This window comes from Coffea eugenioides, chromosome 10, assembly GCF_003713205.1.
Source record: "Coffea eugenioides isolate CCC68of chromosome 10, Ceug_1.0, whole genome shotgun sequence".
Classification (NCBI taxonomy): domain Eukaryota; kingdom Viridiplantae; phylum Streptophyta; class Magnoliopsida; order Gentianales; family Rubiaceae; genus Coffea; species Coffea eugenioides.
The window spans coordinates 18316944-18389032 of record NC_040044.1 but is presented as its reverse complement, the minus strand read 5'-3'; the positions used below and the strand labels follow the sequence as shown (position 1 = coordinate 18389032).

The following is a 72089-nucleotide window of genomic DNA, read 5'->3' as shown; positions in this document are numbered from 1 at the left end:
AAAGTAAAGAAATTTAAGGGAAGTGCTGTCCGAACTTTGAAGGGATTTGTTTGCATTGAGTTTGTGATCTAAGACTCGGATTTGAGCAAGGCAATGATATATGATGGATGGCTTCTGAGCCATGGAGGTGAGTGACCCTAAACTATTTCCAAAGTACTTGTGAAATGTTTCTTACATTATTTACTTTTGAACTGTTTCCAAAGCTACTTTTGAACTGTTTTCTTGCATATCATGCGTGCTTATATGAAAGTGTTCCTTGTTTGATATATTTCCTTGACTTCATGACTTGTATTATTGATTGATAACGTGTCACGTGCTTTGAATGATTTTCAAAACGAGCTTTCTAGGCGAGTGTGTATTTTATCGCACTCGACCTCAATCAATGTGAAATTTTCATGATAAATGATTAAATGCTACTGGCGCATGAATGTAAGCCTTTTGGGCTGAACTGGCCATTGCCCCTTGTTACCGGTCGTCTCGAGCCAGAAACGGACTCGGTCGGGCGATTAGGGACCTGGGTGAACGTTTGGTATACTCGAGTATTACCTTTGTAGGTTGGTGGAGGTTGGTGGAAAATGATGCAATTTCAAATGAAAAAAAAAGGGAAATGACAGGAGAACGAACGTATCTTTTCATGAATGTTACTATCGCTTTCCATTGTACATGTTTCTTGAATTATTGATACTCCATATTTAATGTTTTGTAAATGTTGTAATTGTTTCTGGACTTATCATTTGATTTATGACATCATTGAAAAGAAATATTGTTAAACCGATTTGATTACTGATTTTCTGGTTACCCGCTGAGCTTTTAGCTCACCCCAAAAATATTTTATTCCCCTCCACAGGGCTCAAAGCGAAGGAAGGCTTGTAGTACTTGTGCGCGTGATTGGATGGCCTTTATGTTGTACAGTTTGGATTTGGAATCATTTTATGTATAGTTGGGAATAGTTTCCGCTGCATTTGTGACATGTAATTATTGGAGAATGTGATGTAATATTTGAGATTTACATTGTAATTCATTTGAGGATTGTAGTGAACGACTGAGTCCCGGCGAGAGCTGGGCAGGCGGCCCGCCGAACCCTCTGGTTCGCCTCAGGGGGAGGTGGGGCTGTGACAGTTGGTATCAGAGCTTAGGCTTCAGATCTCTGTAGTGTATCCTAGGCTTGAAGTTTAGGATGCCGGACTGTGGGTTTGGTTTTTAGTGATTCTTGGGGGATGTCTCGACTTGATTGGTACAAGATGGAATGTCGAGGACGACATTCTTTTAAGGAGGGGAGATTGTGACGCCCGGAAAAGTATAAGTGTGAGAACCCGAAAATTTTCTAATTTTTTAGGGTTTATTTTATTTAATCGCCCGCCTTTTCTACAGTTTCTTTATTAGAAAAATTCCCCAAATAAAGTTTATGAGCAAAAATAGTTTTAAAATGATTTTTCTAGTATCGGTTAGTTTTTGAGAAATTAAGAGCGTATTTTGAACGTGGGACCCGCAAGTGCGGTAAACGCAATATATTTTTGACAACTTCTTGGAATTTTGTATTTAGTGATATTATTTTACAAGGTGTTAAGATATTTGTATTGGAGAGACAAAAAGATAAGTTTTGAACCAAAAGGTGACAAGTGTCACCATAAGATTAAGTCTTGGACTTTGACCATTTGACTTTACCTTTACCTTTACCAAATAAATATCAAAAAATTGCCAAAAATCATCCTTATTTCTAAAGCTTCATAGCCGGCTCTCTCTCAAAGGAAAAGAAAGAAAAGCTCTCAATTTCTTCCTTCTATTTCTTGCTCAATCTTCAAATCCAACCAATAAAACTCCAAATCATTCCATAAAATCTCTTTGCTAAGTGGTCTTGAGGTGTTTTGTGGAGTTGTTTGGAAAGCTAAGGTGACTAGTTGCTCTATCTCTTGTATTCCTAAGGTGAGTTGTGAAGGACCCCTCTTCTTCCTCTAATGATGTTCAATTCATGATTGGTGGTGGTATAAGATGCACTTTTATGGATTAAATCTTGATTTTGGTTGAATTGGTGAAGTTTTATAATTATTGGGGATTTTTCTGTTTTCATATGAATATGATTATGGGGTCATGTATGATGATTGGAAATGATGTTTAATGACTCTAGGAGGTGGAAAAAGTGATTAATTGCAACCAATTTCTGTTTTGGACCAAAAATTGAAAAGTGAGGGTTTTGTGATGAACATTCTGTCCGAATTTTTAGGTCATAGATAGAGGCCGAATTGGCCTTGGCTCAAAACATGAAAGTTGTAGGTATTGATGTTTTAAGGGTACCTGTAAAATTTCAGGTCAATTGGAGTAGTGTAGAATGAGATAAGCCGAAATTACTATTGCTGTTCTGGGTTCATCAGGATGTTAGAACTGTGTCTGAAATGGGTTGTTTTGACTGGAATTGTTTTGGATTTGGGTGTTGAGGTCTTCTGATGAAATGTAGCTTGATGTCCTAGCTACCATATGCCTTTGGAATTTCTGCATTTGGACCTGTTTAGACTAAGTTGTACTGATTACAGCATAGTGTAATTTGTAAACCTGCAATTACGGTTTGGTTTGTTATTTGGCATATTTGACTTAGTTGTGCTGGGATTTGGACTGAGTGACCTTCTACATTGTTGTAGCCCTGGTTCTTAGCTTCGAAACGGTGGGTCTTGCACCTTCATCCGACCATCGTAGTGCTTTTGGTACCATTACCGTAAAAGGACGTCAAAACTGTTTTTCTGGTTTTGAGCTTAACTTTCATTTCCGGACTTTTCCCTAGCTTGACTTGTCCTAGTACTACTTGGAACTTGCTGAATGACTATTAGATGAACTTGTTGTTGTGTGTGTACCTTTGGGACTGGCTGAGGAAATAATGAAACCTTGATGGCTGGAAAAGTAAAGAAATTTAGGGGAAGTGCTGTCCGAATTTTGAAGGGATTTGTTTGCATTGAGTTTGTGATCTAAGACTCGGATTTGAGCAAGGCAATGATATATGATGGATGGTTTCTGAGCCATGGAGGTGAGTGACCCTAAACTATTTCCAAAGTACTTGTGAAATGTTTCTTACATTATTTACTTTTGAACTGTTTCCAAAGCTACTTTTGAACTGTTTTCTTGCATATCATGCGTGCTTATATGAAAGTGTTCCTTGTTTGATATATTTCCTTGACTTCATGACTTGTATTATTGATTGATAACGTGTCACGTGCTTTGAATGATTTTCAAAACGAGCTTTCTAGGCGAGTGTGTATTTTATCGCACTCGACCTCAATCAATGTGAAATTTTCATGATAAATGATTAAATGCTACTGGCGCATGAATGTAAGCCTTTTGGGCTGAACTGGCCATTGCCCCTTGTTACCGGTCGTCTCGAGCCAGAAACGGACTCGGTCGGGCGATTAGGGACCTGGGTGAACGTTTGGTATACTCGAGTATTACCTTTGTAGGTTGGTGGAGGTTGGTGGAAAATGATGCAATTTCAAATGAAAAAAAAAAGGAAATGACAGGAGAACGAACGTATCTTTTCATGAATGTTACTATCGCTTTCCATTGTACATGTTTCTTGAATTATTGATACTCCATATTTAATGTTTTGTAAATGTTGTAATTGTTTCTGGACTTATCATTTGATTTATGACATCATTGAAAAGAAATATTGTTAAACCGATTTGATTACTGATTTTCTGGTTACTCGCTGAGCTTCTAGCTCACCCCAAAAATATTTTATTCCCCTCCACAGGGCTCAAAGCGAAGGAAGGCTTGTAGTACTTGTGCGCGTGATTGGATGGCCTTTATGTTGTACAGTTTGGATTTGGAATCATTTTATGTATAGTTGGGAATAGTTTCCGCTGCATTTGTGACATGTAATTATTGGAGAATGTGATGTAATATTTGAGATTTACATTGTAATTCATTTGAGGATTGTAGTGAACGACTGAGTCCCGGCGAGAGCTGGGCAGGCGGCCCGCCGAACCCTCTGGTTCGCCTCAGGGGGAGGTGGGGCTGTGACAGTACAAGCGTACACTCATACATGATAATTGGGGTTTATAAATTATAATTCACTATTAATTTGCTCAGGCTCGCACGAGAACCTTCAAGAGGATCCTACGGTGGACACCTGAATTTCAAGTGACATTTCTTCCTTGTTTACTTGGTGAGTGTCAAGTGTATGATTACTTAAACTCCTGTGAACTTGATACATGCTTACCTGTAACCAATGATCAAAGATTTTGAAAACGGAGTCGAGTGTGTACTTTATCGCACTCGTTCTCATTTGAAACAAATAATTCATGATTAACTTGCTTGACATGAAATGAATGACCTGTTTGACAATGACATGACATGAATGCTTGAATGTATCAAATGCTTGCTTGACCTGAAATAGTATGTTATGGCTGCATACGTCGCTGGAGTGAATCTCCTCAACAGATACATGTACATGGGGGACGCCCAAACTCATAGGCCGACCTTGGGACTAGAGCCGGCATGGGCTTGGTCGGGAACCTCGGTGAGCCATGAGAATCACATGATAAGCTTGACCTATTGAAGAGGTCTCGCTTGGCATACTCGTGGAGTATCGCCTTCTAAATGTCGTGCGGGCCCGGAGTGGTATGTACGGTGGACGGACATGAGAAGTAAGTGGAGATCTACGGAATGAAAATACCGACCCGGTTGACGGAGAGTCATCGCAGGAAGGTATACGAATGACCCTGGCAAAGCAAGTGGAACTTAGCTCCTGAGAGTTACCATATCCTTGAATTATTTCTGTTTACATTTTATTGGAATTGTCAATTACTTGTGTCACGACCCCACCTCCCCCTAAGGCGAACCAGAGGGTTCGGCGGGCCGCCTGCCCAGCTCTCGCCGGGACTCAGTCATTCACTACAATCCTCAATTGAATTTCAAGATATATATATCAAATATACATCAAAGGTTCCCAAACTTTACATATCAACAGCGAAGCGTCCACGCTTCCACTGCGCCACTCTGATCCTTGATCACAATTATTATACAGGAGGAAGTCCAAAACTAGACTATTTCCAATCAACTAAACGTTCAATACAATCCCAATATGAATGATTACACAAAAGGAAATCCAAGTTCAATCCATACATGAGATAATCCATGAATAAACACTACAATGAGCCCTGTGGAAGGGAATAAAACATTTTTGGGGTGAGCTAGAAGCTCAGCGAGTAACCAATAAAATCAGTTATCAAATCTGTTTAACAATGGTTCATTTCAATGATGTTGTAAATCAAAGGATAAGTCTAGAAACAATTACAACGTTTACAAAACATTAAATATGGAGTATCAATAATTCAAGAAACATTTACAATGGAAAGCGATAGTAACATTCATGAAAAGGATACGTTCGTTCTCCTGTCATTTCATTGCATTTTGGTTTCATTCGTGCATTCATTCACCCCGTCCCTGGCTTTTGGCCAGGCTCCACCAACCTACAAGGTAATACTCGAGTATACCGAAACGTTCACCCAAGTTCCTAGTCGCCCGACCGAGTCCGCTTCTGGCTCGAGACGACCGGTAACAAGGGGCAATGGCCAGTTCAGCCCAAAAGGCTTACATTCATGCGCAAGTAGCATTTAATCATTAATCATTGAAAATTTCATATTTATTTAGGTCGAGTGCGATAAAGTACACACTCGCCTAGAAACTCGTTTTAACAATCATTGAAAGCAAAATCAATAATAACAAGACACTGATATGCAAGCACGCATGATATGTAAGAAAACAGTTCCAAAATTAAATTTGGAAACAGTTCAAAAGTAAATAATGCAAGAAACGGTTCATAAACAATTTTAGAAATAGTTTGAGGTCACTCACCTCCATGGCTCAGAAATCATCCATTAAATATCATTGCCTTGCTCAAATCCAAGTCTTAAATCACAAACTCAATGCAAACAAGTTCCTTCAAAGTTTGGACAGCACTTCCCCTGAATTTGCTAACTTTTCCAGCCATCACGGCTTCATTATATCCTCAGCCAGTCCCAAAGGTACACACACAACAACAAGTTCATCCAATAGCCATTCTGCAAGCTCCAAGTAGTACTAGTACAAGTCAAGCTAGGGAAAAGTCCGGAAATGAAAGTTAAGCTCAAAACAAGAAAAATAGTTTTGACGTCCTTTTGCGGTAATGGCACCAAAGGTACTACGAGTATCGGATGGAGGTCCAAGACCCACCGTTTCGAAGCTAAGAACCAGGGCTACAACAATGTAGAAGGTCACTCAGTCCAAATCCCAGCACAACTAAGTCAAATATGCAAAATACCAAACCAGAACCTTAATTGCAGGTTTACAAATTACACTATGCTGTAATCAGTACAACTCAGTCTAAACAGGTCCAAATGCAGAAATTTTAAAGGCATATGGTAGCTAGGACATCAAGCTACATTTCATCAGAAGACCTCAACACCCAAATCCAAAAAAAATTCAGTCAAAACAACCCATTTCAGACGCAGTTCTAACATCCTGATGAACCCAGAACAGCAATATTTTTTTCGGCTTATCTCATTCTACACTACTCCAAGTGACCTGAAATTTTACAGACACCCTTAAAACATCAATACCTACAACTTTCATGTTTTGATCCAAGGCCAATTCGGCCTCTATCTAGGACCTAAAATTTCGGACAGAATGCCCCCCTCAAGAACCCTAGTTTTCTGAAATTTCTTCCAAACCAGAAATTGGTTGCAAATACCAATCATGTACACCTACTAGAGTCATTAACCATCATTTCCAACCATCATAGATAGCCACAACATCATGATCACATTAAACCAGAAAAATCACCAATAAATTGAAAACTTCATCAATTCATCCAAAAGCAAGAAATAAACCACAAAATTCATCCCTTTAGCTACCACTAGGCACAAGTTAAGCTTCATTAAGTGTAGGAGAAAGTTCAATCACCACTCACCTAGTAAACAAGAGAGGGAGAGTTGTAGGACACCTTAGCTCCTCCAAACACTTCACCAAACAAACCACTAACACCTAGTGAAAGGGTTTTATGGAGTAGAAACAAGTTTAGGTGATTGCTTTGGATGATTTGCACTAGATGGATGCCAAGATTTTGAAGAGTTTCTTCCTTCCTAAGCTCAAGGTGGCCGGCCAAGAAGATGAAGACAAGAGTGAATTTTTTTGTGATTTTTGGAGATATTTAACCACATGGTCAAAAGGTAAAAAAAAAATGAATAGTAAGTCATAAAGGTACAACCAATCCCAACATGACAAGTGTCACTTCATTAATGCATTCCTATCCTTCTTTTTTCCTCTCACATCAATCACTTCACATCCTCTATTTATCTCTTAACACCTGATAAATTTCACCCAGTATCCGGAACTTAACCTAATTGGTCGAATTTTTCTGAACTTTTCGCCCTAGTGGGTCCCACATCCGGTATACACTCTTAATTTCTCAAAACCTATTTGATACTAGAAAAATCATCCAAAAACTATATCTGCTCATTAAAAATATCTAGAAAATTTCCCTACTAAAGAAAACGCAGAAAACAAGCCATTAAATAAATAAAACCCTAGAAAATTAGAAAATTTCCGGGTTCTCAAACTCATTTTTTTTTCGGGGCGTCACAACTTGTACTTTATCTACTGACCTGTTATTTGGGCTTGTTACTTGGACTATATGCTTGCATGTGTGTTCTTGGCCTCACGAGCGTTTTGCTCACCCTGTACATTTATTTTCCTTAACAGGATTGGGCATGGAATGAGACGTGGAAAAACCTTTTTGATGCACTTTTGGCTTAGGGTTTCTAATGTATTTTGGGCTAGACCTCTTATTGGTTGTACTTTTGGAAAGCTAATGTATGATTTGGATATTTGATGTACCTAGATGTGGTATATTTTGGGTATTGATGTAACTTTTGGGAATTTGATGTAAGGATTGGGTAATCGTTATATATATTGTTAAGTTTGGAAGTTTTCCGCACTTTCTTACTTATCTAGTGTGGTTGAATAGTATTGTGCTAAACTTGAACGGATATTGTCATGAGTCCTGGCGAGAGTTGGGCAGGCGTCCCGCGGATACCCTCTGGTTCGCCTTAGGGAGAAGTGGGGGCGTCACATATTTATTCTTGAAAAAAAAAAAGAAACAAGCCAAAACCGAATTCATGAGACACGTAAGATTGAACAATCAGGAAAAATACCAAATAAACTAATTAAATACAAACAATTCTAAGAATTATAGACAATTTATCAATTCTTCTAGGACAAGTAAACCTTTTTTTATTGGTCGATTCTTCACAAAAAATAGACGGATATTATTCTAAAAAGCAATCACAAACTTATTTCGTAGTAATTAACCATATATCTGGCTCTAATACCACTTGTTAGTGGCTGTTTATATTGATTTTTGGGGAAAACTATCACCTATTAAATCCAAAATATTTATGGTGATTATTGAGAAATAAATTAACAGTAAAATCATAGAAGCGTATTTAGATTCATGTTGACTAACTGATACTTAAATCCTTGGAAATTTTGGGGTGACTTTTCAAATCAACGTGTATTTGTTGACCCCTTGATAGAACCCTTTAATTTCTCTCTGGTATCTTTCTTGACGATGGAATATCAAAAAATAACTATTTATGGTACTAAAAAATATACGGCAAAAAGAGTATGTGTGACTCCGGGACCATAACCCTGTTTATAGATAACTTTCTTGTTATCTTTTAGATTCCTATTTCAGCCCATCATAAAAATAGAAATTACTCTTAAGTTTTTACACATTAAAGGTCCACATCTTATTAGATACATTAAATTCCAAACTATAATTGATCGTCTTAATTAGATTTAACTTTATTTAATAATCTGTAACACATAATTATTCACATATATGTCCAACATTTGATTAAGGTTAGATCCAACAAGAACTACTTTCTGAAAGTGTTCCAATTATCCATCCTCGCAAGAGGAGATCTAATTGCTGATAAAGAATCTGAACAATGCTAACAAGATTGAAGATGTAATTTGAGCATGTTTGAGTCATGTTAAATAGCACTTTCTTAAAAAAAAGAAAGAAAAACTATTTTGGAGACACTAAAATATTTTTTCAGGATTAAACAAACCTTTTTCTTAGGGGTGGCAATCGGGTCGGGTCGGGTCGTGGCTAACGGGTTGGGTTGAGACTTAGATATTCTAGACAATACGTCAACTCAAACTCGAACTTGATCCAAAAATTTAAATGGGTCAACTTTCTCGACCTAAACATGACTCATTAATTTCACAGGTTACCCAAATCTAACCTAAGTAACCCATTTACTTAACTTTCTTTTTTTTTTTTTAATCTTCTCACTTTGGTAGTATGGTGTTTTTTTTATAATGGAGTTTCCATCAGAATATAGAAAATTGCAACCCAATCCTGTAGTAATTTTTTTGTTTTTCTTTTTGTACAAAAAAAAGTCATGAATAAAGACAAAACTACGACATTTCACAAATAAAATTCCTTATTTTCACACAATATTCATAATTCTGTTCTTGTAATACTAATTTATAACCTTAGTTAGATTTTTTTAAATTTATTTTATACCTCTAATTTATTAATTAAATTATAAAATTACATATTAAACTGGTCAGACGGGTCAAATGAGTCAACCCGTGTAGACCTGGATTGGACCTATTTGTTTAGCGGGTCATTCGAGTCTGACCTGAATTTGATCCAAACTTATGAAGAGTGAATCTATACCCAGTAATTTCGTGTTAAGTTCGAGTCGTGTCAAGAATCATGTTGAGAATTGCCACCCTTACATCTTCTTGTTGATAGCAAGAAGGATTAGAAACAGCAAAGTTTAATCCAACAGTAGAGGAAGTGGAGAGAATAGAGTGCTAAGAGGAAGAGGAGGAATTTATAAAGTTCAGTGGTGTATTCTGTCTTGTGAAGGATGAAAAAGTTATTTATAAACCTCAAGAATTAACGTTAAGAAATGGATAAAACTTTATCTTCAAGAAAGAACCATTGAGGGCCTGATAATTCTCACTAGTTGTTGCTAATAAGTAAAAATAGGGGAATAAAATGTATCAGTTCGTCTTGCAAATAAAAACATTATCTTTGGAAAATTGAGTTTTCTGTAACAAAACAACGGATGATTTTCTAACATTTAGGAGGTCAACAACCATGAAAACGTTGAGGAAATCTTGGAACGTTTCTATCTTTTAGAAAAATCCGTCTATTGCTAATCTTTAGCAAATGTGAAAACTTTATGTGATGGCAAATAAAAATTTCATGAAGTCAAACTTTATCCATTCGGTTAGCAATCAAAGGTTTTACGTTTGTCATGGATAATAGAATAAAAGTCACGTTTTCTTTAAGTAAAACCTTTTGCTTTGAAAGAGTCCAACTTAATCCACATGACAAAATCTTTTGAAATACATATTATATTACAACACTCTCCCACTTATTTCAAAAGATTTTAGACAAAAGAGAATAAAAAACTACTAAATTTGTTCAGATTCAATGTAATTAGTTTGGTGTGTTTTGGACTATGAACCAAACTTAGATCGAGAAAATATGACGTACATAATTATTGGTGAAATATGAATTTCTATGAACCAACAATTCTAGTTGTATGATAGAGATTTTATCAACCACATTGGAATCCACTATTTGTTGTTCAATGTGGTTTTGCACTCTTAGGCCGTGTGCCTGTCTAGTTATTCATGAGAAGTCTAAAGATTCGGCCAAAAATTTTATAAGAGCAGCCCCAATCCACTCTCATCAAGTATATATCACTCTAAATACACCTCTCTAAAAGGATATGAATTCATTAAGAGTTTTAAACTCAACCTCATAGTTACTAGTAGTCAAAGCACTTATCTCAAGAGGGACTTAAATTGAAGTGTTTTACAGTAAGAGTAGACACGAGTCGAATATTCGCCCCTAACATGATTTAATTGATCTGACCCTAACATATTCAATCAGCCATTTTGTGACCTTAACCCACTCCTAATGTCTCTGAGTACCCGCTACTCAGATACCCGAAAAGAAGGAGTGGGTCATAAGGTACCCACCCCCAAAAAAAATGTTTTCAAATAAAAAACTGTTTTTCAATTAATATCAACCTGTTTTTCAATATTAAAAAAAATTGCTTTCCAATTAATATTGGTAGAGATATTGTAATCAAAGTCCAAACAATCAAGCCAACAATCATCCAACAATTCTCACACATTCTCACACAATATTGTAATCAACATCCTCACACATTTCATCCAACAATCAAACCAATCTCAAAAATTTAGTACATATTAGAATTATAATATCTAACAGACAAAATGAAGTTTCGTAATAATTTTGAGTACAATTTAAGCTGAAAATACAAATTAAAATAGTGAACAACAACTCTAGAGGTTCATCCTTCTATAACACAACAAACACAATGATAACAAGCATTCAACAACTTCTCAAACTTTCAATCTTCAATGTTAATACAGCATGCTCCTTTGTCAAACATGAAATTTCTATAGAAACAAAGGCAACCAAAAAAGAAATTACACTTCACTTACACTTAGGATTAAAAATTATAAAATTATAAAATGCCTCTTAATATTTTAATATTTGTATAATATACCTTACGGGTCAGGTACCCGTAGATTTTTATTTTTCTAATCCGTATCCGTATCCATTTTTTGCTGGTACCTGACCCTGATCTGCCCCATTAAGAAATATCAGATCGGATATCCAATTTTTGGATTGGATCGGATCGGGTATGTCGGGTTTTCAGATCGGTGGGTTTTTTTGCCCACCCCTACTTTACAGTCAATATTGACTTGTTATTATCCATATGAACTTATTTCATAGGATTACCAATCACATAGGTTGTGTTATCGTCTCTATTAACAAATTGTTAGCCTCAGTCCCATTTCCCTTATAGTTTAAAGAATTAATTTTCTTCCTACAGGTTTAGTCAGAGGATCAGCTATGTTCAATTTTGACTTCACAAAATCAATGGAATTTATTCTATCTCTAAGCAGCTACTTTACGACATCATGTTTCAATTTCATGTGTTGACTTTTACAATTATAGGACTTGTTTCTAGCAATAGCAATTGTCTCTTGACAATCATAGTGTATGGACACAGGATGCATTAGATCCTTAGTTGAAGGAATATTGACTAAGAAATTTCTTAACCAATCGGCCTCAAAGCCAGCCAACTTTAGGACTATAAACTCCGATTCCTTAGTTGATCTAACAATGATTGTCTACCTAGTTGATTTTCAAGCTATTGCATTGCCACCAAGTGTGAACACATCACCACTAGTGAATTTTGTCTCATTTGAATTAGAGATCCAATTAGCATCACTGTACCCCTCTAATACAGTGAAAAATCCGGAATACAAGATATCATAAGTCGTGGTACCTCTTAAATATTTTATTAGCCTGACTAATTCAAGCCAATGCTTACTATTAAGATTATGAGTATATCTACTCAGTCTACACATAGCATAGACTATATCAAGTTTTGCGAAATTCATCAAATGCATCAGACTCTCAATAATCTGAACATATTTAGACTGAGCAACTGAGCCACCATTATTTTTCTTTAATTGAGTATTAGCATCATAAGGGGTGCTCACATGTGTCACTTTAAAATTTTCAAACTTCTTAAGAAGTCTTTCTATATATTGTTCTTGTGACAATATTATACCATCACTTCTCCTTATAATTTTAACACCCAATATCATTTTTGCTTCACCCAAATCTTTCATATCAAAATTAGAAAATAAAGAATATTTAGTTCTATTAACAATGTCTAGACTTGTACCAAATATAAACATGTCATCCACATATAAGCTAATTATCACATATTGATCATTTACAACTTTAGTATGTATACATTTATCCACTTTCATAGATGAAAATCCTTCCCTTATCAAAATTTGATCAAATTTCTCATACCACTGTTTAAGAGATTGTTTTAAACCATAAAGACATTTAACTAATTTATAAACCTTATTTTCTTGTCAAGATACAACATAACTGTGAGGCCCCAGTTCGTACTACGTTGATATATTCATTAATTTGGCGGTAACGTTTGGTTTTGGGAGTATTTCGAAAACCCTAAGTAGGGATTAAGATTTAAACCCTAAGTTCCGGTTAAGATTGAAAACCCGTTTTTCTACATTTTCTTTATTAGAAAATTCCCCAGATAATTTTATTTGAGTAAATATAGTTTTTAGATGATTTTTCTAGTATTAGTTAGTTTTTGAGAAATTACGAACGTATAACGGACGTGGGACCCACTAGTGCGCAAAGTTCGGAAAAATTCGGCCAATTAGGTTAACTTCCGGATACTGTGTAAAATTTATCGGGTGTTAAGAGATAAGTAGAGTGTGTGAAATGATTGATGTGAGAGAGAAAAGAAAGGATAGAAATGCATTTAATGGAGTGACAAGTGTCACATTTCCATTGGTTGAAACCTAAGACAACTATTCACCTTTTTGACCTTTCTTACCCATGAAATAAATATCTCAAAAATTGACCAAAATTCACCATTTCTTCTCCTTCTTGTGGCCGACCAACATCAAGCAAAAGGAAAGGAAAAGCTCTCCAAATTTCATGCTCCAATCTTGCACAAATCAACAAACCAACCGATTAAACTTGAAACCTCTCCATAAAATCCCTTAAGTGAGTGATAGTGAGTTGTGTGGTGAAGTTGGTTGGAAGCTTAAGGTGCTAAGTGGTCTCTCTTCTTTGGTTCTAAGGTAAGTGACTATGGAACCCCTCTCTTCTATCTAAGATGCTTAATAAATGATTTGTGGTTATTATAAGTGTGATTTTGTGGACTATTTCTTGATTTTAGTCAAGATTGATGAAGTTTTCTATTTATTTGGGATTTTTGCTGGTTGCATATGATTACTATGATGTGGCTATGTATGATGAGTGGAAATGTTATGTAATGAAGCTAGAAGGTGGAAAAAGTGGACAATTGCAACCAATTTTGGGTTTGGAAGAAAATCTGGAAAATTAGGGTTTTGTGATGAACATTCTGTCCGAATTTTTAGGTCCTAGATAGAGGCCGAATTGGCCTTTGCTTAAAACATGAAAGTTGTAGGGAATGACATTTTAGAGGTGCCTACAAAATTTCAGGTCATTTGGAGTAGTATAGAGTGAGTTATGCCGTTTTTACTGTTGCTGTTTTTGGTGAACAGAATGTCCGAACTGCAATAGTAATCGTTTGTTTTCACTGGAATTGGTTTGGATTTTGTTGTTGGTGTCTTCTGATGAAATGTAGCTGGACGTTTTAGCTAACTTATGCCTTTGGAATTTCGGCATTTGGACTTGTATGGACTGAGATATACCGATTACAGTTTTATGTGATTTGCAAACCTGTTTTGGTAATTCTGGATTTGTATTTTGCATATTTGACCTAGTTGTGCTAGGATTTGGACTGAGTGGCCTTCTACATTGTTGTAGCCCTGTTTCATAGCTTCGAAACGGTGGGTCTTACACCCCCATCCGATAACCGTAGTGAATTTGGTGCCATTACCGCATATTGAGGTCAAATACGGTTTGTGATTCTGGTACGTTTTTGGAAAGTTTATGGCTGGAACTTTGGCTTCACATTTGACTGAGTTACAAGCTGTTTGGGCTTTCGACCAAAACACCAAACTTATAGCCCTATATCAGAGCTTTCTAACGCCCTTGGAATTTCATGAATCAGATTTATAAAACCTGAGATATAGCCGAGCAAACAAGGCCTGCCGTGAAAATGACCAGAAATCTGTTTTGGTCCTGATGACCAATTTCCGTTCCGAATTTGGATTGCCGACCTTCATGAAAGTTGTTCCATTTGGAATGAACTATCTAACTGCCAATTTTCAGCTCTTTTGACCATGTGTAGCATAGAAAACAGTTTGCACTCAAAACTGACCATTTGTGCATTGGCCAGATTTCGTAAGTGATTGTGTTTGGTTCATTTGGGACTAAAGCCTCCAGTTTCAGTTCTGGATGTCTTCATAACAGTTGTTTTTCATCATTTAAGCTTCGATATGGCGTCTCATACGCCTTAATCCGATATTCGTAGCTCAACTTATGAGTAAACTAGAAACGAGTGTCAAATCTGCCGTTTCCGCTAACGGCCGTCTCCGTTTCCGTTCGTCATATTTACGTGCGCGCGTGCCGTTTTTGCCGTTTTGCTTGTTTTAGGCACGATAGTAGTCGTTTGCGATATTATGTGACACAATCTTCTATTTCAGACGGTGGTGAGCTGGGCGGAACTGGTGGGGCCCACTACTAGCTGTTCATTTCGATCCGACTTCGTACTTTTGCTATTTCAGTTTCTGTGTAAGTATTCAGGCCAGTTTGGTGTGTTTTCTTTGCTATGTGTTTGAGATATGTGAAAAGGGCACTTAGGCGAGGGTGTACTTTATCGCACTCGACCTAAACCCTAATTTGAATGTATAATTATACTTGGCATATGTATATGAACCTTTTGGAACCAAAACCCTTGAGCTTGTGGCTCGGGGCGACTTTCGAATAAAGTTTGTAAAGTTTGCAAAGTTTGTGATTTTGAATAATTTTGTGAAGTTTGTGAGTTTGGGGCGAACTCTTGACCTGGTTGGACTATTCGAGCCGGTTAGGGCTTGGTCGAAGGCAGTCCAACTTAGTCTGAGGTGACCAAGTTTGTGGGTTCATGTTATGAACCAATTTTGTGAATCCGGTTCACCGAGAAGGTGACCAAGTTTGTGACCCGAGCTTGTGACTCAAGCTCAAGTTTGTGATTTCGTTCGCCCGGGCAAGTTTGTGAGGTGACTGGCCAGTGAGGGTGATAAGGTGTCGGTGGGTGTACAAGTGAAGTTCTACGGACTATTTTTGCGGTCGACGGAGTGTCGGCAGGAGATCATACATGGCACATGAATTGGCTTTGGAGCCACCCGTATCCTTATTATGTGATGTTACTTTTCTGCTTTTGCTTTACTCTTATTGTGTAACTGTTATGTGAAATTTATGCTTTCGCCCCTGTTTACTTACTAAGCATATAGCTTACCCCTTTCCTTTTGTTTTCCTTAGCAGGGGCCGACGCGGGGACTTTTGGCTCGTATACTAGTATAGTTAGATTGGCTTGTAATAGTTGAATAGTTAGAATGTTTGTTTTTGTTTTGGTGGTTTGTATAAGGACCTTTCTTAGGGTCTATCTTCTGCTGGTTGTGATTGTAGTATATTAGAGTGGTTTGACTCGAGACTTTTGAAGATGTGAATATAACTTTTGGGATTGTATATATTGTATTTAGTGCTCTTTCGAACTTTAAGTTTTGAGTCCTGGCGCGAGCTAGGCAGGCGGCCCGCCGATACCTTGGGTTCGCCCTTGGGAGAAGTGGGGTCGTCACAGTAACCTCAGCTTAAATTATATAAATTTCTTCTTCTAAATCACCATTTACAATGGTTGTTTTAATATTCATCTAATGAACAAAAAGTTTATGGATAGAACCCAAAGCAAATAAAATACGAATGGTAGAAATTCTTGTTACTGGTGTAAATGTGTCAAAATAGCAATATTTCATTTTTGAGAAAATCCTTTTACTACTAAATGAGCTTTGTATTTTTCTATCAAGCCATTAGGATTATTTTTTTTTTCTTAAAAATCCATTTGCAACCAATAGGTTTTGCACCAGGAGATAAATCTACCAAAATTCAAATTTTACTTTTCATAATAGAGTCAATTTTGTTTTTAATTGCTTCTATCCAAAATTTGCTATTAGAATAAGTTACAGGATCATTATCAACAAGAACGTTTGAAATCATTTCCATAAGAAAATTGTTTTCTTGGCCTTTTACCCCTTCTCAATTCCTCATTAGAGGTTGTTTCTCTATTTATTTCTCCAGGTGCATGAGAAATTTTATTAGACAGTGAAAAATTTTGTTCAAAGAACTCAGCATTCTTTGTCTCGATAATTGTATTACAATCAAGCACATCATTTCTTAAAACAAGAAATCTATATACAACACTATGTTCAGTATATCCAATAAACATACAATCAAAAGTCTTAGACCCTAACTTTCTTTTCTTAGGTTTAAGTAATAATAATTTAGCAAGACATCCCCATACTTTATAATATTTTAAATTTGATTTATAATTTTTTCATAACTCATAAAGTGTTTGGCCCGTTCTTTTATGTGGAATTCTATTTTGTAAGTGACACGCAGATAATATAACTTCTCCTCACAAATTATTAAGAGCATGAGAACTAACTAATATAGAATTCATCATTTCTTTTTGTGTCCTATTTTTCCTTTCAGTTACTCCATTAGATTCTAGTGAATAAGGAGGTGTTATTTCATGTATTATACCTTCATGTTCACAAAAATTATCTAAAACTAAATATTCACTCCCTCTAGCAGATCTAATTCTTTTTATTTTCTTATTAAGTTGATTTTCTACTTCACACTTATAAGATAAAATGGCATTATGAGTATCATCTTTATTTCTCTGTAAGTACAGTTTGGTATATTTAGAATAATCATCTATAAAAGTAACATAATATCTTTTACCTCTTCTAATAAATCACCCAAGTCTGTATGAATTAAATTTAATGATTTAGTTTCTTTTTGGACAAATATACAACTTTTCTTTGTTATTTTAGTTTTTGCACATATTTTACATTTATCTATGTTATTACTAATACCAGAAATTAGGTCACATACTTGCATTTTCTTGATATAACTAATATTAACATGTCCTAATCTAGCATGCCATAAAGAAATTGATTCAACGAGATAAGCAGAAGAAGAGATATTTTCATCGATCACATAAGAATTTTTAACTAGAAAAAGTCCCTAGTTATAATAACCTTTGCCCACAAACACATTATTTTTTGTCATTACAATTTTGTCAGATTTGAATGACACTTTCACTCCAACTTTTCCTAGCAAAGCCATAGAAACTAGATTTGCCCGAATATTCAGCACATGTAGCACATTATTAACGGCCAAAGTTTTCCTGAAGTGAGTTTCAAGATCACTTTGCCCTTACCCAGAACTTTAGCAGTTCGTGAGTCTCCAAGGTAGATCACTTCTTCATCATCCCCTATTGGAGTATAGGAGGTAACTGCTTATCGATTTGCACATATGTGTCGAGTAGCTCCAGAGTCTACCACCCATTCTTTCACATTGGCCGCAATGTTCACTTGGTAGATGACTACAACAATTATTTCATCTCATTTGGTTAAATTAACCTTAGGAGGATTAGCATTTGCTTTGTCATCTCTATTTCTGTATCTACACTGGGCAGTATGGTGTCTTGGTTTTCCACAAACGTAACGATTACTTTACTTTTTCTTAAAGTTGGGATTCTTGGGCTTGTGACTTTGGGACTTGTTAGTGTTCCTTTTATTTTTGTTTTGTACCATGTTGCCTTTGAGAGCCATCTCTTTGGCTTTGACAACTCTTAACTCCTTCCTGTTAGAATTTTCAACGAAGATGTGTTTCACAAGTTCCTCAACAGTGTAATTTTTTCACTTGCGTTTCTAGTTATTTTTGTAGTCAACTTATGAGAAATTTTAACTAGAAAAAGTCCCTAGTTATAATAACCTTTGCCCACAAACACATTATTTTTTATCATTACAATTTTGTCAGATTTGAATGACACTTTCACTCCAACTTTTCCTATCAAAGCCATAGAAACTAGATTTGCCCGAATGTTCAGCACATGTAGCACATTATTAAGGGCCAAAGTTTTCCTGAAGTGAGTTTCAAGATCACTTTGCCCTTACCCAGAACTTTAGCAGTTCGTGAGTCTCCAAGGTAGATCACTTCTTCATCATCTCTTATTGGAGTATAGGAGGTAAATGCTTATCGATTTGCACATATGTGTCGAGTAGCCCCAGAGTCTACCACCCATTTTTTGCCATTGGCCGCAATGTTCACTTGGGAGATGACTGCAACAATTATTTCATCTCCTTTGGTTAAATTAACCTTAGGAGGATTAGCATTTGCTTTGTCACCTCTATCTCTGTATCTACACTAGGCAGCATGGTGTCTTGGTTTTCCACAAATGTAACAATTGCTTTACTTTTTCTTAAAATTGGGATTCTTGGGCTTGTGACTTTGGGACTTGTTAGTGTTCCTTTTATTTTTATTTTGTACCATGTTGCCTTTGAGAGCCATCTCTTTGGCTTTGACAAATCTTAACTCCTTCCTGTTAGAATTTTCAACGAATATGTGTTTCACAAGTTCCTCAACAGTGTAATTTTTTCACTTGCGTTTCAAGTTATTTTTGTAGTCAACTTATGATTCAAACAGTTTTTAAATTAGCATGCCTACAGGAAATTTCTTAAGCAAACTAATGTCTTCATTTTTCAAATCTTCGAGTAGCATTTGGTATCCTGTGATTTGAGTCTACGTTTCCTTGTCGTTGGTCATTTGCCACTGGTAGTACTTTCCTACGACAAATTTTTGCTTGGTTGCATTTTTAGCAATAAACTTTCTTATCAAAGCTTCCCAGATGGTTTTAACTTCCTTGCAATTGGAGTATACGTCAAATAATTCATTAGAAAGTATTTGTAAAATTGTATGTCAACATACCTTGTTGGCATATTGTCATGACTCTTGTGACTTAGCATCCACAGTTGCAACAGGTTGAGCATTAGTCAATGCATAGGCAACTCCACAGATGTCGAGAAGTGAGTATATACGTTCTGACCACCTTTTGAAATTTTCATTAACAAAAACTTCAATTTTGGAGATGTCTGGAAAAGGTTTAGTGAATGGCAGCATGACTGCAACATATGCCGATAATGGATACGATATGCTGATGATGGATGCAATGTGCTAACATTGTCGGAGGCCATAATTTCTTAAATTGTTGATAAAAAAGCCAAACAATGCTAACAATATTGAAGACGTAATTTGAGCAAGTTTAAGTCATGCTAAATAGCACTGTCTCAAGAAACTATTTTAAGGACACTGAAATGTTTCCCCAAGATTAAACAAACATTCTTTTTGTTGATAGCAAGAAGGATTAGAAATAGCAAAGTTTAATCTAATAGTAGAGGAAATAGAGAGAATAGAGAGCTAAGAGGAGAAGGAGGAATTTAGAAATTTTAGTAGTGTATTCGGTCTTGTGAAGGATAAAAGCTATTTATAAACCTCAAGAACTAACGTTAAGAAATGGATAAAATTTTATTTTCAAGAAGAGCTGTTGAAGGAGAAGGAGGAATTTAGAAAGTTTAGTGGTATATTCTGTCTTGTGAAGGATAAAAGCTATTTATAGACCTTAGGAACTAACGCTAAGAAATGGATGAAATTTTATTTTCAAGAAAGACTCGTTGAAGGCCTGATAATTCTTGCTAGTTATTGCTAATAAATAGGAACATGGGAATAAAACTTATCTGTTGGTCTTGCAGAAAAAAACATTATGTTTGGAAAGTTGAGTTTTCTGTGTGACAGCCCCACCTCACCCTAAGGCGAACCAGAGGGTTTGGCTGACCGCCTGCCCAGCTCTCGTCGGGACTCACTCACTCACTGCAGTCCTCAAATAAATTACAATGCACATCTCAAATATTACATCAAATCCTCCATGAATTTACATGTCACAAGCGAAGCGAATACTAGTTCCCAAGCTTGGAACGTACACATACATCCGTTCGATTCCAAACATTCATACAAACCTAAATATTACACGAGATAAAACTAAATTCAAACTGTACAGGACAGTAGATATTTCATCTAGTCATATGAATAAGTACTACAAGCACTTCCTTTGCCTCGAGCCCTGTGGAGGGAGGAAAAAATATTTTGGGGTGAGCTACAAGCTCAGCGAGTGACCAGTAAAATCATTAAGCAAATAAGCGTCACAATAATACATTTAGATGATATCATGAACCAATGATCAAATGTACGTATATTGCTCTTGTGAGCCAGTGAAATCATTGTACTTAAACATCCAACGCTCAAATAGATCAATTAACACTCCAACAGTAATAGAGAGCCATTGTGCTCCAGGTAAACAGTGGTGGAGACGTTGGTTCTAAGCACAAGACTTCCCAAGAACTCATTGGAGCCAAAATATTTCATGGCACACACACAAGCACGCATGATATGCAATCGAGTATGCAATGCAAGAAATAGTTTGAAAAGTAACTTTGCAAATAGTTGTGGAATCACTCACCAATCACAGCTCATGATCCATCCATCATAGATCATTGCCTTGATCAAGTCCAAACCCTAGATTACAAATATCGTGTCAAGCAAAGGGAATTCTAAAATCAGCAAGTTCCTATCACCTTTTGGCATTTTAATCACAATTGAAGCTATACTTATTCGATTGAAATGAATCTTATGGCGTTACAAAGCTAAGACATATACCAACATTCCTTATGAAGACCTCCAAAGCCAAATTATACATTTTCATGGACAAAAACGACATCTCAGAGAAAAATGGAAAACGGTCCGTGAAACAGGGTTTAAGGGCAGTCAAGGGTATTTCGGTCATTTCACATGTTACAGTACTCCAATCGATCTGTAATTTTGCAGGTAGATAGCTAACTCACATATCTACAACTTTCATGTTTTGTCCAACAGCTGGTTCGTTCTAAAACATGGATAACTTTGCAGTCCAAGTTGAGTCCAGAAACAAGGTAAAACTGAAATTACACTTCTAAACTAACCTTTGTATAGAACTACAATTACACATACGAATCATAAGATATACCACATATCTAAGTAGGCCACAATGCCCCTTCAATATGAGCCAATAGAGAACTCCAAATCCAATCACAATTAAACCCTAATTCAAAACCCTAAAACTGAAATTTTTCGCACAAATCTGAAATTTTCAGCAAACAACCACAACTAACACACAAAGGCTCCCTTTGACACCATATCAAGCTATCATTCCATGACCAACCAACAATTATCATATAAAATCAGAAAATTCACTAATAAATCAGAAATTTGTCAAACTCTACTTAAAATCATGAAATCTTCCACAAAATAGCATATTTAACATCTCTAATCCACCAATGAACAATCAATTGAAGTAGATAGGAAGTTCTTAGTAAGATACCTTCAAATCTCAAGAAAATTGGTAGCTTAATGCTTCCTCCTCCAAAACAACTCCACCAATAGCTTTAAACCTCCTTAGTGAGCACTTGTATGGAATAGATTGCAAAACTAAAGGTGAAATCTCAAGTTTTGGACAAGGAATTGAAGAACTTTCTCTCTTATTTTGCCTGGAGCACAATGGCTCTCTTATTTTGCCGGCCAAGAAGGTGAAGAAATGAGAGAAATATCAGCTAAGAAACAAAATAAGAATGAAGGAAAACAGCTGGTCAAACTTGGCTACTGAAGGTGCCACGTTACAATTCGGCCAAGATCTGGCCGGATTCATGGCAGTGGGTTTTCCAATTTTTTTTTCAAATAGCCCTGCCAATCCAGCCAAGAACTGGCCGGATTCCCTCAGAACACTATTCACCAGATATTTTTTTCTTTTTTTCGTCTTTCGGGGCTTCACATTCTGTGACAAAACAATGTATAATTTTCTAACATGTAGGAGGTCAACAACCAAGAAGATGTTGAGGAAATCTTGGAACATTTCTATCTTTAGGAAAAATCAATCTGTTGCTAATCTTTGGCAAACATGAAAACTTTATGTGATGGCAAAAAAAAATTTGATGAAATCAAACTTTATCCATTCGGTTGGCAATCAAAGATTTACGTTTGTTATGGATAATAGGATAAAAGTCACGTTTCTCTAAGTAAAATCTTTTGCTTTAAAAGAGTTCAACTTAATCCATAAGACAAAATCTTTTGAAATACCTATTATATTACAACACTAAGTTCCTCCATAGGATAAAATCTGGATTTTTTACGTCCTTCTTGTCGTTGACAGTTTTAGCATCCAAGGTGAAATAGTTATAGTTTGACATAGCGTCAGCCATTCTCCATTAATTAATCCATAAAAGTCTTGACTCTCAATGAGTGCAAGCATTTTGGTCCTCCAACTTCGGTAGTATTCTTTTGTCAATTATAATGACACAAAGTTACTAACGTTGAGGGTGGATGGATATGGACATTTGACGGCAGCAGCCATTGCCTGTCCTTGATGCCAAAAAGTCAACTAGAATTTTAGGTACTCTCAATTTTTAATTCTAGAATGAGAGATTAACGGGTGTGTGTGTGTCTAGATACACTAATCTAGAATCTTCAATCACTTAATTTGAGAAAGAGTCTATCTAACAGGTGCTTGTCTAACAGGTTCTTATTAGATATTTAGGATAATGGTTAAGATGTACTTCAAATGTTAAATTTTTAGAAAGTAAAAATTAATTAAAGAAAGTGTATAAATGTAAGGGAGAATAATAATTATTAGTATGCATATGAACACAATAGGTTAGATAGAATTTAGATATATTAACAAGTATCTATGAGCACCCGTTGAAAAAACCATTTGAAAAATTCTCAGGCTTAAGATTACAGCATTTATTAGAAAACTCCTATGATTAACTCACTTTACTGCTCCGCCAATGTGAGACGCTGCTAATGGTTTTCCTTGTAGTAACAGGATATTTGTTTTGTCCCTTGCTATCACAAATGTAGTAGGATATTTTAATTCCCTTACATTAATAGAATTTCCCCAACATAGCCTTAGGGAATCCTGGGAAAAAGTATGGGGTTTTATAAGACATCAAGGGAAATCCTTGAAGTTCCAATCAATCATTGCCTAGTTTATTGACTTTTACTCCAAGGCTTGCCATCTATAAACCATGCATGAAGCAAACTTTCTCCAAATACTCTTGGTAGAGTATACAGGTTCAAATACCAAACAAAGCTAATTCGACCAGGACATGCATGGGCTGGAGGTTGATGGGCTGTAATCAAACGCCTAGTAAGAAAATGGATCCATTGTTTTAGGTGAAAAAATTGCAATTGAACATTAAGAAGGCTAAAATATTCCACACTTTTAGGGCAAGCAAAAATTAGCCAAAAATTAACCTAGTATGACGACATTGTAGAACACAATCAGCAAAGCAATATAAGTATACAATTACATCCAGCAAGAAAAATTCACAATTTTAGAGAAAAAAAAATATTGAAAGGCAAAGTTAGCAACAATTCCACTCCAGATTTGAGTAAGACTTCCTTCCACATGTTCTTCCTTTGTCATGCCTATCCATAGATTTCCAAAAGCGTGGAGTTGGCTTTCTTAGCCAACTCAGAAAAGTATGCTGTTAATCAAACTTTTTCAGTGGACGATATTGTTTAATAGTACCATCTATTTGTCTTTGAATCCTGTCCCTGGTTGCATCCCAATCTTAGTTACCTAAAATTCAGTAAAGCATCCAAGCAACAATTCATCATCCCGGGGTATTAACACAGGCTGGTTTTGGCATGCATATGAAGCTGATGGATCAATCACTTGTTGAACAAGTAGCTTATCGAAAACTTTCCAATCATTGTACTGCTGGCAGTATATGTTGCTCTTCACATCTTCGCCATCTTCATTGACTAAACTACCGCTTTCAAAAATCTGATCTTTTGTTGCCAAACTCGTTGAAATAGAAGGGCTGTCAAGTTGTGGAATTTCAATGAGTTGATTGTCAAAACGGGCCGCATGGTTGGATATTAGTTCATGATGATCTGCCCGCAAGGGAACTTGCTGAAAATCAACCCCACGGATTGAAATCGGATTGACAGCATGCATTGAAGTAATTGATTTGTCAGGAAATGGAGGCTGGTATTTTCCATTTTCTCTTATGTAGTAGGCATTACTCCAGGCTTCAAAACCTTGCTTGTGACTTGGACAAGGCTTCTTGAATGCTCTGCAAACAACCCATCCTTCTTCCTGCAATATCAACATCCTAGTTAGATTTCAGTCCAAACAACATCCTTCTAACGAGTTTTAGTGTCACTAATTTGTAGGTTCTAATTGTAATCCAGCTTTTATTTGGTTTTAAGTGGGGGCCAAAAAGGGATGATGAGGTTTAGAAAGCGAATCGTTTGGAAAAATTTCTGGTATTGTTTTATAAACATTATGTCTGATTCTCATTAACATTGAATCACAGAAGGTATTACAGTAATTAATAGAAAAAACCAAATAACTTTGAGTTCAAATGAAGGATCCACTCGAATAATTCAACTTCTACTAGAAAAATGAATGACATTTAAAGTTTTGACTATAATGAGTATATTCCACCAGAGCTATATGTGACTTCACCATAGTTTTTATAAACATATGAAAGAGCAAAAGGTAATTTGGTGCACATCGAGCAAGACTTTTTACTTGGTTGGAAATCCTGTTAAACCGTAGCTTTCATGAGAACAAATAGAACATTTTGAAACGTTTAAAACACATGCAAAAAGATGAGATATGTGCAGGTTCATTGTATCAAAGGGACACAAAGATGGGAAATGAATCATCCAATGTTGTCGTACTGTACCGTAAATAGACATGCAGTTTAACATATGTGACACTCTTCTGTGCGTGTTCGCATGCATAAAAGAACATTATGGCCTCTCTTGACTAAAGTTACGATTTAATCAAAAAATCCAACTTTCCAAAAGCTTAAATCCTTTGCTCCCTTTTTCAAGTACGGACTTGCATAATAATTAATTTACATTCAAGAAAGCAGCCGCAGTTTTTTCTTCCTTTTACTTCTAGCGTGAAACTTTAGTATTTTGCAGGAATAATTTCGATTTTGATAAAGTCGATTCAAAAACTTGCCTGAGAAGGTCCTTGCTCAGATGTTTGAAGCCGATACTCATGCATGATCCAGTCAGTCTTCCTCCCATTGGGAGCACGTCCCTTGTAAAACACAAGGGTCTTCCTCATTCCTATAATTTTTTCCTTTGAGATCACAGCTTTATCTCTTCCAGTTGCTTTCCAGAATCCAGCAGCAGTGGCTCTGTTGGTTCGAGTTCCTGTTGGATACTTCCTGTCCTTGTGACTGAAGAAGTACCATTCATTTTGCTCTTCATATCCTAATTTGCACCGATCTGTAAATCAGAAAATACAACTACATTAAACAAAACAAACCATGCAAAAAAAAAATTTATGCAAAATTTGCTCTAATTGAATGTTTGCCATAATAATCTCAATATGTTAAACCATCTGTTCCTTTTTTTTAATAAAAAATTTACAAAGTAGGATGTATTTCGAACTCTATACCTGATTTTCAGGTATATGGTACGAGCTTTGTTACTAAAACAAATAAAAACCTGAAAAGTAAAATCATTTTTTTTTTGGGAGAAAACTATCACATTGTCATGACTCTTAAACTCTAAGATATATAGATTTATTGTTAGAGTAGAAAATGCAGCTGTATTTCTTATTTGAGTGCAACACGATTTGTGTAATTGTTTAAAAAGGTGAGGTTTAAAGTCATCAAATACCTTGTATATCCCATGGTTCCATCCTGTAGAGATCAATGTCAACAATAACATCAAGATCGATCTTCAATGAATTAACCTTCCGATTGAGGTAATATCCAACAAGCTCTTCCTCTGTTGGGTGAAATCGAAATCCAGGAGGCACACATGATTCCATCTCCATTGATTAACTTATCCTAGAAAACAAAGTCAACCAATAAGTTCTCACTAGAGCAGCTATGAACGACCATAGGAATTGAAGTATGATTTGATTTTGGAAGGGCAATATTCGAAAAAAAAAAGAAGAAGAAGGGGCTTACAAAACAAAAGCAATTCTGATGATACTTTCCTAAGTAATGAGCTCTTTGAAGATATTTTTTCCTTTTGATTATTTTAACATCAAGAAAGCAACTTTGGGAGCTGAAAAGCTCACTGAGTGTGTTTTACACTTGCACAAAACCATGTTTTGTAAATTTGCCATGATTCACATCCATCCGTGAGCACAAGGCCATGATGATGATGATCTCATTTTAGGGAGGGACCCAAGAAATGTGTACTTCATGTGTGCCAATGGTATACATTAGATAAATGGCAGACCAGCAGTGGATCCCACCAAGAAACACAGACATTTTCATGCTAAACCTAGCCCAATCACCTTTCTTGCATGTAGTTAGGCAAGTTTATTGAACACAAAAGTGGCCGGCCGCAAAAACGGACTTTGTAGGCAACAAGCATGTTCATTTCTTTGAGTGCATTCCACTCCAAGCTCATGGCTTGGACTGCAGAAAACGTTCTCACACCCACCATGCTACACAAAAAATGTGCAGAAACGATTGTTCATGGACCAACCCTTTAATCTATGATGCTACTTAGAAAGATCAAAATATCTCCTCATTTTCTTCTTCTTCTTTTTTTTTCCCCTTTTGCGTGGCATCTTCCACCTCATTTTCGAATATGGTAGAAACCAAAATGGCAAATGATCGAGGAACTGAGGTGAAGTTTAGTGTTGGAAGAAAGAACCTTTCAGTATAGTATTAATTTACATCCAATCCACGACATGCATGGATGGATTCATCATATTTGAGCAAACGTTAACTCAAGTATCATTTGCCCACGTGTTCATCTTAGAAGAGAGACACTAGTGGCTTATTGACTACTCGCAAAAAGAACCATATTCCGATTCTTTATTGTTTTTCATGCGAAGGACGAGAACAAGCAGATCAAGAAAGCATAACTAATGGCAAGCATTTTATTCACAATGTAAACACTAACCAGAAAGTTGAACCTTGCCTTCTTCTTCTTCTTGGAAGTTGAGAGAAGGGAAGAGGGGGGAAGAGAGAGGGAGTTTTCTTGGGATTGGGGTATTTGATGAAGATATTGGTCAGGAGAAAGAGAGAACAGCTTAAAAATGAGAAAAGTGCATCCGATCAGCCTCAAGTGTTGGTTGAAAGTTGTTGTTGGCGAAGCTTGTTGGTATATAAATACAATATGATATGATAAGAAGGGGTGAAACACTATTCACTAATAGTGAAGAAAACAAATTGAAATGTGACAAACCTGCGAGGATTTGATAGAATATAGCACAAAACCATCTCTATCCACATATATATATATATATATATGTATTTATATAAGGTACTACGAGGGGGGACTGGTGATTGTTATTGATTACGCGTGGGGTGGCAGATAGATGAAAGGTTTGTTTGGACGGCGTGACAACAAATTTTCACGCCACCCCCCCCCCCCACCCCCCACCGTTGTTGTTACATTGCGCCCGAAGACTTTCCACTACCATCTTTATTTACGGTACTTGTCAATTCTCATCCCAAAGTCCATTAAACTTTAAGCATTGACTGTGATTTATGACTGTTTATTAAATTAAGTACAAATTGACAAGTTTGCTACATTGTTACTCTTGTTCCTAGTGTAGTTGAACCATGTTATTTTCCGGTCCAAAATAAGTTCTAGATATAATAAGAAAGAAGTCAAAGAAGAGGTGTTTGAAAATCAAACCAATGACTTCATTATATTTTGCTTAATTTGTCCATCCATTGAATGGAAACAGGTTTCTCCAGTTAAATTCTATTCAATTCTATTTGATTGATATAATTCTTACAACATTGGATATAAATTCGTGCAACTTTAGTACAATCATTAATATTACCCTAATTTAGTTGCGACAAATTTCATGATTATAACAAAATTACAAAATTTTATACCAAATATTATCAAAATTACATTAAACGAACATAATGAAACTCAACTCAGCTGGAGAGGCTCGGTTTCCAATTGAGTTGGGTTCTCAGGCTTAACCACGTTATGCATACAGAAGGGATAGTTAACTGTGAAAATGACTAATGCATCGAAATTTCTAAAATGTAGATGAGAAGCACACTATCTCCAATGGGTCTCTAATTATTGATTTATTGCACTAAAGGGTTAGATTCGACACCACCATCAAACCATATAATCTACCCTTGGACGGAGCTTTATGAGTAGCAAAGGTGAATTTTGGATGTGACAAGGAGGAGGCAAATTTGCAAACACCAAAATTGAAGACCAACCATAGTTGAGTGATGCATTATCTCCTCCAACAATCCAGCTCTTGCTGTCTGTTTGGTGCGCCGCCCTTCAACAATTGGCACCCTTTGGCAGCGGCCACATGGATGACACATCAGAATCAAGAGCTGTCTTTATCAGAGAACTAATCATTTGTACTCACCAATACATTTAACTAAGACACACCAGTTCCCTCACAAAAGCCTTCATCCTTCGTCTACTTCCCGGGCTCTGTCTTTTCTTGCTTGGAGGTTTTGTCTTGCTTGTGGGTTTTTAACTAAATAATGTTAACCAAAGAAGAGGTTTAACAAGAATTAGCATGGATTTCAACCCTTAAATTCATATCACAAACTTGCTGCAAAAGCCCTTAAGTAGTTGCAATTGAAGGCTTAGAAATTAGGTACTTATCTACTTCTCATTAAGCAACATATCAACGTCAAGTTCGATCGGATTGTGTGCTCTAGTAGGATGATCAGTTACCATACAACTCAAATGCAGGAAAAATAGGTTTTTCTGCCTTTTTTTTTCTTGTTTACATCGATTTTAAGACTGAGCGAAGAGATGTCCGAGAATTACATTAGTACAATTGCCTTACAAATATGGGGCTTAATTATGGATTGTGCTTTTGTAGAAGTGTCTACGGGGATTGTGTATTTTTTAAAGTGTTTACATTTGAGTCCGTACTATAATATTATACAAGTAATACAAAATTATTTAAAAAATACAATAATTGAATATAATTTTACCTGCCTAGCTCAGCCATAAAGGCTAATCTAACCCTTTTTTTTTCTGATCACAAAAGTAGTGTCTATCTAGCAAAATTTGTTAAAAAACTTAGAGTCGTGCATAAAAAAAATGCTGTGGTTTCTTGAATTCAAGTCTCAAAAAGTGGAGTGTAAGTTTTGTTAAATAAGAAGAACGTTTTATTAGGCAATTAGTAAATTTAATTATAGAGGCAATTAGATTACGTTTTCTTACCACAGCATTCTACATTTCTTTTTTTGTTATTTTTCCTTGTTTCTTCATGGGATATGAATGGGACAGTAGAATCCAAATTTTCTGACTTCTTGCATGTTGAGATATATAGTCGTTCAATTAGTCCACTACTCAGCCAGTGATTGCATATAGATCAACAGCTTTACTCCTACATGTTTTGCAAAGAATTCCAGCAACTTGTAGCTTTCAATTCTAATTCCTTTTGATCATCAGGTAGTATATTTCTTCAATATTCGATCTCATTCTTGTCATAGTGGTAAAATAAAAAGGAGTGTAGTACATGTACCGATATACATTCAAAGTCATGCTTAGCAGTTGAGAAACAAAAAGGGAAGAAAAAAATTTCCTTTTTTTTTACCACTTTCAGTGCTTAGTAAAAATTCAAAACAAAACTGATAGGTTAAATTATAGTATCTGTACGAGGAGCCACCCTGGTTTCTGATCCTTAAAAGAGATGAGAAGAGGACAAAAACAATTGCTTCCATTCAACAGCTTTTGGTTACAGAGGTCATATAACAATGTTGGGCAATCTTGGACCACACAAAAATCAAAGACTAGGGAAAAAATGGAAAAAGAAGGACAAGTTGAGCAATCTTGGACCACATAAAACTCAAAGTCTAAGGAAAAATGGAGAAACAAAGAAAAGTTGAGCCAGATCTGCTTGTCCCAGTGACATCTTTAACAAAAATTAAATACTGAAAAAAGTGAAACATAGATGTACTGGGAGGGAGGAGGGCATAGAACATCCGCTGTGTTTCTATTAGGTTTGGTTGTGAATTTTGAACTCTACAGCCCTTACTGTAACATCCTCTAGTACAGTCAATATATATAAATTTTCTAGTAGGATTTTACCTGATGAAGTAGTCAAAGGAATTAAGCACAGATAATATATAAAGTAAATTTTATATGCGCTAATAATATATATACCATCACGATAGATGCATTATACATATCTGAAATTTGATTTATAATAATTATAAGTCATTTAAAATTGACAGTATATATATTGTCAGTGTATAAAAAATTAATTGTAATATGTAGATGAAATTTAATGAAAAATACATGGCTATCGTTCGAATCAAATTTTGCTCTTGTTAGTTCTAATTAAATCACAGAATGACAACTCACAAGAAAAATTTACCTGTATGGTCCAACATCGTCTCGTACAATTTCAATCCTATGATGAGAAATATGGTATAATGCTAAGAGCCTAGAATTGGAGTAGAGTGGGGCAAGCACTCATTTTGTTATGGGCCATGTTTTGCTAATTTCGGCTAGATATTTTCTAAAATTATCACTGCCTAATACTCCTTCCGTCTCAATTATTTAATCATATTTTAAGAATTCAATTTTTTAAAAATAGTAATTTGATTGTGATATTTGTGCCTTTTTTTTTTAATTTTATCCTCACAAATTTAAATTTTAAATTTGAATGGTAATATGTATATGATTAGAAAGAAAGACTACATTAAAAAGAGAAGTTAAAATGTTCAACATGACAAATATTTTTAAATATTTTAAAATAAAAGGTATAATATTTTCAATGGGACGAAGAAAGTAATAGAAATAGGTTAATATCTATAAATGTTGCTAATTGGAAAAAAGACAGGGATTTTAGAAGTTGGATTTGGTCGGCAAAGTATTTATATCCTTGGGCCCGATCTCAGTACCTTTTGGTATTTGCTTTCAGTTTACTGTGAATGGGAGCAGAAAGGATGAGTGCTATTTCTGCCATTCATTGTACGGACCTGCAAATTGTTGTAATGCTTTTCCAGTGCTTCCTTCTCTAGCCAAACCTTATCATGGAATATAGCGAAAAACTCTTTAGGTATGTCGGAACCATGAATAAAAAGGAGGATTTTTTGCTAAAATATGGCTTTAACATGATATTTTTGGTAAGATTGTATGTTGCGATTTCAACATGTTATGAATTAAATTATTTCAATGTTCGAATCAAATTCGACTAAGCGTTAGTTTGTTTGAAATTAATTAGCGAATTAATCAATCAAATATAAACAATGTTTGATGTTCATTAAAGTCTCAAATTGGACACAGTTTTCTCCACTAGCACAAAACTAGAAAGTTTGTCGTAAAAAATTTTGAACTTGACTCAATAAAATCTCGTTGGAGTTCGGCTAAATAAACAAGTTCTAATATATTTTCAAACTTGTTTAAATAAACAAATAATTTTGAGTGTTAGAACATTCGAATTGATTAGACTCCTATTTATACAAAAAATCACATTCGAACACTATACAAGAAAATGTGATGAGGAGATTAAACTTGATATTGAAGTTCAATACAGTCTCCCAACTGTATGCAAACTCATAGCAGTCACTGGACTAAGTTACCAGATCAATTTGTTTGGGAGTGGATGTATTTACCGAAATAAAAATTGATTACACTGGCCCTCCAAAAAATGAGTACATTTTGTTTGTCTCGATACTAATTCTGTTTGTGCTCAACAAAATGTGCATAATGGTAAAGACAATCCTATCCCCAACTCTACATCTTACCCTGAGTCCCTGACTATTGATTACAGGGACCTTCTAATTGCACCTCTAATCGAGAGAATATTCAGGAAATAGAAAAATAGAAAAATGGGGCCCCAGAAGAACCAATTGATGGCAAGTTTCATCAACCCAATCTGGTAAATCATGGCAATCTTATGTGATCTACCGACTTCACTTTATGTATGTTCGTTAAGCGTTCTTATTTCTTTGTCAACAAACTACTAATCCTATATTGAAGACCACAAATTAGTGAGTCTTCAACTAATTGTTTTATAATCATAAAGTAAGATTTATTAGATTGAATAATCATTCCACCTGAAAAAGGTTAAATATTATATATTCCAAAACAGAGATTTCATTAGGTACCCACTAACAAAAAACAAATATTTAACAAATAAAGAGTTCAGCCTGATCAAGTGCCTAAGTACAACACAATGACCCATGTTTTAACACACAAAACTGAAGTGTGTGATTGTGTGTGTTTGTTCGGAGTGTGGCTTTCATGCGTGTTAAAAAAACTTGCATTGGATCCTGTGCTTGAAACAGGAGCAAGACAACTGGAATCTTACTTTGTATGGAAGATTGCAAGTTCTAGGCATTCCTGTGTAAAGTGCCAATTAAATATTCAATGTCTTTAGTTTTCATATTGAAAATTCAACTTCTAGGCCCTCCTGTAGAAAGCTTCTACTTGTTTATTCAGTTTCGTGGTTAATTTACTACAATAATCTTTTTGAAAATAATGCTTCTAATGTCCCTATGATCACTTGGAAGTGTGAATTGCACGAAAATATTCCATGCAACCCAAGTTCTTGTTCTATAGAAAAGAAAGCAATAGAGATAGACATGACAAGCGCTTTCGTATATCCACTAGTAGACTAACACTTAAAATAAAGGTTGTGAGTTAATCATAATTACCTTTGCTGTATATGGTTACTTTTTCTTACACCTCTAGTAGAAGAAATTATTTTCAAAAAAAGTGACAGTGTATACAATGTCAATTCATATAAATTTAATTTGTTTGTAGAATTAATTTTTTATATTTTGACAATGTATATGTTTTATTACTGTTTGATGCATATCAACTGATTTGAATTTGAATTTGAATTTCAAATTTTACATATTTACTACACATCTAAACATAATAATATATACACTTTTAGTGCATATAAGTTCAACTCTTAGTCCATATGCATATGGCATATTCTTTGCATCTAAACTACTAGATTTATTTTCTCCAAAAAAGAACTACAATATGTAAAGAAATTTTTATATTGTCACTAAAAGAAAAATAAACCTAGTTAATGAACGTTACATAACTCACATTCTTCATATTATTTCACTGCTAATCCACTTAAGGAAAAAGAAAAAGAAAAAAGGGAGAGAATACCTTCACAGTAAAATTGATAATTGTTATAAATGTGATTTTGCATCCCCTCTTGTATGTTTATTTAAACATGTGTAAACAACCTAAGATAAGTAGGTCACAGATTCAAGTCATTAAAGAGATAACCGGTGAATCACTACTGATCATCTTCTTCAAATAAAAAAAAAAATCATTAAAGATGAGCAAGTCCTACATCTTTGAAAATTTTCTTTTCCCTAGGATGGGAAAGCGTGGCAAAGTTGGTTGCGAATATGCTTTCTTGGAGTCATAAACTGACTGTTAGATGATGTCAAATTGAAAATATTCTACAAATGCAGTCAATTTGTCTTACGCATGGCGTTGGCATGCATGCTTTATAGGTATTCATTGAGCAATGAACAACAGCGATTATCACCAGTGAAAGTTGAAGGTCAAAGAGGCTTTACTTTTCCCAAATCACGATACAATTAGCAATGGTGCCCTTTAAGCTGATATTAGTAAACAACAATAGCATTTGTGGGCTAAATTTTGCACCGTTTCGCTAATAACTTTCTTCATAACTGTATATCTGTTGACAATGTTCTTCATAAATCTGCGAATTGACTAATTAAACCAATTTAGGTAGCACATATATTAGCGGACTATTATGTACATAATCAGCATGCAGAAAATTTAAGATGACTAGTTTACTTTTGGTGAAATTTTTGGAGTTCTTTTATGTACAACGGAAAATAAGTATTGGCACTTGTATAAAGTTTCATAGTTATTGGTACTTGAGTTAACCGGATATATGGTTACTAAATTTTTTTAAAATTTCTTGTTGTAGTCATTGAACTCTTTTTTAGTATAAATGGTTATTTACCTAATTGAAGGGGGCGTTTTTTAACAAAATAATATGTGTTCACATTAGTTGAGTGACAAAAATTTACATTTTCATAAGTTTAGAGTGACGAAAATATACATTTTTATTAATTGAGTGACCTTTTTGACTAAAGAAAAATTTAACAACTAGAATAAGGAACTCTAGAATAAAGAACTTTAAAATATCGGATGAAATACATTAAACCCTCATCAACTATACACTAAGTTGCAATTTATCTCCCCTAACCTTTTTTATGGGCAAATTTCCCCCCTGCATATTATGGGGCAAAACTAGGTCTTAATATAGATATTGAGTCAGATTCCAAGGTCTCAATACAGATATTGGAAGGCCAGTTATCGATGTCCTTGGATGATTCAGAAGGATATTGATGCATTGCTACACTTCCGCGACTCTATTGTTAAAGTGTCTCATTGTTACGTGAAACTAATAAGTCAACAGATCATCTTTCCAACATAGGTGTTTTATATCCATTTGATAAAATTTATGATTAATTTTCTACACTGCCTAGCCTTGTAAGAGGAGATTTGAAGCTCGATCAGATAGGTCAATACTTTGTTAGAAGACACTAATTTTGAGAACATTGTCTTTTTTTGTTTAATTTTCTTTCATTCCAAATAGTCATGTAATTTTGGAGGTAAGGTTCATGTCCCCTTCCATCTGTATTTTTTTTTTAATTTCATTAATAAATTTGGGCTGACATCCATCCCCCGTATACAAGATTTGTTATTTGAAAAAAATTATTATTATGGGGGAAAACTAGTCCTTCTATCTTAATTATTTTTTCCTTTTTTCCCTATCATGTTCTTTTGGTTTCTTCCTTTTTATTTTCTTTTTACTTTCTTTATCTGCCATGCTATATTTGTAATTTAGAGCATTGGCAGCTTGTTTATTTGTTAGTTTTCCAGATCATAAGAAACTCTATATCACAACAAGATCTATATATTTTACATTCTGAAGCGTATTTGATCTAAGAAATCGATGGCAAAGTAGAGCTATCACTTGACTAATTATCAATAGTAATAAATAACAAAAATTTATACTGATGTTGTTGGTTTTTTTTTTATATATTTTACTATAAGTAACTTGTTAACTTTTCTTTCCTATGTGATCTATATTATGTGAAGAGTTGAGCAATTGTTTAATCTAATTAGTTTATATGTATTTAAATTCTTAAATTATTAGGTTGATATGCTTTACATTGTAAGTTACACGAATTTTGTAATGATATAGAGTTTATGATGAATTATTACGATGAATTTAACTAACAAACAAATTATAAAAATATGAGTTAAGGAAAATTAAAATGTTCAGTACAACTATTTTAGTATCAGAGAAAAAGAATTGGCCAGTGGCATGAGAGAAGGGGAAAAAGAAGAAAATAAAAGGAAAAAGAAGAGGGAAGAACTGAAAAAAGAAAAGGAAAAATAATTAATATAGCAAGAATTGTCTTCTCCAAACACATCATTATGGGAGTTGCAAAGTGCCTATAAAAGAAGTTTACGAGGTAAACTCTAATTCCATGAATAATTCAGGAGGATTTTGTGCATTTAATCCTAAAATATTTTAATCACCATTTGTACCATTTCTCCTAATCCTTTGTTAAGTAGCTGTTAAAGTTCCTTATTGGTTTTAAAATGGATGAACCACCATTTAAGTATAATACCTGCAAGGAAAGAATAAATTCATTGAAGGACTAAAAAAATTTTAAAATTGGGCAACGTACCAGTCTTGAGAACTAATACTATTTTATTTTTTTATATATAACCCACAGGTATCCGCGTGTGTTTTACGGTCTGTGACTAATCCTATTCGAACCAGATTGGACTCTTGCGGGAAACTCTCCCAACGTTGTCCTTTTTATTTTCATGAATTTTGAGCACTAATACTATACCATGAAATCTCAGTTGTTCTAAATTTAATTTCAACTTTGCATTCAAAGATTTTCATCTAACCGTACATCATATGGTATTGGAGTCAAGTAAAGTACAAATTAAAGAATATCAATGTAGGTAGTATGGATTTATTATTCATGGGCGGTGAGAATTACAAATCGAGTTACACTGAATTACAAATCAAATTCGAAATGAATTTGGTAAATCAAATATGATAATTTGGTAATATAGTCGATGTATGGTGACCAGCGCACTTGTTGCATTCGAAATAATCGGTATGGGGTTTTCCAGTTCAGTACGTACCAATTTCAAATTCAAATACAAAAATAACGAGTATTATATTGTATATTAACCGATAGCACTGATATCCTACTGTAGGCATCACTTTGTAGCATTGCACACCCCTAATGGGGACTCCGTCCTGACGCATTTGCAGGTTTTTTGCATCAACATCTTTTACACGGTCGACTTTTATATTTATGTCAAGCATCTTATTTATTTAACTTCTATATTTATATCAACTGTCTTATCTATTTAATTTATTATTTATTATTTATTTAAATTTCTTTCATCCTCACGTGATAAGTAAAATTGGTATTGAATTTGGCACCTAATAATAGCACAGAAGATTCCAAATACAATGAATGGGGTAAGTTGGAATTAATGAAAAACCCACTTGTTTCCTCAAGAATTGGCTACTTATAATAACCCTTTTAGACCAAAAAATAATGATAATAATAATAAAAGGGCATGAAGTTAGTTCACCTATATATATATATATATATATATAGTCAACAAAAAAAGTACTGGTTCACTTTCATTTGGTCAAGCATGTAACATGGCATCGAAACTGTTATCTAGTTGAGTTTGAGTTTGACTGTGAAGAGATGCAATCAAAAACATATTATTGTTTTCAACTCTTTGACGACATGAAAATGCCTAAAATGTTGACCTTCTCTTTGGCCCAGAAATGAAAGGGCGGAAGCAAAGGAGCACAGGAATTTTCCTGCACTTCGCATTCGATTGTGGAAATAGTTTAGGAGTGATTCATAACTCACGTAGAAAGAGAGTAACTTTTGGTGGCATTAACAAAATTTAACTTGCCGCGTAATTTTTATATATTGACAATGTAGTGATTTTTTTTTTACACTAGCAACCTTGGATGTATGTCACATATGTATGATTTAAAATTTAAATTTGAAATCATATTATGTGGCATAATCTAAACCTATTTGTATAAAAAAAAATTCTTTATACTGACGGTGTATAAAAAAGAGAGTAACTTTTGGTGGCATCAACAAAATCTGACTTGTTTTATAATTCTTTGAATTGACATTTGACATGGCACTGAAAAACCATTTTACAAGGTAAATGTTCCTTATATGTTCTTTCTTGGTAGAAAATGGATAGAGTATGTGATAATAAAAAAATAAAAAAGAAAAAATTTTGTGACCACAATCCAACAGTGTATATCAAGTTGACTGTTTATAAATGTAGAAAAAAGAAAAGTTAATTATTAGAGTCCCAGAAAGAGAAATAGGCACTATGATATTAATCAGAAGGAATAAAATACTACTCTACTGTTAACAAAACTCAACTTTTTTAATGGCTCTTCAAAAAAGAAAGGGTAAAAAACAAAAAAATCCCCTGTGGTATACCTAATATATAGAAAAGCTCCCATGGTTTCAAAATATATAACACGACCCCTCATACTTTGAACTAAATTGTAAAGGTGACAGAATCCGTTAAACTTAACGGAAATGAACGAAATGACCAAAATGCCTTGATATAATTAAGCAAAAGACAGCTCAAAAAACTCATTTGTTTTATTTTTTAAATAGAGAGAATTGAGGGTTAAGGGGTAGAATAGATATATTTGATAAAAATTAGGTATAAAATTTTTTTTTTAGGTTCTAATAAGTCATTTTCATTAAGTCATTTTTTGATAGGGCTTTTTTGTTTTTTACCCAAAAAGAAAAGGAAAACAGCCATAAGAAACATAGTTGACACTGCAAGAAAGAAGCTAATTTTTTTAGTTATTAATTAATTCCACATTGAACAGCTTAGACCATAAAATCTCTTGAGCGCTAAAAGTAAAAATGGTGGGTTTGCGCTTCGCCTCTTGATGAAGCCGAGGTATTCAATTGTTTGAACCACATAATGATGTACACCTAAATCTCTCCTTCAAGAATGTGGGGCTTGCTCTTTCATCGTCAACAATGATACACATGGAAGAACTTTTGCTTCTTCAACCTTGCCCAAGCTCCACTACCCCATAATAATATAACAACTGGCTGTAAGAAAAAAATTATCTATATTCATGCAATCAAGTAGATTTTGCACTGATTATTCGATCTCAAACTTAATTAGGCGGCTAATGATTTCATGTATCAGCTTGCACCACATCACTTTATGTACACAATTAAATACGTGATTATGACTTACATTTTTTAGGCATTATGTTTTAACAGTTAATAGGCGTATAGAATGTAGGAATTATTTCTATTGGTTTTTTAGTTCAATAATTCTAGTACAGAAAACTATTAATTCTTGTAATATTGACACTTGATGATTGTATCCGACAATAGTTTGAATGAACTAGAAGACTAACTTAGAAAATTAAACTTGCACATGAAACTCTTTAGATTTTTATCTTTTTTGGTTAAGAGAGCATAAGTTGAAGGATATAAAGTGTAAAAATTTCTTTTATTAACTTTTCAGAAACGTTTATGAATGACCCCTTTTTCAAAGATAAATACCTTTATTGAGAAAGTATTGTTTTTTTTAAGGGGCGAGAAAGTATTGTTTTTCTTTTCTTAAAACAAATCTGAAATGCAATGTTACAAGAGCCACATTTTGTAGAGTTGTTTCTGACAATCAAACTTCATAAGAAGGGTAACATCCACATATATGATTCCCGAAAGAATTGCAGTGAATCAAGAAACTTGTGTGGTTAAGTGTGAACTCTCCTTCCCAAGAATCAGTAAAGGAAAAACCCCATCACAAAAGATACCATCATTAACCTTCAAAAAAAAATATATATATATATATATATATATATATATATATATATGCCTGCTTGTAAAATGAAATCAATGAACCCTTGTTTATTGGGGAAATCGAGGATGATAGACCCAACAAATACTAGACTATATCTTAAAAAAAGAAAAAGAAAAAGTGACAGAAAATCTTTCCTACTGTAGGAGAGGTGGGGGTGGGATTGCTTTAGCAAACCTGTAATAGTGCAAAATAAGCAAGTGGGATTTTTGGGGCGGTTTGTGGGACTGCGGAAGGTGGCATTGTGTGCTGCGTTTTTTGCACACTAACATGAGAAATTTTCAAACATCCTCATCATATGTTACACATACCTATCTCTATCTCTATTACATGAACATCAAAGAAGAGAGAGAGAGAGAGAATAAATGGCTAAACTTGAAAAGGACTTAAACAAACTTCTAGAGAAGGGGTGGCCAATGTAGGGCCTTTTGAACTAAGGTATGATAATAACATGTCTCCACACACAACAAATGTTGTCTCTCCTTCCATTTTCCTCATATATCAGACAGAGATAGTTTGATGATTAAATATGCGGATTATTCCATTTGTCTCTTCTTGTTCCATTATTGAATCAACTTATTTAGGTCAATGGTCATCTTTCGAGGTTTTGGTTCTTGTACCTAGGCAGCATAGAATTGGCACGCTATTTCTCCTTAACGCCATCACTTGAAGAATGCTTGATTGCGAGGAAAAAAAAAAGTATCAAAGTGATGTATAACCCCTAAACTTACCTAGCAGAATTAAGGGGCCATTTAGACTAGATAGACTGCAAATCCCTTCCATTTGTGTTAATTGCTGTAAAGCGTAGTGATTCCCATTTTCTGTTTTTGTTTTTATGTTTTTACCTTCTGGAGATAAGGTCTATGTCCCTTTTCTCTAACTAATAAATTTAGTTGGCATACGTTTTGCCATTAAAATAATAATGATGATGATGATGATAACAATAATAATAACATCAAAGTGAAGGAGAGTGAGTTTCTTTTTTTTTTTTCTCTTTTGTTTTTTATTTGTGCATGGTTTTGTTGTGTTCTAATTTTTTTCTTTTAAGAACTACACAAATTTTTTACGATTTTCTGTATCCTTTTTTATCAATAAATATTTCACGATTTTGTGCAAGAAGATTGTTGTCAACAATATTGCGGTAACTATTAGTACCTCCCCGGCTCCCAGACATTATTGAACTTTTTCTTATATCGTAGTAAACGAATGCCAACCGTAGACTCATAAGGCCGGTAAAATGGAATTCGAGTCCTCTTATACTGAAGCCTACATTTTTAAGTAGCAAGAAGAATCCAACTGTTAAAGTACTGCTACTGCATTTGGAAGTTCATGGCATAGCTACATGCTCTCAAGGAACAAAATGACATATTGAAATTCCCAAAAAATTTTAATGTATTTAGAAAAGGATTTTGACTCGCTTCACTCATTACAGTCAATTTTAAATCAGATTGCCATAGTCCTTTACACTGATATGGCCTCTGGTTGAATTTTGTTTAATGCACTGCAGTCCCTATTCCCTCATGTCTAGGTTCTTTATTTCAGAATTTGAAGGGTTTTCTTAAACAAAATTCAAATCTCTTAGAATTGTACGGATATATATATATATTTATTTACTATGGTCTAAGGGGAGATTCTAATCCTTACAAGGGGAAAGGAAGATTAAAAAAAACAAACAAAAGAGTTCAAGGGTCGAATCAAAAACTTCATGGTCATCTAACTAGTATCCTTACAAGCTAAGTTGGATTTTGAAGACAAGACTATACAAATTTGTTCACCTGTATTTCAAGGAGGCATTACTGGGAAAGTTTTATCAGCTCTTGTCAGTGTCCTTTCAATTTCATGAATTTTGTCAAACTCCTTTAAGTTCCAAGAAGTTTCCTCAACCCAAGTGCAAGAGCGAGTGCTAGCTAGTAGGCAGAATCTCATTTGAGTTTCTCTTTTTTTTTTTTTTGAAGATTTTCAAACTAGATAGAGATTTTGAACCATCAACTCTTTTCGAACTGGATGCATTTAATTTGTAATCATAGCAGTATTGAGATGCGTAGAGCTTCGATTTCCAAGGATACAGGACATGCTACTCCATTACCAACTCAACTGGCTAATTAAGCTGGTGCTCTCATTTTTTTTTTTTTAGAATTTTTTTCTAGTAGAGGAAGGGTGAGATTTAAGAAGCACGAAGGAAAAAGGGAAATTAGTATCCAATATCTCTAAATTCTGAGATCTCAATTTTAGTCATCTGACCAAAATCTCATCAAATCTCTTTTTCATTGATAGTTGAATACCAATGTCGAATGGGAATTTAAAAATGAGGATTCTAAAATATTAAAACAAAAAAAAAGGACGAGCCGTTTCTGGGTAATGACGACAGATGAAAGTGTAGATTAAACTCTCAACCACGTTTGAATTGCCTTCCATTTGGGGGAAGATTTCTGCACTTTTTCTATCATTATTGCTTGTTTATAAGATTCTTATTTTTTTTTCCCACTTGTTGAAATAGGGTTTCGGTTATTGCTTGCATTGGAAGAGGAATGATTCAAGCAACTATCATAAGGTGGAAAAGTAACGGATCCATATGATTGCTCCATTTCAAGAACACGAACCTATTATTTCTGATATAATTTTGAAACAATATAGCAACTTCTTATGGTTGCATTTGATTTGAAGATTCGAGATTGAGACGCTGGTTTCTATCTAAAAACCACTTCAAGATAAATTGATCTATAAAACACAGTAAACTTAACATGATTAAATGAACTTTTAATGCCATGCAGTAACATATATGGTAAATCCTTTTGGCATGTGTTCATCCCTCCTAATTCCTCTTGGTTTTGGAGGAAATTGCTTTAATTGATAGGAGATGCTTAGCAACACATTTAGGCTGTGTTTGATAATGATCAAACTATCCATTTATGATTTGGTAAGTGGCATCCACATGGGGCAGGAATGAACTGGGTGGTTCAAGAAATGAAATATAAGAGAAAGATCTTGAATTTGAGCCTTCCTACTTACACTTTAAAAACAAAAAAAAAGAGTGACATCCACATAGCCCTTTAATTGATTACTATGGAATTGATATTCCTCAATAATTTGGTAATACTATGAATGCAAGTTTAGCTATCATCATGAGTGACGGTGATTGGGTCTGGCCTCAAGGAAGGAGGAGGTCTCAGAAGGTTGAGGGTTGACATTTTCTCTCTCTGTCACTTGTCCACCTTTTACGTCATGTACATGACTCTTTTTACTAAATTTTCTGCTGTTGAACTTTTAAAAACAAAGCATTTAGAGGTTCCATGGTTCAAGTTAGTGAGGCTCAAAGGATACATTCTCATGCATGCATTGATAGTGTAGTTGGTATGTAAAAATAGATTAGCAACAAAGGACAAATTAATGAAATGGGGAATAGTAGTGGATGGATGGTGTGCATTGTGTTCAAGAGCAAATGAATCAATGGGGCATCTCTTTCACTTGTGATTATACTACTTATGTTTGGGGGAGAATACAGTAGTTGTCTTTTTTTTGTATAGGAGAGTATATGGGCGGTCTAATGAACTTCAATGGCAGATTCAATATATTCAGCAAGACACTTTAATTAACATAGTGCGCCAGCGTGCTTTTATAATAAAAATTTATACGTTGTGGAGTGAAAGGAAAAGAAGGAGTTTTTTTTTTTTTTGGCAAAATGGCAACTATTGAATTGTTAATTCAATCCGTTGTGTAGAATATCTAAAGCATTGTTGCTAGGTGGAGAAAAGTTGATAGAACCAAACAAATTGGAAATTTTGTTTAGAGTGAAATTTTGCTCCTGAAATTTTTTTCTCTTAGCTAGTGTGATTAGTAGTATGGTATTAGTTATATGTAGTCGGAAGGCTATGTACAGTGGACTGCTTTGTGTACTCTTCATGCTTTATTCTTAAATAAAATTTTTAGTTTATTTGCAAACAAAAAAAACACATATATGGAAATTTAGCTGGATTGAACAGAACCAAATCGGGAGATGAATTTTTCCAATGGGTGGACACCTATTAACACACCTAATATTCACCTAACCTACTATATATATATATATATATACACACACACACACTCTAACAATTATTATTCTTTTTTGCATTTATATATTTTTTCTATTTAATCTTGCCTACCCTCCCTTATATTTATTTACATTTCCTAATTAATCTTATATTTCTAAAAATATATCACCTGAAATATATCTTAAAAGAATTTCAAAAAATTTTATCCAATTGCTTGTCTAGCACATGCCGGATAATACCATTTTTACTCCTTATAGTATCCAAAAATGGGAGCTACCAGAAAAATGCGTACATAGAGAGCAAAAATGAATACCATTTGACACTGAAAATTTTCCAATAATTCTAGATTTGAATCCTCCACTCATTTTATGTGTACCTAGCAATAATTCCATCAGAAAAAAAATATTATGATCAAGCTACCCTTGAAAACTCTAAACAGTTAACAGGATGGTAGTAATTCCATCTGTTATAAACCGCAACTTTGCTGGACAAAATGACAAGGAACTCACGGGACCGAATATACTCCACTTTATCCAAGCCAACAATTCTATGCTAAGGATATGACTGAGGGGACAAAGCCTTGCATAACTCGCTATTCTCCGCGTTTAGGGCATTCCTTGCTCTCAATACCATTGAGTCCCAGTTTATTTTGAAAAGTCTTAGCAACATTCCATCAACCCAGAGACAGCATTGCTCTTCACTGCTGGTTTTGTTAAAATATCCCACTTAAATCTCCGTCATTAATATGTCGAAAAAGAAAGTCTCCACCAGTTGCCGAGATAATGGGAGAATCCTATTCGGACAGAAAGCCCTCCATGGATGATGATGCATACTAGTATCTTCTCATATTTTATTGGAAACTTCAACCAAAAAGCACAGAAACTCCCAAAATTTCCAAATCTCAAGCAAATAAAAGAATATTGAATGTTTGATGGCCTAAAATTAAAAAAGAATAAGTTCATTTGGATGTAAAGAAGCAGGAAAAAAAATGCAGCTAAGCTATTGGACATCACTAGAGACTACTACCTCTTGACCATGGTTTGAAATTAGACACAACAAGCAAATAAACAGAAGATAGGAAGACAGGAACTGACCGCAAAAACCACATCTTTAAAGATAGGGAAAATGGCCAATTTAGTCCCTATACTTTTTTATAATGTCAATTTAGTCCTTATATAATTTTTTTGGTCAATTTAAACCCTACACTTATTTTTCGATTCCAATTAAGGATCTCCGCGGCCGCGCCACCTTGTAATTGCGGTGCAACGTCTAATTGACCACTTATGCGGGGGCATTTCTGGTACTTCACTGTTGGGGCTCCTCTTCAGAATTAAGAATCAAAACCAAAAAGTTACCGGTGTAAAATTATATCACCACTGACAAAAATCCAAACCTGAAACCTCAACTTTATCTTGCAAAAACCGACCGAAATCGACTGAAATGGTGATGAATAAGGAAATGTAGTGGCGCAGGAAGTCGAAGGAGTCTGAAAAGGGAGCAAGTGACGAAAGGCGCGAAAGAAGAAATTTTGAAAAACAGGGCCAACAAAAATGGGTAAGTTGAGCCACTTAAATCTGTTTGATTTGTTGTGGTAATAGCTTAATGAAGTTGGGTGTGGGTTTGTCTTGCCCTAAACAGGAAGTATTGTACTTTAATAGCAAGATGGATTGAAATGTGGTTGGAAAAGGGCTCTGTTTTCTGTTCTTCCTTTTTTTTTCCTGAAAAGGGGTTGCATGGCTGTAAATCTAATTTATTATCTTCGGTGTGGGTTTGTGTTGTTGTGAACAGCAAATATTGTACTTTAATAGCAAGATCGATTGAAATGTGGTTGGAAAAGGGCTGTGTTTTCTGTTCCTCCCTTTTTTTTTCTGAAATGGGGTTGCATGGCTGTAAATCTAATTTGCTATGTTCGGTGTGGGTTTATGTTGTTGTGAACAGCAAATATTGTACTTTAATAGCAAGATCGATTGAAATGTGGTTGGAAAAAGGGCTGTGTTTTCTGTTTTCATTTTTTTTTCTGAAAAGGGGTTCATGTGGTCCATGGCTGTAAATTTAATTTGTCATGTTGCTTTCATGTCCCTCAAAAAGCAGACAATGACTGTAAATTACAAATTATGGTAGTAATTTTTTAATTTGTTTGGAAAATAAAATAGGTGATGACTCAGATGTATTCACTCTGTATATCTACTCTGGTGGGGCATACATTGAAGAACCAGAGCCAAAATATGTGGGGGGTAACATGGAGCATTTTGATGGGGTTCTAGCCTCCAAGATTAACGTAGCTTTTGTGTTAAGCTTTGGTCATTTACTTGGATGTGATGAAAACGCTAGCTATAGATATAGGATCCCTACCATAGATGGGAGCCTGAGAGTTAGACAAATAGACAGTGAAGAGGACGTCATGGACATGGCTGCTATAGGTATACAAACTGGAAAAGTTGAACTATACATTGTCCAAGAGTTTCATGTTAGATCCATAGAACCTAGCAACAACATGGCAGTTTTCGAGAGAGACAGTGAGAATGAGGAAAAAAATCTACTGTATGTGGACATCACATTTGATGAATTCTGTGGGAATGAAGAAGTTGCAGAACTTCCAGTTGATGTAACTAAAGTAGATTGGGGGAAAACAAAAAAGGGTAAACAGAGAGGTGCTAATGTGATTGAAAAAGATGAAGGTGCAGATAATGAAACTGAACCAGAATTAGAGGAAACGGATGGTGGTGAAAGTTTTCATGATAGTGACTATGATTTTAGGGAAGACGAAGATGACATAATATACAAGAATTGTGCAAATACTGCTGATATCGAAATTGATGGTCAGAGGAGTGTATATGATGCTAGTTATGGAGGGGAAAATGCCACTGGTGAAGAGAAGAAAGGTTCAGATCAGCCACAAAAAGCCAAAGCACAAGCAAAAGGAAAAGGAAGTGTTGCTGCTGACCATGACTGTGATATTTATGATGGTGACCAGATTCCTATCCAAGAGGAATCTGATTCCATAAACACAGAGGAGTTTAGTAGCTGCTCTAGTAGCTCGGATGAAAATACCTCAAGCAAGAAACCGAAATATACAAGGTTCAAGCCAGATGTGGATATGAAGGACCCCAAATTATATGTTGGTTTATTGTTTGACACTAAGAAGATGTTTAAAAGAGCTGTTGAGTATTATTCTGTGCAGTGGGGCAAAGAGCATGGTTGGCAAAAGAATGATAAGAACAGGATCAGAGCAAAATGCAAGAAAGAGAAATGCAACTGGTTTGTTTGTGCTACAAAAGAACCAGATTGTGATGCATTCGTGATAAGAACGATGGGGCCACAACATCAATGTGGTAGAACTTTCTATCACAAGCATGCAAATTCTGGTTTTTTGGCTAGGCATTACATGGAGTTCCTGCGGATGAATAAAAAGGTTACGGTTGGTGCATTTAAGGACAAAGTGCATCAAGAACTGAATGTGAACATCACAAAAGATCAGGCTTATAAGACATTTGGGAAAGCCAAAATTCTGATCCAAGGAAAATATAAGCAGCAATACACAAGAATTTGGGACTATTGTGAGGAATTGTTGAGCTCAAATCCTGGTTCCACAGTGCATGTAGAGACGGAGGCTGATGAATTTAGCGGAAAAGAGAGATTCAGAAGACTATACATTTGTTTTGCAGCCTTGAAAAAAGGTTTTAAAGAAGGATGTCGGCCTGTACTTGGTGTGGATGGGTGCCATCTAAGAGGACCACATCCGGGAGTGCTTTTGACAGCTGTAGGGATAGATGCTAATGATTGCATCTATCCTGTTGCATATGCAGTGGTTGAGACCGAGAACAAGAGTTCTTGGACATGGTTCATTGAATTCTTAAAATTTGATCTCACAATCCAAGACCAGAGACAATGGACATTTATCAGTGATAGGCAAAAGGTATGGCTAAGTAACATAGAAATTTGAAACTGATTTTTTGTTGGAAAACTACTTTATAGAAATGACTGATTTCTGAATTTTTTTATTTTTTTATATAACAGGGTTTGGGTTCCGCCATCCAAGATATTCTTCCTGGAGTGGAGCATAGACACTGTGTTAGGCATTTACACAACAATTTCAAAAAGGTCCATCCTGGAGAAACACTCAAGGGTATGTTTTGGGCTTGTGCAAGATCCTCGTATGTCAATAAATTTGAAACTGAAATGGATATGTTGAGGCAGTATGATGAGAAAGCACACAAATGGCTAGTGGACAACACATCACCATGCCATTGGTCCAGATCACATTTTAGGATCACGGCTAAATGTGATATTCTTCTCAATAATGTGTGTGAGAGCTTTAATTCTGTTATATTAGATGCAAGAGAAAAGCCCATCCTTGGTATGCTTGAAAACATTAGGATATATCTAATGGAAAGACTTAGGACAAAGAGGGAATGGATGAGAAAAAGAAGTGATATTATTTGTCCAAAAGTTCAAAAAAAAATTGAAAAGGCAAAGGATGATGCTAGATCAAATATTGCCAGGTGGTCTGATGATGACAGATTTGAGGTGACACATATGTATGGGGCCAAGTTTGTTGTTGACTTAAAGGCGAAGACATGTACATGTAGAAAATGGGAACTCACTGGTTTACCGTGTTCTCATGCTATAGGCTGCATTGCTTTGACCGGAGCCGAGCCTGAAAGTCTAGTGCATCCATATTACTCAAGGGATTCATATCTAAAGGCTTACGAGCCAGCTATTAGTCCAATTAATGGACCTAATAACTGGAAAAGGTGTAAGAGGGCCCCTATGTATGCACCTAAGAAAGTAAAACTTCCCGGTAGGCCTAAGAAAGTAAGGAGAAGAGAGCCGGATGAGCCACGACGTGACATGGCTGGATGCACAAGACTGTCCAGAAAGGGTACTACACGTATGACTTGCTCTCTTTGTCATCAAAAGGGCCACACTAAAAGAAAATGTCACCTCAACATGGAAGGAATGGACAGCAATGAAAGAATACCACCTGTAAATAGTAATAGGTGTGGAAAATGTAAGAAACTTGGACACAATGCAAGAACTTGTCCATTGGATGCCAAGGGAAAAGACGGAACTGTCGGTGAAATTGGTATGACTGAACTCATATTTTGTTTCATGTTGCATTATTTTATCTAGCGGCTGCTAATCTGTTTTAATTGTTGCAGCTCATTCTGTGGATGGTAATGAGACATTTGAGGACTGTAATGAGACATTTCAAGACTGTGATGAGACATTTCAAGACTCTCCTACATTGCAAGAAGCTGAAACACATCTGATATGTTACTATATTTTAAGTTTTTTAACTACTATTCTAATTGTTGCTCAAATCCTGTTTACTGTTTGATGAACGCATCTGATATTTGTCATGTTTTTATAATGCAAGTTGATCAAGCTCCTGAAGAAATTGATGTTCAACCTACTGCTCCAACTGAAAGCTCTCAGAAGCTCAAAAGGACCATGTGTTGTTTTTATTGTCATGCCTCGGGCCAGTCCAAAAGAACTTGCACTTGCTGCCAAGCACAAGCGTGGAGAAACAGGATGGGTACTGTGAAAAGAAGAAAAGAAAAGGTAACTTTTTTGAGGCCACAAAATCGTATATAAATTATTGATTTTAATTTACTCTTGGAGATTCTCACTATGTATGTATTTGCAGTGTCATAGGATAGTCGATGAACTGGATGATCAGTGAAAATGATAATATTTAGATGATGACATTGCTGATGAAGTTGTTTTTGAATTGACTATTTTTGGGCTGATGAAGCTGGCTAATGAAGTTGCTAGATGAAGCTGGCTGATGAAGTTGCTAGATGAAGCTGGCTGATGATGTTGCTAGATGAAGCTGGCTGATGAAGTTGCTAGATGAAGCTGGCTTACTGTTTTTTTGCTGATTAAGTTGCTGGAAGACCTTTATGTCATGGGATTCACTTTCTTTTGTAATGAATCGAGCTATTGAATGTTTTTTTACTGTTAAGACTGCTAATCTAATGAATTCTGGATTCTGGACATTCTCCTGTGTGTTGTGTTGTGGTGTTGATTCTAATCTAATGGATCGGTTCTAACATTTGAGATGTTGATTAGTAGTATGATTTTTGGAAAAGTTGATTCTGCAGCATATGTGCTACTGGTGTTGTCTTTTGTTTATTTGGTAATTGAAGACTAGTGAACTATTGTTCCCAACTCGTGAAGGTTGCAGGTGCCCTATATTTCATCTTTAAGATTTGCTGGGGGCTTTTTGCACTTGTCTGGGAGCTAAGTTTTTAGCTCATCTAAATGTCTATTGCATGATCAGAAAATTTTCCCCTGCCTAGCTGAAGGAATTGGGATTGAGTTCGATTAATCAATTGACTCGTTGATTGCTCAATTTGGACAGAGTATATGTTGGTAGATTTGGGAAAGGAACTGATGGCATTAGCTCCATTTAAGATGCAGTGTTTGGAACAAGGAATGAACATGTAGATTGATGTGGGGATAAGGGAAGACAGAGTCAAGTCACAGTTCATATTGTGTGTAGTAACAAGTCACAAGCCACAGTTTGATTTCTGAGTACATCACCAAAAACTCACTAGAGACTTAAGAAAGCTGCTTTCTTTGATATTCAACCCCAAATTTGTAAACATACAACTAGGAACTCAAAACTATTACAAATTCATAACAATCCATATCCAAAAGTATTACATGAAACCTCTGCAATTACTTCATTCCAAGAGGGCAGCATTACATGGTCAAACAGAGCAAGAATAATGAACTTTCATACAATGTCCAGAACTACTGCAACATCTTCAATTCACTGAAGCTACCATTTTGCCTTTGAGTGCACCCGAGTATAGCAACAACTAAAATGCAGCAACAAGTACAAGCCAAGAACAATACTTTCACTTTTGCCTTCAATTTGCTGATTTCAATCTTCAGTGCTACATTCTCCCTCTCGGTACTTCTCAGTTCCCTCAAAATTGCAGCTAGTGTGTTCTTCATTTTTTGGGGTATGGGTGGATCATACCACAAAAAAAATTTACAAGCCCCACGTTTCTGCATTCACATATGTTTCATAGTCAAAATTCAAGCAATAACTCAACAAAATCTAACATTTAGCACACAAAATTACCCCATAATTTCTGCAACCGTGAAATCTTCTTGCTGGGTTTGCCTCCGTCCATGCTGTCACGATTCTGCATTGTTCACGGCAGTGGCATTGCACCATTTTGTCTCCATTGTAATATTCATCATTTCCTTCGTAAATCAGCCTTTCACTATCTGCACCATGAAACCCGACACCGACGTTCTTCAGTACTCCATCACTACTTCGTGAGCTTGACCTTGAGGATGCTTTGTCCCAATTCCTACTTGGATGCATTTTGCTGCAGTGATTTCGTCCAGCGCCACCGACCAGATCACATCTCCAGAGTCACTGAGCTTTATCTTCAGTGGTGATATAATTTGGGAAATTTTACACCGGTAACTTTTTGGTTTTGATTCTTAATTCTGAAGAGGAGCCCCAACAGTGAAGTACCAGAAATGCCCCCGCATAAGTGGTCAATTAGACGTTGCACCGCAATTACAAGGTGGCGCGGCCGCGGAGATCCTTAATTGGAACCGAAAAATAAGTGTAGGGTTTAAATTGGCCAAAAAAATTATATAAGGACTAAATTGACATTAGAAAAAAGTATAGGGACTAAATTGGCCATTTTCCCTTAAAGATATATTACGTCAATCTGATACAGGACCTCTGGCAGCTTAAATTAGATTCTTGATTCAATGCTCTACAGGAAGTTTCTTTGAAATGATCCCGAGGAAAACCTAGAAGACAAACCCTGAGCCATGTTTTCAGCATCCAATTTCACACTTTGCCGTCCCGCTGTCAAATCCTTCTCACGATCCCATGGTCTCCATGGATGCTTTCCCTCCCATTCTTCTTTAACTGGTTCCTGCTTGGATTTTTTCTTTGATCGATTTTGAGCTAGCTCTTGGTGCTTGTCTACTAGTGACTTTGACCTCTTTGATTTGTTGTATTCATCTACCAAATGTGCATCTGAATTGGAACGTTTTCTTTCTTGCTCATTTGAAGCAAGTGCTGAAGCCTCATTATAGGCTTCTAAATAACTGCAATTGCAAAAGAGCATTAGTACCAAACGTCCAAGACCTCCAAGTCCAAGAGCATCATTTTCATCAGAATTCATACATACTTCATTTTTGCTTTCTGGGCTTGGTCTGATGGTGTGTCAGTCCAGACACTAGTATCCCCACGCCCCTCCTTGGAGCTTCTGCTGAATTTTGTTGATTGCATGGTCATCCCAGGCTGAGAAAGACAAACAAACAGCAGATTTTAAGCGCAACAACCCACACTAAGAATGATCAAAGATAAGGGTCAAGTTCCAAGCTAGAATATAATGTTTAAGGAAGCACCAAACAACGATCAACAGCTGTCAATTCTACGGGTATTACATATGGTAACAAACTTCAATGATGTATACTTGGATCATTGATAAGGTATCCTTTAAAAGCCCAGACCATCATGGCCAAAAGCCATTTCAAATTACCAGCATAAAAATATAATGCCACCCATAGAAACCCCATGCCATGGTCACGTTGACTTATTTAGAGGCAGAGTAGGGGTAACATTTTGATTACTACTTAAATCAGTCTATGGTATATTTTTTTCAAAAAAACAATTATCTCAAGTAGCAAGTTCATATGTAATTACACCAAGGTATACCTTTTTTTAACAAATTACAATTTTATATCCACCAAATAGCAATCAACATTCTCATCCTAAATCACATTTGTACTCCACAGCCTGCATTCCATTTACCAGAATTCAGGTCAAGTCAGTCATGGAAAATAACTAGACAAATAAGCATAAAACCAGTGCCAGAGCACTAGTCCACTACCGGCATTAGCCCTTTCAGTGTAAAAGCCTAAGTCATCTATTGTTCTATTAAACTGAAACTGGTTTGAGCTCTATTTCCAATATGAGGACTTCAACATGCATCAGAAGCTGTCTTTGGCCTGCTTAGTGATTTCTCTATTATAAGGCGTCTATTTATTAAGCAGGTACAGCATTATTCGTGATTCTTATCTTCTCCACCTTTTCATAAATTCAAAGTGAGAACATATTCAACCGGAATGATGCTAATAATATAAAGAGGGAAGAAAAAGGTTCTTACTTTTCTTTCAGGAGGTAGGGTTGTCATCCATTCATCTCTTTTAGGTTCCACCTTAGCCTCCATGTCAGCTAAAAGTATATCATCACCCTCCATTGATATACCTGCAGTTTAAGTGCTCTAAGAATTCACAGTGCAATGATAAACAAAATATCTTGTTTCTTGGATACATGAAGTTTTCATGCACAAAATCAGCCCAGTGTGCCTCCTTTCAGCAACAAGAAGCAGGCTAGTATTACAAACTAATTTCCTTCAAAATATACTGTGAAAGGCTTTAATCCAACTCTCCATCCCATCAACAGCTTAACGATGAGACAAGCAAGACAGTAACCAAACAAATATCCACACTGAGTAACTAGATTTTCAACAAAATAATCAACAATCATTCTCAAATTTGGTCAACACAGTGAAAACCAAACAACTAGAAGTAACTGCGACATAATAATTGCACATCTGAAGCATAAAAGAAGAGAAAATACTCTTGTATCAGTCTTCAGCTAATGGTAAAACATTTTAGCCTTGTGAAAGATGAGTCACAGTGTAAAAAGGCCCTTTTAGGGTGCATTTCCATTTCACGACCATAACATAATTGCATACAGAAGACATACAGCAGGAAATACTAGGGTGAAAAATGTACAATAAAATCGATCCACCACATGTCCTGAGTCTTCAGCTTTCTCTCGAACATTTTATGCTTCTGAAAGATGGAAAGCCATACTATAAAGAGGCTACATGGCGGCAAATAGACCATGTGAAAGTGTATGTAGAACAAAATTCAACTGCAATTATATGGAAAAAATGTCTGTGCAAAGATAGCTCAGCCATAAATAAGCTTTAGTCTTCAGCTTTTAGTCACACATCTTAGCATCATGCAAGATGAGACAGGGCATAGATAGCCTTAGTAGCAAGCTCCATCCTTTTGTACCATAACTTGATTTTAGACAATATAAAGTATCAACTACTAGTACTCGAAAAACAAGAGTCAACGAAACGTAGCGCAGCCTCAATTAATCTTGAGTGCAAGGAAATTCAGAATCAGTAATGTCTCACTAGTCCAATTATTCTTAAATGATTTTTCTAAAGCATTATCACTCCCCAACTGTCCCTCCATTAGGCAGGAATATGGTGGCCCAAACAAAAGTTTGGGATCCAATTTGGAGTTCTTTAATTGTAAAAGAAAAAAGTGTTATTTGTTGCATTTAATCATCCTTTGAGCCAGTGATCCTTCAGTCAGACAAAGCAAAGCACATTGGTTCTCTAGCCCTGATGAAATATGTAGTTCTGGACATAAACCCAATATATTCAAATTCTGGAATGGATTGAAATTATCATCTTTTCTTGTTGTAATAGTAAAGGCACCACAAGTGTGAGGCGACCAAATATGCATGTCAGAGAGAGAGAGAGGCAGACAGCACATTTTCTTATGCAACCAAAAAGAACAGTGATCACAATATTCCCCAAAAAACAAAAAAATTAAAAAACACTTACCTTGCAAACGTCTCCAGTGTGCAGCTTCTTTCATTGCTTTCAATTCCGCCTGTATTGATAATAACCTTTCTATCAATAATACGATTGGAAAAGAGAAGGTACATTGAGATTGCCAAGATCACTGCAAAAAATATACCTTGAATTCCTCTTGTTCCTCTTTGAGCTTTATTTTCTCATCCAATGCTTTTCGCTATAAAAAAGATGAAGAAGTGGAAACAAAAGACAATATCAAATCTTCTTCACGTAAAGTTACATGCAGTAGAAAATACAAAGTCCCGAAACTACATCAGATAAAAAGATATGTATACACGCAAGGTTCTTCTCAAAAGTAATTCGCACAACTTATGAAACACAGTAGAAGCAACCAGTGACGTTTATCAGCTATCTCATCCCTATTACTGTCAATGAAATTTTCACTCATTGGCAATGGCGCTTAGTTAGATGTATTCAACAAAATAACAGACTGAAAAAATCAAAACTTCTAGCAAGTAAAAGAGTGTTACAAGGTGCAAGAAAAAAAAGTTAAGTTTCGTAATAGTTCCCCTTATTTTTCCTTCAACGAAAACTTTGGGCCAAATGCTCCATCAAAACCATATCACTGAAAAATCATCACATAGCTGAAGCAGAACGCCATGGAGAGCAAGAGTGAGAGGAAAAGACAGAGATCGTGTAGAATGTAACAAAAAGTAAGTAATAGAATAAAATTCTCTTGAAACACTACTATTGTACAACACTCACTTTATCTGGATCCTGCAAGTCTTTAAAAGCCTTGTTCAACTTCACAAATGCTTGGTGGGCCTGTGGATGAGAGCATTTGTCCGGATGTACCATGAGGGACAATTTCCAGTACCTACAAGGAGAAAAAAGAAGACCAGTTGACATATAAAACAAGTCAAAACAATCAAATTTGTCAATCTCAGACATCTAGCAGTGGACAATCCAGTATGCATTTGCAGAAATGCAAACCAAGACCCCACCCCGCAACCCCTCCAACCCTCCCCGCCCCACAAAACAAAAAAAAAAAAAGAAAAAAAAAAGTCGAGAACCTCCCATACCAAGATCTATACAAGAGGCATAATTATACTGCCTCGCAATACCATATTTTCTGCATAAAAGGATAAGTTCAACAAGGATAACTATCTCCACATCATGAAAGTTGTTGTCTTGATGAGGCGGAAGCACAAAACAAATAAAAAAACTTCAATCGAGTCAAAGTTATAGGTTTCTTAAGGGAAAAAAAAAGCAGGGAGAAGGGGGGAGGGGAGGGGAGTTCATGCCTAAGACAAACTTTATATGCCTGCTGGTCGAGTCATTCCCTTGTAAGCAAGAACTTTTTTTTTTGCCTAACAGATTGGAATTCTATTTGCAAGTAACTAAACCAAGGAAACTACTAACAAGACGATCAAGCACCAAACTAGAAAAGGAAATTTAACCCAAGTCCTGAAATTAAACTATAGCAACAGTCACATAACCAATCTACAGCACATGACCAGCAATTCTTTTGCATTTAGAAACAGAACCAACAGTAGATATCATGGTATATAGTCTCACAAATAGACTGGTTGAGTCCAAAAATGTTGTAGTTCATGGATTAAGACAATTTTTTTACACCAAAAGTATTCTTGCAGACTTCATGTCTTTCCTGAGGATTGCATAATAAAATCATGCAGCAATGCCTAAAGTTTCCTAGAAGAGATTCCTAGAGTTCCTGACTCATTCTCATTATCAATCTTAAATTCTTGTGATTTCTCTTTACTTTTCTATTCATGTCTTGTTGAACTCTATTCCTCAGTTTTTCTGCCAATGCATCTAAAATGACTGTCAGCCTACCAAAATTTTCAATGCTGCTTCTTAACGATTATATCATTCACAGAAAATTGAACAGTCGCATTCCAATAGATCCAAACAACACATTTAAAGGTAAATTTTAAAAATACAGACAAGAAGGTACCTTTTCTTCATGTTTTCGGCTGACATATTCTTGTTCACTCCCAGAATATCATATGGACTATCCACCTCAACTCCCATAATTCTTGTAATCTGGCAAATGGAAATAACAATTGAAATGAAGAGATAGCATCCCTGATTCAATGACAGGATGTAAGCAAATGCATTATGCCCTCAACACCCTCACTGTAAATATGTATCACCATTTTTATGGAGACTGGCCACGACAAAGATAAAATTCCTGCAAACATACATTTCTACTATATTAAACCTATATCTTTGTTACATGCAATATGCAGCAGCTAAAGCATAAAAGAGCTGCACTATCCACATGACAATAAATTTTTGACTCTTTTCGCATTCAAAAAAGTCATACCAATAATGAATGCAGAGAGAGAAAGGGAGACAGGGAGGGGGAGAGAGAGAGAGAGAGAGATGGAGGGAGGAAGAGAGAGAGAGAGAGAGAGACTGCACTAAATATCTTTAGAAGCTCATCAAGCTTTATAATGTGCTTAGAATACTTGCATATTAGTATTATTTTCAAGGTCCCGAAAAATGCAATGTGCAGGTACACTGTTCTTAGCCAAAACAGACACCATAAAGGGGAAACCAAAGGAAATCATCATTTGCAAAGCTTCCACAAGATGGACTAAAGATAGACCCATATGTACATTTTCAATCAGCAGCTGTCAATCTCTACATATATTCTACCATGCATTTTTTACACCCTGTGCAGTTAAGAGACTATAATTCAAGTTGTTGATAACAGAACCCTTTTCTGTTGGTAAAATATACTGTGACAAGTGCTAAAAAGCTCTATACTCAACCTACAAAAATAGATATGTGTAGTGGTCAACAAGTTTGACATACTCAATTTGATCATGGGTCATAAAAACTTATCGAATCAACGTAACATAGCAATGTTACAAAAAAACTCATGACATGAGGTAATGTTTATTGCATGGTATAATAATAAGAGCAACATGCATAAGAAACCTAAAAAAACAGCACAAGCGTGAAGAATTTGTATCCTTGTGATGGAACTAGCAAAAGGTCTTTAGAATGCCCTAAAACAGAAGCATACAAACCAAACAAAAACTGCCATAAGAAAAAGTACAAAATAAAGAGACTATGGGATGATGAAACAACGGGAAGAATTAAAATCTGTCAATGGTGACAAATAAATATGTACATGGAGTGAAATATATAAAAAAAGGTATATGGAGTGAAATATATACAAAAAGGTACCTCTTCAAATCGTTCTGCTTCATTTGATGATTCAACTTCAGAAACAAAAGCGGGGGGAGGAGGCCCTATAAACAATTCAGAATCGTCCACTAACTCAGCCTCTCTAATTTCAACCATCAATAAACATAAATAAGTTAGCAATGTTAGTAGCTTCAGAAGTTCACCGTAAGATGGCAAAAAATGCCTAAAAGCTTGACTTCCACAAGGAAAATCCTTCTACAGAATACAAATGCAGCCATTAACTCTTAAAATTATAAAATTCAGCAATACCTCAACTCAGCTTCTGCTTCAGTTAATTTGGCTGCAGCTGCAAGTAGTTCAGCAGATGGCATTTCAGGGCCAATTACCCTAAAAGAACAAACAAATTTGAAAACAATGGATTCAGAAACTTAAAGAAACTAGAATTGTACCAAAAAGATGAAATTTATTTTGCACTTATAATAGAGAGTATGCTTTTCAAACTTTTCAATGCATATCAAAGCAGGCACACCAAACTGAAGGACAACTCAAAACAAAAAAGTTTTGAAAGTAACAATAATACAGCATAGTAAGTTAACATCACGCTGCATATAACATCACATAACTCAAAAAAAATATTCATTTGATTAAGCAAAGAAAATAGGACCGTAACCATTTCCGAATGCTTGTTCAAATATACCAAGAAAGCAGCAAATTGGATATGCTGCAGAATTTGTGACACAAAAATGAAAAGGAAAGTTGGATAGTTAAGATATATAGCAAGGATATCGAGGTACCTTCGTCTAGGACCAATGGCATCTTCAGATGATTTAGTCATGTTGGCATCTGGTCCATTTCTGCCATCTGGTGATACCGAGAGCAATTCGTTCTCCAATGTACAATGATCAAGCTGCTGCTTTGAAGACTGTCCGTAGCCATGAATGACAGGTCTAAGAACCTCCAATGTAGGATGGCCCTCTGATTTCAGTAGAAAGATATTATCACCAGTTTCTTTAAGGTTCAGACATAGAAATAGCCTTCTCAGGTGCTTCACCAATGTTTTTTCTGACAATCCCCTTATATCAACTGCTTGACCATCATCTATCATGTGTAGAAGCTGGAAACACAGTATTTTGCAATAAATTTAGTATCATTCACTAGAACCTTTATCCTAACCCATTACATGAACATTTCTCAAAAGGGTGGCACTTCAACACAAAATAAAACTTTTCCAGTAAGCCATTATATGGAACACTTCCTAAGAGGGGGCGGTTCAACACAAAATTTACAAAACAGATGCGATTGTTTTAGCACAGATCAATCATAGTAAACAGCATTTGTACAAAACAAAATGAAAAGGGTAGATTTGGCACATAAAGTAGTAGATGCTCACAATTGATACCGTTAACCAATACGAATTGCCCGAATATTCAACAGTTCAATAGACAAATTTCAACAAAACTTGAACTAATAAGTAAACAAATAGATAACCGCTATACCTGTTCCAAATCTCTGGAGACAGCAGGAAATTCCTTCAAAATACATTTGACAACGCCATCCGGATTCTCCAATCCAGAATCATCATCATCCCCATCTGACCTAGGCAAAGACTCTGCCACTTCGGACTCATCCGAATAATATTTATGCTTCTTTCTCCTCTCATACTTCTTCGATTTGTGCTTACTTCTCCGTTCCTTTTCCTTTCTTTTCCTCCTACTGGATGATTTTCTGTCTTTCCTCGAAGAGGATTTCCTAGGACCCCTATCGTCGCCACGGCGGCGTTTGTGGCTTCGCTTATTATCATCATCCTCTTCGGAAGAAGAGGATTGAGGTGATGATGATGAAGCGTCGTCGTATTTCTCTTCCTCTTCTTCTCTATGGCGCTTTCTTCTGCTACTGCTAGTAGATTTAGCCATGGATACTGGAAAGAAACGAAGAGTATCGAATGTGTAGTTTCGAAATTGGGAGTCGAATGATATACAAAGGACCTTAAATTTAGGAATATAAAATTAGGTTAATTACATTTACCTACCCTGTGGTTCAGCCAATCTATGAATCAGGCCTTAAAGTTTAATCAAATAACAAAAAGGATCCTTAAAACTCAGAATATTGTTACAATCCCCCCCACCCACCCACCACCCCTTCCCCCAATTAGTCAGGCTCCTGAAGGACCACTCTAGACTGGATTGGTATTCCCTTTGTTGTTTAATTCTTTTATTCTTAAATTAAAAATTAGGAATGATAAAATAACGAGTGCTCTAAAGGAGACCCAAAAATAGGCTCCAGCATGGTCTTTGCTAAATTCTAAATCTTAAATCCGACAAACAAAGAAATCCAAAGGAATTATTTTTTTCAAATATAAACACAACAAATGCTATGTAATCAACAAAAAAACCTAAATATCAACTACTTCATAGCAATGAGATTTCAATATCGTATACATTCAAAGTAATGATCTATTGTTAGGCTTCTGTGATGGGTATATTTGTAAAAACAGAAGATGACAATGGACGAAGAGTGGTTGACGAGGAAGCAAATTGGTTGAAGGAGAAGGAGAAGATAGCACTAAGGTCGGAGGAAGTATCTACTGACAGCAGAGAAGCAGGAAAGAAAAAGCAGGAAAGAAGACTTTCTTGTTACTTAAAATCGTTATTTATTTCCTTTCTCTGTATTTGTTTTCTTTATTTTTTTAGTTTGAAAGTTTTCTTGAATATGTTTCTCTTAAATTTACCTTTTTTTTACAATTTTCCTTATCTACTAAAATTTTTTTGAAAATATTTAGGATTTTTTTTTCCAATTTTTGCATTTTTCTTTTTTCAGTAAATATTTTGTTAGTCCATTCTTTTATTTCTTAAACCTACTTCTTTTTTCCTTTTTTATTGAGGGGATGATAGAAACCACACATAGTAGAAATCTCTATAAAGAAAGTGGTGCAAACCCTTTTTTATTTTCATTTTTGGGATTTATGTTATATATTAGGATTTTTCTACAATGTATTTAAAACATTAAAGAGTAGTGTGAAAAGATAAAAAGGGCCGCAAACAAATAGACAAGTGGTACGTTAGTAAAAACAATGTAGTATTAAAATAAAATTAGATATGCATTTGAGCAAGTCACATAGCTAAGCTTCTGGTTTGAAATGTTAGAGGGTCCAATGAAACTGTGGCAGCTCGCCAAAAACTACAATTCAAGGGTAGGAAATGAAGATTTGTCAATATATGTAGAAATGTTATAAATAAATAAGTGTGTACGTATCAAACCAATAAAAAAGAGGTGAAAAAAAGTAAAAATAATAACTAGAGCAAATCGCGCAAAATGTCACTAAACTATTGTAATGTGCCGCTTTTGGTCATTATACTTTTTTATTAGTCAAAAATGTCACCGAACTAGTAAATTTATACCGTTTAGGTCACTCCGTGTATTTCTATCGTCATAAGAGATAAAAAGAAACTTTTTCATGGGCAATTTCGTCTACATAACCGTTTCCTTGAAGCTCTCCAATATAAATTGCCCTTAAACGTGCTAGACAACTCCCAAGTTCAAGAAACTATTCTAATTAATCATGCAAATTCCAGGTAAAGCCCAATAATCATAAGAAAAAAATTAAAAGAACAAAAGAGGATACCTCAAAAATTTAATAATATAGTAAATCATTTTTTTTAATATTTGTCCTTTAGAAAATCATTACAGCTAATGTCGTTGCCCCAAACTATGGACACTGGAACGCAAAAAGACAAATGAATTTTGTAGCCATGCATGAAATGATAGAAATAGTGAGACAAAATTGTGAATGAACAAATTATGCCTAGCAAAGACTGAAAATTTCTAACAAGTAAAAGGGAAAGATGTGTGATGCCACCAAAAAAAAGTTTTCCATTTGCATAAATTGTGAATGAACAAATTATGCCTAGCAAAGACTGAAAATTTCTAACAAGTAAAAGGGAAAGATGTGTGATGCCACCAAAAAAAAGTTTTCCATTTGCATAAATTTGATAAAAATGCGCATGTGTGGGAGAAAACATCAACGTCAAAGTTCACAACTATCAAAAAGAGTAAAATAAAACAAATTATGAAGTAGTGCATGGGAAATGTTGGTCATTAGTCATAATTCTCCACTTGGAAAGTATGTTAGACCTCACCTAACACACCCCAGCAACAAAGAAACTACTGACAAAGGCAATAATCTCAAAAGTTTGATACTTTCAAAAGAAAAAAAATGTCCATTCATTGTCTAGTGGCTTTCCTTTCAGTTTCCTTCTTTTCCCACCAATTCATTGAAGACAAACACAAGAAAGACAAAAAATACAAAAAAAAATAGTCAAAAATAAAAGGCAAATCCCATTTCATCATCCAAAAATAAAAATAAGCATTTCTATTTTTTTTGCTTTTTAAGAAAAGAATGTGAAAATTTCTAGTACTCACTGATTGAAAACAACGGCGAGAATCCCAAAGTTCATAGGTTCCTCCACGAAAAACTTCAACTCTGCAACCCTTTTAGTAGTGGCGAACCTCGCCATAGGAGCACCGGTCATCCCATCTCTCAACAACATGCTAGTCGCACCACCGGAGGCCATAATAGCTTTGCAACCCCTATTGGTGTTAGCCACCAGACACCCTCAGTCGTCGCTATTGGCACCATATACTCTCTACCATCAAGTAACAGAGGCTTAGCAATCCCCACCGGCAATTGTACGTACCCCACCGGCATTTTGTAGCACTATCCCAAAATCGACTCATAATCAAACCCAATAGCAACCCCTCCAATGACGCGCCAGTAATCCTTTGCTGCACTTCTCTCCTAATAGCAGCTGCCTTCTTACAATCCTCGAGCTCCATCCCTTTGCCTTTTCACCCACTTTGCTACCATCGATCATCTGTGCTTTATTTCTAATTTTCGTCTTCGGCCAGTGCTTTGATTCTTCTCATTGGTTACTTTGATTTTGTTGGATTAATGCGGCAACTTTTCTCATAGATTGTTTGCTTTGTCAAAAATTTTGCCAATATTCTAAACCCTACACCCAACTCACCCCACTGTTGTCCTTTCATTGCCACAAAAAAGTTGTGTAGATGAAATTACCTGAAAAAGTTACTTTCTGTCTCTCCTAATGTCATAAATAGACGAATGACCTAAACGGTACAAATTTACTGGTTCGATGACATTTTTAGCTAATAAAAAAGTTTAGTGACCAAAAGTGGCACATTGCAATAGTTTAGTGATATTTCGCGCAATTTGTTCTAACAACTAATCAATACATTCATCCTGGATCTACCAAGTGATATGTTTCAAAAGTTGTGGTATAGGGAGTGGGGGATCTACGAGCATAGCTAAATATAAAGATTATTTTCACAAAAATGAAAGGAAAATGAGTGGAAAAAGGTGGAATAATTTATAGGATTGTTGGAAAGGAACCATTGAGAATCTGAGATGGATGGTGATGGTAGAAGATAGAGTTGCATGAGAATCTTGGAGTGCAAAAGCAGTGGAGAAAAAAATGCAAGGTAAGTAATACTTTATAACAGGATGCATTGTTTATAGTTGCCAAAATAGAATAAGAAGTTGGTTCTGATGTTGATAATTCAAAGTTATTGCATGATAATATGGTTCACTATGGGAGACCTGTGGAGTGTGAAAGTAGTATAGATTCCATGATATTGGAGAATGTGTGCTAAAAACTTGATATATTAACTAATAAAAATAGGGACCAGTATGAAGCCTAAAAAGCCAGAATTTAGTCTATTGAAGACTTAAAGTCCCAAGACTGAAATAACGATTGTTTGGGTTGATTGACAATGTTATCTGCAAATTAAAAACATTAAGAAATACACATACTCTTGTGTGATGCAAATAAGTTTAGGAGACTAGAGCTTAATTAGATGCGAATAAGTTTGTGAGACTTGTGCTTATCCATCATCTACTACCTATCACATACTCTTGTGTGATATGTATGGTATGCATTCATTATTATTATTATTATTTTGCTAAGTTGATTTGTAACTAAATATACCATTGCTTTTTTGTCTATTTGTATTTGTAACTAAAGTTAGTATTAATCTTGAGTTAAAGAGTTGAACAACAAAATTTATACATTATTTTTGACAAAGGAGGAATCAGAACTAAATAAATTCTAGCAAAATAGTATAATTGAATGAGTGATTAAAATCAAGTTTACCCAGTACATCTAAGCTAACTTTTAAAACCTCAATAAAGAGAGATCTGTACCACCATATATAATGAATATTATATTTTTTATAAAAAAATCATTTTTTACATGAGCAAATTATCCCAGTGGCCACTAAACTTTTACCATCGTCGAGTTTTGGTCACTCAACTATTAAAAGGCTGGTTTTGACCATCAAACTGTATAAAAGGTAGATTCGAGCCCATTCTGTTAGATTTAGTCGTTAACTTCGCAGAGGTGTCTGTCCGCGCGATTTTCAATACAAAAGGTAGGGTCAATTTAGGAAGTCGAAAATATCACTTGCACCTCTTCTTCCTCTCCCATGCATCTGTTCTTTTTCTTCCTTGCCTAAACCCAAACATCAAACAATTGACAATTAAAGAAAAACGCAACAACGAAGAAATTTGGGGGATTGAGCGACAGCAGAACGGGTTGACAAACAAGATCTTCATTTCGTGGAACGATGGAGTGGCCCAAGTGGGTGATTAGACCAAGGGGCCAGCATTTTGATCCATCTGATGCATACGGTAAAGTTTTAAAATCCCTAAGTTTGTTTAGTTATCCACATCCCAGAATAGATTGTGTGTTTCATGTATGTATGGGCTACATTTTATCGTTGTTTTGGCTTTTTGCAATAAAGCATAGAGATTTCATAGTACACTGATTAAAGTATTCTTAATGCTGGAAAAAGGGGTTAATAAATAATTCATTCATTGAATTTGGGTTTACTAGTTTTGACTAAAATTTTAATTTTTTTAACTAATCGCATGTCATGCAGTGCCAGGTTCTTCTCTGTTCACCATACGAATGTATCATGGGGGTAAATTCAATTGGCAAAATTACAGATACATTGATGGGCATGTAGATTATGTTGATTTATGTGATGCGGAAACAATGTCTGTGCATGAAATAAACTACATGGTGGATAAATTAGGGCATTATGGATGTATGGTGTATTACTATGTTGAGCCTGGAAAAGATTTTCGAAATGGGTTGAAGGAATTATCTACTGATAAAGCCATTATCAGTTTTTGCAATTGGGCTTATAAGCATAAAATCATGGAGGTGTACTGTGACCACCAGTCAAAGAATGAAATCAAGATGATGGCCACAAAGTCCCTTCCTTCTGATCTACAACTGAGTAAAAAAGCCGCAGTCACCATCGAGGAACTTGACGAAAATGGAAATGTTATTAGGGAACCTGGATTTGAACTAGTGCCATTTACAAGATCAATTGGCAAGATAGATGTTGGGAACTCTTCTAAAGAGAATGCCTTGAATAATGGGGATGATGGGGATGCAAATGATAGAGGAAATATAGATGGCCAAGTGGAGACTGATACTGATTCGGATGGAGACTGTGATCGCTTTAGTGCTGATAGGGATTTCTGTAGGGATGAAGAAATGTTAGAAGAATTGATTGTTGATGGGCTAAAATCTGGTGTGGATTCTTCAAATACAGAGCAACCTAGATCTTCACAGCATCCCAATTCTAATGATGATTGTAATAATGCTGCACAACAGCAAGAATCAGTTGTAGATGAGCTAGGCAGACAACAGCAAACAGTTGGGATGGATCCATGGTCACAACAATCAGGACTTGAAACTGAATTTGAACATCAGCAGCAGCCTGAGACAAATGAAGAACAACCCACGGATGTGGGAACTGGAAACCAACAGTCGCGGAGGAAGAAGCGAGTTAGAAGGAGAAGAAACAACAATAGAGCATCAGGAGAAGAGGCAGCTCCTCATTTAGATGATGTCCATGCATTAGATAAAGACACAGTGGTGACTGAGTTGCATAGTGATGCTGGCTCCTCAGATGAAGAGAATGATGATGACTGGAGGAATAGGTATGTTGATTTCAATCCGGAGAGAGATCTAAAAGACCCTAATTTTGAGTTTCACATAGGAATGAAGTTTGAGTCAGCTGAACAGCTAAGATTAGCTGTTAGAACATATTCCATCATGAAAGGAAAACCAGTAAAGCCATACACAAATGAAAAAAAAAGGTTTAGAGCAAAATGCAAACCTCCTTGCCAATGGTTTGTTTATGCTTCAGTTGAGAAGGAACTTGGAATAGCTGATTTGGTTGTCAAGAGCATGAATAATGAGCACACAAACTGCAGTCATGTATGGAAGAACAAGAATATTTCTGCTAAGTGGCTTGCAAACAAGTACATGGAGAGATTTAGATGTAATGTTGAAATGCCTCCAAGATTATTAAGACAAATAGTTGATGAGGACTTCAAAGCTGAAATTTCAAAATGGGTGGCATACAATGCAAGGGCAATTGCTAAAAAGGAGATTCAAGGGAATGCAGAGCAGCAATATAAGGACATATGGAGATATTGTGCAGAAATTAAGAGGACACACCCAAATACCACAATGGAAGTTATGTTTACTCCCTTCAGACAACCTGGATGCAACCCAAAATTCATGAGACTTTATTGCTGTTTGGGACCATTAAAACAAGGCTTTCTTGACGGTTGTAGGCCCATTATTGGGGTTGATGGATGCCACATAAAGGCTGAATATCGGGGACAGCTGTTGACTGCTATTGGAGTAGATCCCAACAATGGATGGTGGCCCATTGCTTGGGCAGTGGTTGAGAGGGAAGCAACTGAACAGTGGAAATGGTTTTTTGAGCTGCTGAAGAATGACTTGCAGATTGAAAATGGGTACAGCTACACCTTTGTTTCTGACCAGCAGAAGGTATTAACTCCTTCCCTTTGTATATGCACAGTACACAAATCTGTTTCAATTTACTAATGCCTTTTGTTTGTAATAATTTATAGGGTCTTGACCGAGCATTATCTGAGGTACTACCAAACAGTGAGCACAGATACTGTGTGCATCACCTGTATAACAACTTCAAGAAGAAACATCGTGGACTTGCCCTGAAGACAAAACTGTGGAACATTGCAGCAAGTACTACTGAGGGACTATTCAAGAAAGCATCAGCAGATCTGGAAAATTTTGACAAGGAAGCATATGAATGGGTGAAGAAAGCACCACATCCCAGTCATTGGTGTAAGACTTTTTTTTCAGAACATACTCGATGCGATATGTTGGTTAATAATTTGTGTGAAAGTTTTAATGGTCATATACTTGAAGCTAGGCAGCAGCCAATTATCACAATGTTAGAGTCCATTAGGATATTTCTGATGGAGAGGATACAGAGAAGGACAACTGCAATGGAGAAGTTTGAATTGTCCATTGGCCCACTAATTAAAAAAATAATTGATGATAGGGTGATAGAATCAAGACAATGGAGGACCATTTGGAATGCTGTGGATGGATACCAGGTTAGGGGACCAAGGGGGGCCCAGTTTGCTGTTTATTTAAAGAAAAAATCCTGCACATGCAAACTGTGGGATCTATCAGGTATTCCTTGCTGTCATGCTATTGCAGCAATTCACAGAAATAATGGCGACCCCTATAAAGAGGTGTATGACTGCTACAACAGAGATCTGTTTCTAAAAATTTACAAAAATGTTTTGTATCCTATCAATGGACAAGTAATGTGGCCTGAAGCTGATGGGGTGGATCTTGATCCACCAGAAAGGATAGTGCAACCTGGCAGACCTAAGAAGGCCAGGAGAAGAGATCCTACTGAAACTCAAAAGACTGGAAACAGGTTGCGGAGAAGAATAGTCATCCATTGCAGAAAATGTGGTGTTGCCGGCCATAATGCAGCTGGTTGCAAGGTGCAGCAACAAGACAATCAACAACAGCAGAATCAGGATAGCGAGGAGCAGCAGCAGCACCAACAGCAGCAACGTGGTTCTAAGAACATGCAACAGCAACAACAGAACCAACACCAGCACCAGAGTCAGCATGAACAGACCCAACACCAGCACCAGAGTCAGCATGAACAGACCCAACACCAGCAGCAGAGGCAACATCAGACCCAACACCAGCACCAGAGGCAACATCAGACCCAACACCAGCACCAGAGGCAGCAGCAGACCCAACACCAGCACCAGCACCAGCAACACCAGCAGCAGGATCAATATCAACAGCAGCAAAATCAGCAACACCAGCAACAGAATCAACATCAGCAACAGCAACAGCAGCAGGATCAGCAACAACAGCAGCAGCAGGATCAAGAGTATCAGCAGAACCAACAAGAACAGCAATCACAATCTGCTGTTGAGGAAAGTGAACATGCACAGCATCGACAGCAGGAAGAAGTTGTACAAAACCAACAACAGTCTCAGAGCCAAGGGGCTCATCAACAAAGGAAAGCAGGAAAACGAAAGTTAACAGATTCAGAAAAGGGGCAGATCAATGCCAATTATGCATATTTAGGTAAAGAACCTCCTTTCACTGTTGGAAATTGGAGAGGAAAATGGAGTAGAGCTGGTACTAGAAGAGGAGGAACTTCAGCAACAACTACCAGAGGACAACCAAGAGTCAAAAGAGGATCAAATTGAAGAGGAAGTAAAGCTATAGCTAGATTGGGACATAATGCAACTACATTTTGTCTTTTTGTTTGAAGTTTGTTTTGGATTTGATATGCTGACCTATTACGAACATGGTCCATATGTACAAACAATTTATTTTGTCCAATCTACACAGATTGTTCTATGTTAATGCAGCACTTTTGTTTAGTTCTTATGTCTCTGTCATTTATTGATGAAATTAGTAGAGCTGAAATGTGTTGTTTCAAACCTTTTTTGACACCAAATAATAACTATTTATTCATGTGAACAATACAACTTTTATACATCAAAATGTTTATACAGAGGGGTACAAAAGGGGCTTTATAAAGCCATTTGCCCTTTCCCTTTCAATATGCTACCATTACAACAGAGTAGCTATTCTTCAAGGATTTTCAACGATGCCACAAATTTGTAGCATGCCACCAGAATTATCTATTCTCATAACTAACATTGCTAAGACAACTATTAGCCAAGGCAACACTGCGCATCGAATGAGTCGCTTATTGGCTGATTTGTACTTGGCAATTTCAGTTTGAAGTGGCTTCATTTTACCCTCCAATTTCACAGCTTTTGCTTCCCACTTTCTTGCAGCTTTTTCAAATTCAACCATTTTTTCCTCCATTCCATTGATCTTTCTGAGTAGACCCGGTATAATCATTGTAGATCGAGCGCACATTTCATCATCTATCCAACCCCAATAGCCACAGCCATCCTTAAAAAAAAAACAAATTCATTATATTTCTTACACAATAATAAATTAAGTATCTAAAAAAATGTTACAAACCTCCCCCAATGCGCATTTGGCAAATCTTCTTCCCGGATTTTGTGCAGTCCATGAAGTTATCATTACTGTCTTCATCCCACAAACACAAGTAGGCAAAATGGGTGTCAACGATGTAGGTGGCATGGATCTTGCTGGCCCGACTCTTGGTGGCGTTGATCTTGGTCCTGCTTCCTCTAATCCAAGTTGGGCTTCTTCCATTTCCTTCTCTTGTAGTTTCTCTCGGGTAAGTAATCTTTATTAGTTTTATACAAGAAGAACAAGAAGATCTATTTTCGACTTCCTAAATTGACCCTACCTTTTGTATTGGAAATCGCGCAAACGGACACCTCTGCAAAGTTAACGACTAAATCTAACAGAATGGGCTCGAGTCTACCTTTTATACAGTTTGATGGTCAAAACCAGCCTTTTAATAGTTGAGTGACCAAAACTCGACGATGGCTAAAGTTTAGTGGCCACTGGGATAATTTGCCCTTTTTACATTCATTGAACTAGAAAAAATAATTTTACTTCTGTAATCCATGCAAGATGCAATACATATAATATTCCTGGTTTACTCTTCTCCAATGCTTATACTATTAAGGTGTGTTTTAGGTAAAAGTAAGCTTTGAAAGTGAATAGAAGAGAATTAGCAACTAAATTCTTTATGTAGCTTATTCATGTATATGATTAAACCTACAAATTATAGTGTATTCTGATGCTTAGGAACAAGACTAGTTGATAACTCATCACATGTTTTATCAGGTGTTGGCAAAAGAGTGTTGTTTGAATTGAATTGGAAACTTGACTATAATACAGATACAAATACAGATAAAGATAACCCACAAAGTGGAGTTTCAAATGGAGGAGATAAAGTTGAGAAGGGTGATGGATTGGGAGAAGCAATTGATGTGGACCACATAATGAAACTAACATTTGACACGGAAGAAGAAACGGGAGAGTCTATAATTTGTATCCTAAGCTAATTGGATTTGGAATTCATAAAAGGAATAGCAAACAAGATGCAAATGACATGACAAAGTTTCAAAAATGGGCATGTTGTTGTGAAGGATATAGGGATAAGAAGTAGTTCAACTTTGAAAACAAGAAAAGTGAAGTAAAACCAATTACAAGAATAGGGAGTGAGCTTGCATTTACATAAAACATGATATAGGATCTCTAAAGTATATAACTACTGTATTTGTTATGGTGCACAATCATCCATTGATGTCAGAATCTAGTGTCTAACACATTAGATCTCATTGAAAAATTATTGATGATGCTAACTATACTCAAGTCAAAAGCATAAAGATTATTGGGTTAGATTTTGTTAGATAATGAATCATTTTGTGATCCAAACCAGAGGATATAAGAGTACATGATTCTCTATTAAGGATTTGTATTACTACATGGATAAGAAATGGAGAAAAGCAATTTTTCATGGCAATACGGAAGGAACACTTTGGTTTTTGGTAGCAAGGAAGGATGATAAAGCTATGTTCTTTTATAAATATCTTGTGGACAATGAAGAGAAATTGGAGAGATGTTTTAGGCTAATTCTAAATCCCAACCAAACTTTAGTAGTTTTGGAGATATGTTAGTCCTTGATACAACATACAAAATTAACAAATACCAAAGCCATTGGTTGTACAAATGGGAATAAATAACCATTTCAACAAAAAAATTTTTGGTTGTGCCTTGTTGTCAAATGAGAGGATTGACGTATATGAATGGGTTCTCAATACATTTCTTAAGGCAATGAATAATAGAAGGTCAACTGAAGTTTGGATCAAAACTTGGATCGAATCCTATCATACTTGGATCAAAACTTGGAAGTCCAAATGTGCACATATTACAATGTAGATAAAAACATGTAGACGGTGGATTATAACAAAAATCATAGAGAAGCTAGTGAGTCTATGCATAAAGTTTGAAAGGCAATTCCTTGTGCTCATATGTTTCTTGTCATGGTGGTCAAAAGAATGAATAGGATTCTTGAATCATGCATTTCAAAGTGATGGATGAATGGAGCAAGAGATAATAATGGGATAGTAGAGTATATTGTGTCCAGTGAATGACATAGATTGCTAGATATAGCACCTAAAATCTAGTTGTAACAATATTATTAAGACATAAATTGTAATTCATTTACTTGTAAAAGTTTCTAGTTGTCTAAGTTATTTGAGCTTTAATTTGAATAAAAACTACTTACTTTTGTTCTTATATTGTTTTAATAGGTAGAGAGTTTAATTGGAGAAAAAATACACTAAACTTAGCAAAGAGAATTGTACAAAAGAGCAATGATACAAGGCAAGCAAAAAGCAAACAACGACTACATGGATACAAATGACCCGCAGACAGATCCCATGTTCGACACCGAACATTGAAAATGATATTGTACTAAACTTTTTTGAATTATTATGGTTTATAAGTGTTGAAACAAGTCCAAGGCCAGACTTAGGGCTGGTTTTTGAGCTGTACTTTATCTAAAATTTCACTAAAACTCAATTTTTGCTAACTTTTCAAGACCTAATCCTATCATAGTTGGATCAAAACTTTGAAAAGCTATAAACAGGAGTACTTTAGATCATTTTAAGGGTTAGAAAGCATTAAGCTTACATAAGTTCATCATTTTTACATCTTCCATTCTTGAGAAATCAAGAAGCAAGCTTGAAGGGATCAAAGAGGAAAATCAAGACGGAGATCGACGCAATGAAAATTGAGAATTTTTATCTTTTTATTTGCATCTTTTCTTTGAATTTTTGGATTTATCAATGACTATGTTGAACTAAATTGTTTTTAGGGTTATGATTTTGTGAAAGAGATTTGATTACTTATCCTAGTTAAATTCTTAAATGGTGCCTTGATTTATTTATCTCGATTTAATTACATGTTTATGATTGGTCATTGTAGACATGTTCTTAAGGTTTGTATTGAGCTGAAAAGGAATATACAATCATACATTAAATAGATAAACATATTTAACCTAACACAAGAATAAGTTAGGATTGTATGATATAATTATATAGCCTAAAATCATAAAGGGTTTAATTAAATAATTATGATCTCAAGATAGACGTAAGATTTAATTATACACAATTTAGCTGTATCGAGAGATAATCTAAAGTACTTTTGTGTGATACATTCTTGGTATATTAAGAAATTAACTCTTTTTTTTTTGTTTTTTTTTCTATCGTAAAATGGCAAAATATGCTTTTTTTTATTACTATTTTTTATTACTATTAAAACCAAAAAACAAAATTACAACGAATTTACTTGCGAGCAA

General features: G+C 35.5%; 3 protein-coding genes across 3 annotated transcripts; all 3 read right to left on the bottom strand.

Moving 5' to 3' along the window:
* Positions 1-23951: 23951 nt before the first annotated feature.
* LOC113750126 (NAC domain-containing protein 30-like) lies at positions 23952-26516 on the bottom strand. The gene is made up of 3 exons (XM_027294068.1): positions 26351-26516; positions 25683-25954; positions 23952-24803 (listed from the first exon to the last, which is right to left on the bottom strand). Exons 1-3 carry the CDS (start codon positions 26508-26510, stop codon positions 24282-24284), a joined length of 954 nt encoding a protein of 317 aa, XP_027149869.1. The 5' UTR covers positions 26511-26516; the 3' UTR covers positions 23952-24281.
* Positions 26517-43987: 17471 nt separating this feature from the next.
* LOC113748655 lies at positions 43988-59408 on the bottom strand. Its single transcript, XM_027292165.1, has 12 exons — positions 58916-59408; positions 58214-58533; positions 57729-57806; positions 57459-57561; positions 56215-56303; positions 55002-55113; positions 54400-54453; positions 54264-54312; positions 52779-52879; positions 51798-51910; positions 51312-51714; positions 43988-44736 (listed from the first exon to the last, which is right to left on the bottom strand). Exons 1-11 carry the CDS (start codon positions 59330-59332, stop codon positions 51375-51377), a joined length of 1776 nt encoding a protein of 591 aa, XP_027147966.1. The 5' UTR covers positions 59333-59408; the 3' UTR covers positions 43988-44736; positions 51312-51374.
* A 9016-nt stretch (positions 59409-68424) lies between these two features.
* Positions 68425-68909, bottom strand: LOC113748805. Its single transcript, XM_027292366.1, has 2 exons — positions 68828-68909; positions 68425-68755 (listed from the first exon to the last, which is right to left on the bottom strand). The coding sequence occupies exons 1-2, from the start codon at positions 68900-68902 to the stop codon at positions 68426-68428; spliced, it is 405 nt and encodes a 134-aa protein (XP_027148167.1). The 5' UTR covers positions 68903-68909; the 3' UTR covers position 68425.
* Between the last annotated feature and the right edge of the window lie 3180 nt (positions 68910-72089).

Bases quoted from the DNA above. Each gene is read 5' to 3' on its own strand.
- LOC113748805 (XM_027292366.1), bottom strand. From the start codon at position 68,902: ATGAAGACAGTAATGATAACTTCATGGACTGCACAAAATCCGGGAAGA. The intron at 68,756-68,827 runs GTTTGTAACATT...TTTTTTTTTAAG, and splicing joins CCAAATGCGCATTGGGGGAG to GATGGCTGTGGCTATTGGGG.
- LOC113750126 (XM_027294068.1), bottom strand. From the start codon at position 26,510: ATGGAGATGGAATCATGTGTGCCTCCTGGATTTCGATTTCACCCAACA. The intron at 25,955-26,350 runs GTATTTGATGAC...TCTGATTTACAG, and splicing joins GGAACCATGGGATATACAAG to ATCGGTGCAAATTAGGATAT. The intron at 24,804-25,682 runs GCAAGTTTTTGA...TTGATATTGCAG, and splicing joins CTGAGCAAGGACCTTCTCAG to GAAGAAGGATGGGTTGTTTG.
- LOC113748655 (XM_027292165.1), bottom strand. From the start codon at position 59,332: ATGGCTAAATCTACTAGCAGTAGCAGAAGAAAGCGCCATAGAGAAGAA. The intron at 56,304-57,458 runs GTACCTTTTTGT...TCCATTTGCCAG, and splicing joins AAGCAGAACGATTTGAAGAG to ATTACAAGAATTATGGGAGT. The intron at 55,114-56,214 runs GTACCTTCTTGT...TTCTCCTTGTAG, and splicing joins GCCGAAAACATGAAGAAAAG to GTACTGGAAATTGTCCCTCA.